General features: G+C 44.1%; 1 long non-coding RNA gene across 1 annotated transcript; it reads left to right on the top strand.

The window, feature by feature from the left end:
* Positions 1-7,367: 7,367 nt before the first annotated feature.
* LOC127051797 (uncharacterized) lies at positions 7,368-53,347 on the top strand. Its single transcript, XR_007774607.1, has 6 exons — positions 7,368-7,448; positions 24,439-24,531; positions 25,506-25,589; positions 37,743-37,878; positions 39,177-39,283; positions 52,900-53,347. It is a non-coding gene; the product is annotated as an uncharacterized LOC127051797 (long non-coding RNA).
* The last annotated feature ends 18,742 nt before the right edge of the window (positions 53,348-72,089 follow it).

Here is a 72,089-nt window from a genome sequence, read left to right on the forward strand (position 1 = left end):
GACCACTATCCCATCACCTTGAATGATGCAGAGAGAGCTCCCCCTCCTGTTTTAATCTGCTTTAACATTAGTGCTACCTTTGAGCTCCCTTGAATCTTAGGGTTGCTGACTTGCTACCCTCATATAATTTAGAGCAGCATCAGAGCTGCTCTAACTTACACTGGCTTGTAATGGCTCTCTAAGCCCAACCATAACCTGTGACAGAACAAAGTGGGTATATTGCAGGAAAGGATCTGGCCTCTGTGTTAAGATTCATCACTGGTAGAAAGCAAGTTCCAGTTCAATGGAGTGATGCCTGTTTATGCCGGTGGTTAACTTATTCCTTGAACCCAAACACACACTGTCGGTAGTTTCCCTGAAAAGATCTCTCTCACTTTGTGTCAACTTTCACAGGCATACATGTACATATACAGTGAAGATATAAGAGTATGTAGCAAAATAGAAATCCTTTTTTGGTGTAAAAAAATGGAAGAACCTCAGGAAACCTGAGGCCTCAGGATTTTTTTTTTTTGGTTTTTGGTTTTCTTTTGTTATGGCTGGCAATAAGGGAGCTGCAGAAAGGGAAAACGTGGTACAATATATGAGTATGAAATGGCCTTGGTACCATGGAGCTCTAATAACTCCTGGTCCAAAGGAGGGGGAGAAAATATCATTTCCTAGGTTTTATTTAAGTTGTTTCCCCTTCAGGCACCAAGTTCCTGAGAAGAATACACAGGGATGGGCTCCAGCTGTACTGTATCCATTTTCTTGGCAGATCTTTTATGCTGGTTAATATTTTTGTAAAATAACTGCTTTGAAACTGATAAGGAAGCAGTCTGTCCAGGTCCTTGCCTCCCCTGCCTGCAGCTTTTTTTTTAGAAACAATCAGAATGAAAGCACTCATGGCCATAAAACCCATTCCAAGTTATGGTGAGACACCAGCGGCCTGATCCAGGTTTCCCTGAAGTCAGTAGGAGTCTTTCCATTGACTTGTACAGGCCATGGATCAGCCTGTACAAGAATAAGCAAGTCTTATGGGACTTTTGGATCTGTTCAACCATATGCTTAGCAGTTTGAACATTCCACAGAGAACTTGCTGATAGAGCAGTAGGAAGAACAGTCCAATAGATGTGGAAAGGCCATTTGTTCTGCAGGTAAACACTGACAAAGGAAAGAAAGGCTGTGAGGAGAAGAGCTAATGTAGACATACAGCACAAGCAAAAATACTCACTCCATGAAATGTTGAACATAAGGGAACTTGCAGCTACTATTCATCGTGAAGAAATTTTGGTTAAAAAGATTGACATTTTAATAAACTGATCTTAATTAACAGTACTTTGAAATTCTGAGTTGTACGCTCTCTATCTCAAAACACTGGAACCGGTGGCTTTTTAAATAATTTGCTGCTTGTGGGTGATCGCTTTTTGAAACAAATCCAGACCCTCCAGTCACAATTTATTTTTTATTTCAAAAATGATTTTTACTAGCAAATTTTGCTTTGGTTCAAGAGAATTATAAATCATTATTACACAGCCAGAAACTTCAAACATTTTGTAAGAGCTTTGTGCCCAATGAAGCATCAAAGGCAACACTGAAATTCATGATTACAGCATGGGCGCACGTCGATTCATTAATACATTAAAGTTCAAGACTCTAACGTTATTAACAGGGTTTCTAGATTGATGTACATTTCTCCCTTAGAGAAGGTGGCTCTTGCTCCCATATAAAGTAAAGGGGTGGTTCCTTATTAATTCCGATTAATGGAAACTTTTTTTGTAGCCAGTTTAGTACTGTGGTGGTAAAGTTTAAAGACTGGGATTTCTTAAAAGCTTTTACATTATTATTTATTGAGAAGGGACGGATTTATGTTTTCTACAGTGGAAAAAGAGCTATCAATAGATATTTTTCTCAACCCCTTACGTGCCAAAGCTAATCTGTTGTCCAGGGCCACAAATCTTCATGTAGCACCTACTAGAATAAATTCTAAAGGACTTCGAGACAGGCATACATGTATACTCTGAAAGGTGTTCATCAAATGCCTTATTATATCTGGTATAGAGACAAGGTGGGTGAGGTAATATTTTTACTGCATCAACTCCTGTTGGTGGAAGAGACAGGCTTTCAAGGCAGACCTGAAGAAGAGCTCTGTGAACCTTGAAAGCTTGTCTCCTTCCACCAACAGACGGCCCAATAAAATATATGATCTTGCCCACCTTGTCTCTCTTATCCTGGAACCAACATAGATACAACACTGCCAACAACATATGTATTATCATAGCTCCTAGATGCCACACTGAGATAAGGGCCCTAATTGCATTAGGCATGGTACAAACACAAAGTAAGAGCCAGTCCCTGCCCCCAAGAGTTTACAATCTAAATAGACAAGACAGAGAAAGTACAGAGTAACTGAAGTGTTTCACAGATGGGGGAACTGAGCGACAGAACAATTAAGTGATTTTTCTAAGGTCATGCATGGAGGCTGAAGCAGAGGTAGGAAATTAACCTAGCACCCCTGAGTCCTAGTGTAATGGCTTAGCCACAAGAGCATCTTTCCTCTTTGAATAAAATACATATCCATAGGTGTGAGAAGTGACTTGTATACCTTCAAATTCTGAGCACATTCTGTGTTTTGTAGTTTCTGAAATTCCTAGTTAGCGCTTTCCTTTATCATTGACATTAATAAGGTGGCATAATAAGAAAATGATTCCATTCTGTTCCAAAACAATAGCCATGGGTTACCTAAGGGTCAGACAAACTGTTGTGAGATGCCAATTCTTACCAAAATCCACTTGAACCGTCTGTTTTACTTTCATTTTAGTATTCATTCCACCTAATGTTTCATTTTTTTTTACCTTGCATCTTACTCACTAGGGAGGAGCTGTTTCTTTTAAGCCATTGTTGCCGAGGGAAGCAAGTGACTCTTTAAATGCTCTGTTCTTTGCAAGACCCTCCATTCTTCTATGTTCTGTATCCCTCCCTGGCTGACTTCCAGGACCATTTTATCTCTAGCCTCTTTATATAATTATAGACATGTCGGACTCACCCCTGCGGCGCCTCCTGCTGGTGACTTCAGGGAATTAGCTCATATTCCAGCCCGGAGCGCCCTCTGCAGGCCAGTGATCCACCTGTCCGCTGCTGGCCCCTATGTCCGTCTCTGGACCCCGATGCCGCTTTAACTGGGTCTGCCCCCTCCCAGGGGAACCCTCTCCCCACTATCCCCTCTTCACCTCAGTCGTGGCTACTGCCAGTCTCTGTTTAGCCCCCATGCCCTGGGGCAGACTACAGTGTATCAGCTGATCATCATAGGTAACAAGGGGTTTGAACTGGCTGCCTTTACCCACTCTCTAGCTGCCCCTCTGCAAGCCTAGTACCTCGGAGGCCTAGCACCAGCTCTGCAGCCTGGGGAGTTGCTGTCCTAGGGCTTCCCAGCTCCTAAGGCCTTTCCCCAGCCCTGCCTTCCTCTAGGTCCCCCCAGGTGAGTTCCCAAGCAGCCAGGCCTGTCTCCCTCCCCATTCAGAGAGAGAGACTGCTGCCCTTGGCTTTCCTGGCCTTCTGTTATAAACAGATAGTTAAGGGTTAATAGAACAGGAGTACTTCATGTCTCTTTTGCCTGTAAAGGGTTAACAAGTTCAGTGAGCCTGGCTGTCACCTGACCAGACGACCAATCAGGGGGCAGGATACTTTCAAATCTTGAGGGAGGGAAGTTTTTGTGCTGTGCTGTTAGTGTTCGGTGGTTGTTCACTCTGGGGGCTCAAAGGGACCAGACGTGCAACCAGGTTCCTCTCCAATCTCTTTGATACAGTCTTTTATATGTCCACAATAGTGAGTACTAGGTAGATAAGGCGAGTTAGGCTTATGTTTGTTTTCTTTATTTGCAAATGTGTATTTGGCTGGAAGAAGTTCAAATTTGTACTTGTGTACTTAGGCTGGGAGGGTATTCCCAGTGTCTATAGCTGAAAGACCCTGTAACATATTCCATCTTAAATTTACAAAGATAATTTGTACTGTTTTTCCCTCTTTAAAAACTTTTCTTGTTTAAGAACCTGATTGTTTTTTTATTCTGGTGAGACCCCAGGAGACTGGGTCTGGATCCACCAGGGAATTGGTGGGGAGAAAGGAGGGAAGGGGGAGAGAGAGGTTAATTTCTCTCTGTGTTAGGATTACTTTCTCTCTCAGGGAGAGTGAGAGAACGAGGGGGGGAAGGTGAATTTTCCTCCCTGTTTTAAGATTCAAGGAGTTTGAATCACAGTGATCTTCCAGGGTAACCCAGGGAGGGGAAGCCTGGGAAAGGCAACGGTGAGGGAAAGGATTTACTTTCCTTGTGTTAAGTTCCAGAGGGACTGGGTCTTGGGGGTCCCTGGGCAAGGTTTTGGGGGGACCGGAGTGTACCAGGCCCTGGAATTCCTGGTTGGTGGCAGCACTACAAGTACTAAGCTGGTAATTGAGCTTAGAGGAATTCGTGCTGGTACCCCATCTTTTGGACACTAAGGTTCAGAGTGGGGAATTATACCATGACACCTTCTTATTAGGCCCTGTGGCTCAGTTTGGGGTGTGGCCCCAGCTGCAGCCACTTCTTCAATCAGCCCAGCCTAAAGGCTGCTTTCTCCAGCCCCAGCCCTTTCCCAGGGCTGTTTTTAACCCCTTCAGGGCAGGAGCAGAGGTCCACCCTGCTACACACCTCCCCCCTCAAAACCCCCACCCCTAGGGATAGGGGGGCTTCTTCCCCTGGACCGGCCGCCCATGTGCCTCCAGTGCCACTCGCTTCCTTTCCGATTCTTCTAAACACTTCCGCAAGTGGACGTCCTCCTTGACGACAGCCGCATGCTCTTTAGCGAGGTCCATCGCACTCGCTTCAGACTCATGGAGGGCCCGCTCCGCTTCCTCCAGCCGTGCCCTTAAATTTGAGTCCCCAAGGCCCTCTTCCCTCAGGGTCTGGGTCCCCTTGGTGGTCTGTCCCACAACCACCTGGGTCCATTTTGTTTCTCAGATATGTCCGCTCGGGGCCCCCGTCGCTTGCTGGGCCCACCTCGTCTGGGTCTCTCTCTCCCTGACAGGTGGGGCGATAGTCTGGGTCCCAGCCTCCTGCGGGGTCTCCTCATTGGCAACAAACCCCAGGCCAGTCTGGGTTCCTGCCTCCTGCAGGGGTCTCATAATTCCAGTTGCCACTTCCAGCAGTTTTAGCCCTTCTGGCCTCACAGGCACCTCCTCTGGCCTCTCCTCAGTTCCTCTGAGGGGGCAGTGCCTCCTAATATGCCGGGGTACCCGGCAGCCCCAGCAGGCACCCGGCAGCCCCAGCAGGCACCCGGCAGCCATACTGCACCAGGCCTCGGCATCTTTCCTTCATCCCTCGTCTGGCCAACCCTCCCTGGGTTGCCCTGGGTCTTGTTCCTTGGGGCAGGGCACTCCCGCTCGCGGTGTCCTCTCTGCCCACAGGCCCAACATGCCCGCAGCCGCCTGAGTCCCCTTACCCAGTGGATCTCTTGAGAGCTTTGCTGCTGTCCCCATTTGGGATGAGGTCTCCCACCTCCAGACCCGTAGGGACAGTCCTGTCTCACGTGTCCTGTCTGACCGCAGGTGTAGCAAGCCCTTGCCATGGGCCTCCTGGCCCTGGTAGTCTGCAGCCCATGCCCCCCACGGTGTCTTCTAAACTCCCACCCAAGGAGTGTCCGCAAGACCTGCTCCTCTTTCACCAGCTGGTTCACCTGCTCTTGGAGGACCCATAGCACCTCCAGCAGTCCCTGTGGGTCATCATCCCCCTTCTGCTGGGGCACTGAGCCCCTGTACCCAACTAGGGACCACACCTGAGGTCTCTGCATAGTAAACCCCTGCATACACAGGATCCATCATCCCTTCTTGTCTCTCCACCTCAACATCCAGGCAATAGTTCCACAGTCCTTGCCCTGACCCCTTGTATCAGGGGTGGACTACTATGCCTGCATTCTCTACCATATGTAGACATGTCAGACTCACCCCTGTGGCACCTCCTGCTGGTGACTTCAGGGAATTAGCTCATATTCCAGCCCGGAGTGCCCTCTGCAGGCTGGTGATCCACCTGTCCGCTGCTGACTCCCCATGTCCCTCTCTGGACCCCAGTGCTGCTTTAACTGGGTCTCCCCCCTCCCAGGGGAACCCTCTCCCCACTATCCCCTCTTCACCTCAGTCATGGCTACTGCCAGTCTCTGTTTAGCCCTCATGCCCTGGGGTAGACTGCAGTGTATCAGCCAATCATCATAGGCAACAAGGGGTTTGAACTGGCTGCCTTTACCCACTCTCTAGCTGCCCCTCTGCAAGCCCAGTACCTCAGAGGCCTAGAACCAGCTCTGCAGCCTGAGGAGTTGCTGGCCTACGGCTTTCCAGCTCTTAAGGCCTTTTCCCAGCCCTGCCTTCCTCTAGGTCCCCCTGGGTGAGTTCCCCTGCCGGCCTGGCCCGCCCGCACAGTCAGAGAGAGACTGCCTGCCCTTGGCTTTCCTGGCTTTCTTATTAGGCCCTGTGGCTCAGTTTGGGGCGTGGCCCCAGCTGCAGCCACTTCTTCAATCAGCACAGCCTAAAGGCTGCTTTCTCCAGCCCCAGCCCCTTCCCAGGGCTGTTTTTAACCCCTTCAGGGCAGGAGCAGAGGTCCACCCTGCTACACAAATCAAAGGGGGAAAGTAAATGATCATTTTTGGCTCAGTCCACTTTGTTATTCCTCCTCCAACTCAGTGTTCATTCTTAACCACCACTACTAGCCTTTTACTATTCATTAGAAATGCTACTATTGAATCAATAACCTTCCTGCTTGGTGATGTGGCTATCCCTACCCAACAAATAAAAGTACCCAGTTAATTCCTCTCCCTTCATCCCCTTCTTCCTCCTGCTGCCTCTGAGCATAACTTACTGTGACATTCCATTCCATATTCCTTATGAAAATATGCATATGACATGAATATGACATAACTGAGATGTACTTTATGCAAGATGGGTCTTGTAAGGTATCATTGGAAAGGTTATGTATTACTGAATGTGATTATCCAATTTGCATGCCTGTATCATTTCTGTATCTGAAGTTAGGAATATTAACTATGTGTTTGTATTTCAAATATGTTACTTTGGTTGTCAACCCCAACCAGCCCTTCAGGTACAACAATAGAAAAGCCAGCCAGGGCTAATGAACCATTAGCAGAGACAATGGACTGTAAAAGAGCTTAATCTTCCTGTGGATGCTGGAGATAGCCTAAGAGCAATGGCTGCCACAGCCCTTCAGAGACCGGGGTCCAAGTCACTTGATACTGGATACCCCTCCTCCCCTTTTGGAATGCCATTGGTTTTCCACTGGAAGACAAAGGGTTTCTGCCTTACACAAGAGCTGTACAAGGCAGGAGAGTGACATCATCATGGTTCTCTCTCTGCCTCCTCACCCAAAGAGACACTGAAAAAAGATCTGGAAGCAAAAACTGAACTGAGAGGAGAAGGGTTGAACCCAAGCTGGAAGGGTGAGTAATAGCTTGTGAGTAATAATACCTGGGGTCTCAAGAGGGAGACCAGTGCAGCAGCCTTTCAAGATTTTCTATAATCTGCATTCAATGATATCTAGGGTGAGAAATACTATTTGTAACCAATTTCCTTAGTGAAATTAGCTTAGTTTGCATGTTTGGTTTCATTTGCTTAGTAATCTGCTTTGTTCTGTTTGCTACCCCTTTTGCCACTTAAAATCTGCCATTTGTAGGTGATAAAATTTGTTTTATTTTATAAACCCAGTTTCTATAATTTCTAATGAGGTTGAGGGAGGAGTGGGGAAAACGTTCCCACACAATAAGGGAGGAGACAGATTTCATAATATAATTTTGGGTCTGCATTCTAAGGGAGGTGGACAACTGAGTGCTGAAGCAAGTCCCTTAAACTGAGTCTTCCCAGAGCTGATCTGAAACTGGGTGTGACCCTGTGGTGTGTGTGTGTGTGTGTGTGTGTGTTAGAGGAGGCTTTAATAGCCTGGCTTAGCAAAACAGATTAAAGGGGGCCCATGCTGGCAGAACAGGTAGACTCAGGGGTATCTCAGCAAATCAGGTGGCTTCCTAAGAGGCATAACCCGTAACAGTCCAGTCTTCATCCCCTTTTTCCTGCTGCCTCTGAGCATCTCTTACCACCCCAAAATGTTCTTTTAAGTCGCTTCATCGAGCTCAGTGTTTTTCAAACCCAGTACTGGGTCGTGGAATGAAAGGCACTGGGTCATGGTGGCTCTGGTCAGCACCACCGACCAGGCCATTAAAAGTCCCATTGGCTAAGGCAGGCTAGTCCCTACCTGTTCTGACAAAGCACTGTGCCCCAGAAGCGGCCAGCAGCAGGTCCGGCTCCTAGGCAGGGGGGCCACGGGGCTCTGTGCACTGCCCCAGCCCTGAGCACTGACTCCGCCAATGGAAGCTGTGGGGATGGTGCATGAGGGTGAGAGCCGCACGGAGCCATTTGCGTGCCTACTCTTAGGAGTAGGACCTACTGCTGGCTGCTTCCAGGGCACAGCATGGTCGACCGTGCCAGGACAGACAGGAAACCTGCCTTAGCACCCCCTGCTGTGCCGCTGACCGGGAGGTGGCTGAGGTAAGCTCGCACCCCAATCCCCTGCTTCAGCCCTGAGACCCCCCAAACCCAGAACCCCTTCCTGCACCCCAAACCCCTCATCCCTTGCCCTACCTCAGAACCGTCACTCCCAGCCCAGAGCCCTGCCCCCCTCCTGCACTGCACCCCCTGCCCCAGCCCAGAGCGCCCCCAAACCTGGATCCCCCTCCTGCACCTCAAACCCTCATCTGCGGCCCCGACCCTACCCCACTCCAGAGCTAGCACCCCCGGCTCAGAGCCCTGACTCCCTTCTGCACCCCAACTCCCTGCCCCAGTCCAGAGCCCTCTCCCACAACATGAACCATCATTCCTGGCCCCACTTTGCAGCCATCACCCCAGCACCCCAAACCCCTCATCCCCGGCTCCGTTGGGTGGCAGGCATCAACAATTTACCTCAACTGGATCGTGAGAAAAAAAATTTGAAAACCACTGATATACCTACTTTTATCTATCTGTCAGTGCTCTCCACAAAGAGTATGTCTCCCTGGACAAAGCCACTCAGCCGCTAGAGTTCTCTCTGTCACACACTAAGAACTTCAAATCTGTAATATTCCTGAAATCTGGACCCCCTCACGTTAGGCATGGTACAAATGCACAGTAAGAGTTAGTCTCAGCCATAAAGAACTTAGTCTAAACGGATGAGACAAAAGGTGACAGAAAGAAAGTCACCTGGAGTCTGTAGTATAGCTGGGAACTGAATCAAGATCTCGTGAGTCACAGTTCAGTGCCTTAGCCACAAGAATACCCTTCTCCTCTGCATTGTGTGCAAAAGAAAACAGCTGTGCCTAGGAGGCTTAAACTAAACCCACATGCGTCAGATGGAAGAATATGGTGGGACTGGAGCAGCCGTCAACATGATCATGGGATAATGTAGCTTTGAGGGGGAAAAGAAGGTTGGCTGATGCCATGGGCAGTTCATTTCAGGAGGAAGATCTTAGGTACAGTTTATCAGAGCAACTAAGTGGATTAGGCTTGATCTAGGGTCATTCTCTTTTGAAACAATTTTCAAGTGCATAAGGTAGCTAGACTGCTTGTTAGGGGAGAGGCTGAGAGGACTTGAAATGGTTCTTTCTTCAGACTTGTCCGACCCTTTCCAGTGTTGTGGTGACGGGAGAACAGTACTGTTTAGGCTGATTTGTGCTATTTCTGAAGCAGTTCACCCAGCCTCAAAAACTAGGGACGATCGTTGCAAAATCATTGCTTAGTCATGTGCTTTATGCTAACTGAAATATAAAATGAGTTTTAACACTTTGCCTTTGAGTCCTACAGGAGACTTAAAATTTACTTGCAGGAGAAGAAGCTTTGATCTGCATATTTTCATAAGTATTCATAAAGAGACAGAAGTAGAAGCTCCTCTTTATTTACCTTTTCATGTCTGCTGGTTTTAAGATGCATTTGAAGCCGAGGAATTGATTGGAAAAAAGGCTTCACTGAAAAATTCAGAGATGGGCTGGACTTAAATGCCTGGCATCCCTGGAGGCAGCCTGTATTTCCCGAAACACAGCACCTCCCTACACTCAGATGGTGTAATGGACCCATCTGTGGCCATGTATATACAGACACCACAGTTACAGCTTAACTGCACACATGTGCAATAGGAACAGAAGGTATGTGCTTTCTAAGTGCAGGCCTCTAACTACTGCATTTTAAGTACTGGCTAGTTTAAGTACAGGCTTATGGGCTTGATTCTCCAGCATCTCTCACTTTGTGCAGTTATTTATACTTGTGCAAAGAAAGCTGCCAGGCTCAAAACATCAATATTTTACATCTACATTGTGTTCAGTTATCACAGGGATAAATGACTATAGAAGGTGCAAGGCAGTAGAGAATCAGGCCTTTTAAATGTAAATACTATCAAGAATTAGCAGATTCTTCTTTAACATTAAATGTAAATAGCAGAGGCCAGTGACTGGGGAGCAAATGTTCCTGGCATAATTAGAGCTATTTGACATTTCAAAAAGAATTGTTAGGTTTTATTTTCCCAAGCAGCTTATACAACTGATCAAAAATATTGTGTAAATTTTTTTAACCATTTTAAAATAGCTTTACTTCTACTTTCCTTTAACTGATAAGAATATTTGATATTTATAATGGTTTCAATAATGTAAGCAGTTTATGGTCCGGTATGGAGACAAGGTCCCTGCCTTGAAGAGCCCTCCAGTGCTAAGTAGATGCAATACACATGAAGAATGGAGGAAGGAATGCCACAATGATGTTGATTTCAGTGGGAGCTAGGTGCCTAAATCCTCTGAAGATCTGGGCCAAAGTAATTGAGTTTATTTAGTGCCTAGGTGTGATTTGACTGGAGATGGTAGTGGCCTTGGTTCTTTATGATAGTATGGTGATATCCATCATGTTTTGTTTAGATCTCTGACTGGCTTATGCCATTCTCAGTTTCATCAGTTTCAAATATATTAAAAAAAAATCCTATTACCGCCCACCTGAGGATCTCAGAACTCTGTCACAGAACCCCCGTGTGACCTTGGTCAAGTCACTTAACCACAGTTTCTACCTGTAAAATGGGGATAATAGCACTTCCCTACAGAGGATTGTGAGGATTAATATGTTAATGCATGAGGTGCTCAGATTCTACAGTGATGTGGGTTGTATACAGAGCCATTCTGTTCATAGAGGAGACCGGGACAACTGCCCCAGGCCCTGCGCTTTGGGGAAACCTGAACTTCAGGGGGATGTAGGGGCAGGGAGGGGGCAGGGCATCCTGGGGGGTAGTGGAGGGCCTGGCACCAGCATCAGGAGTCAGGCCTGTGCCCCACACAAACTGGCCTGGGCCCAGGCTCAGTCTCTGTGGCAGCAGCAACGAGCAACCTGGCCCCAGTCTGCTCCACTCTGCTCTGCCTGCTCCCGGTGTTGCCTGCTGCCACAGGGTCCTAGTGCTTCTAACCACAAGTGCTAGGGCAGGCTGACCCTGACTCTGCCTTTCCACCTCAGAAGGACCCTTCCCTTTTCCAGAGGGACCCTCCACCAGCACATAGGGGGGCCCCTGGTACAGGTGAGTATCAGCCAGTAGTCTCCCTCATCCATTGCCCCACACCGCCCCCTTCCACTGCCCTTTCTCCCCTCTCCCAACACTGGGTGGGGTCCTCCAATGCCACCTCCAGGCCAGGGCTAGCCCTTATTACCCCCTGCCTGAGTGTCCTCCTTGCCTTTCAGCTCTTCAGCCTTGGGGTCCCCCTCCCCGCAGTACCAGAACTTGGGGTCCCACAACTCTGCTGTCTCCATCACTACTGGGGTCCTCCATCCATCTGCTTTTCCACCTCCCTCCGGCCGCAGTTCCCAGAGAAAACAGCTTTTAGAGCCCCTCCACCATGCTGGAGGGTCCTGGGGTTCCAGCACTGGGGGCCACATAGGTCCTCCAAGAGCCACCCAGTTCCGAAGACATGAGCTCTCAATGTTGCGAATGTGTAATTACATTTTTAAAAAATCCACTGAGAGTAGCAAGACCATATGCGGCTGGGAAGTGAGTTTGCTGCAAGAAAGCCCAGGAAGGAGGATTTCAGAATGTAAGCAGCGTGACACTGATCGTGATCAGTGAGTTATTTTTTAAATATATGAACTTCATTATAATTATAAAAAAGAACTACAATATAATATAATAACATTATAATTATACAGCTGGGTGCTATCAATATTTAAGCTGCAGCCAGCAGCTGCCCTTGAAGTTCACTGTAACCAGATTTCACCTGTATAAAAATGTTAAGGGAGCCTCCATACAGACTGATTTGCTCCAGGCCCCACAGCCCCACTAGAGACGGCCCTGGTTGTATAAGTACCTTAGGTAAACAGAACTCTGCCAGAGCTCCTGTAAGGAGTTAATACCATCCCCATTTTACGTATTGGAAGAGCGAGACACTACTCAAGGTCACGGATAGCAAGTTAGTGACATAGCCAAGAAGAGACCCTAGCTCTCTTAACTCCCAGTGCTATGTTTTGCGTTACTAGATGATGCTTTTCAAATACATTCACTTACATTACTTTCCACAGCAGCAGTACGGCAGACATGCTTTTGTTTACTTTTTTGCTTTTTTCTTTTTTGTTTTGTTACTGCCCGAATCAATAAAATGTTTCGTTACAATAAAAATAAATGTTTATTATAAGGCAAAGACCAAAGTAGACTCTTTAAAAAAACAACAACCCACAGATCCACAGTGAAAAATCTTACTCCCAGGTGCTTTCTTGATGCCAACCATAAAAGCTGGAAAAGTATTCATTATAAACTAGCAGATGTGTCAAGATCAAGGATGGATTCCTGGAGTGAACAGCACAAAAGGCAAAATGAAAGGACCTCCTTTGCTGTTTATAGATAGCTCTAGATATACATAAGTATATGCTGTGTGCGCATGCACATATGTGTGCCTTTGTGTTTGTTATATCATTTTCTGATTGAAAATATTCACAGAAAGGTTCTCTTTGAAATGTGACTATCAAACAAGTTCTTCTTTTCTTCTTGGGGTTCCCAGAAGAAAACAGCATTAGGGAGAATTTGACCAGTCCATCCAGGTTAATGCCTCTTTGAATAGCTGGTCTTTAATCTCCATGGTATACATGACACCTTTGGTTCCCAGTTGCGGCCGATTTCCCGTCTCTGTAGTGTAAGAAACCTGCTGTGTGTGCATGTGGGGGGAATTTGGAAAATCATCCGTCTGAGAAATTTGGTAGGTGTCTCATCAGTAATCTTCCACTAGACACAGCTGCCTCATTTAGTGGCAAGGGCAACTGGTGCTCAGAGTGAGTCGTAGATGTATGACATTTAATCCCCTCTTCACATCTTCCCCATCCACCATTAACCCTCATCTACTTCAATGGGCAGCACAACACAAGCTCAGGGCCCAAAGGCTTTGCTAGACAGTATCTTCTCACACTGTCTGCTGCTGGTTCCAATAACTCACTGTATGTCCTTGCATAAGTCATGTGATTTCTCTGTGGCTCAGTTTCCCTAGCTTTAACACAGCGATAATAGGGCTGTTCCGCAGGTCCACTGGAGTAATTCAATTGGCTTCATAGTGTAATTGAGAGTAGAATTTGGGCTTTGATATTTTTAAGCATTTTGAAGATGCAACATATTATATAAATATTAAGTGTTGCTAAGTACTGAATAGATTTTTAAAAGACTCAATTTATTTTTTAAGTAGGCATAGATTTCCAAATTATAGGTGGGATTTAGCTGTGTTAACCATTTATGATTAGTTACCACTGTTTAAAGGGGAAATATGTCCCAGAAGCACAGCAGTCAAAGTTGTCAAAGGAAACAAAGATCACTGTGTCTTCTGCTGCTTCTAACATGGTTCCTAGCAGAAACCCTCACCTTCCCTCTTGGATGTCGGTGAGTGCCATCTATGCAGAGATTTGATTGCAGCAGATCCTAGTACTAAACTAACTAATGCAATAATTCCAGATGCTATTGCCAATGACAATTTAGTTTAAAAACATGAGGCCTGATTTCTTTGTTGCCCTGCCTATTGCAAAGTCATTTTCACAAGTGGGTAGGGTGACCAGATGTTCCGTTTTTAAAGGGACAGTCCCATTTTTCACAGTTGCTATCTGGTAACCCTACAAGTGGGCGTACAACACTTCTGTTCTGAGCTGGTAGCATTTTACATCCACTTCACATCCCAGGGGTTGGGTTAATCAGAGGGCTTGACCCAACTTCTATTGAATTAAATACTAGAGAAACTTTCCATTGACTTTAGCTGGAGTTACAGCTAACCTGTATATAGTTTTCTTAAGGTTAAACAAATCCTTAGTGTTCCTAATTACAAAGATAATGAAATGATTAGAGAATTTAAATCTTTGTAAAAGACCAGCAGTTGTGCTGCTTGTATGTACTGGTTTTGTTCAGTTTAATAAATCATTATTAATCTACATTTAGGCTCCCTTTTCATACCAACCCTGATATTTATGTTGCTGCATTATAGCTGCAACATATGCCATGTTCCTCTCCAAACATAATATGTTCCTCTCAGTCCACTTCCTAGGGGACATGTGTACCTCTCACAAATATCACCATCTCATCCAGGACTAACTCTTTGATACTGACAGAATCAACTGTCACTTGGGACAGCAGAACTGTCAGTAACTGTGCGTCTGAGAGTAGGCTAGTAGACAAAACATCTATTGATTAAGCTAGTGCAGCAGAGTCTCCACAGCCACAACTGACTGTAATTGACCTCATGTATTTCCAGTCTCCAGGGAGAGACCAAGAATTGAAAGTGTGGAAGGGGGGCACCCTAGAAATGGTCTCTCAGGTCAAGGCACCAGGCCCTGCCACTGCCCTTGTTGTATCTCTTCTGTGGCTAGAGGACTTCAGTCTCCAGTATTGTTGCACCATTCTTGTGCCTTCAGCTCCCATGAGAAAGTGATTTGTTTCTTATCATATAAATACAATAAAATCAGGCTATCTTTCTACTTGAAGTTCTGCCACAAATCATGAATAGCTTTCACACCATAGAAAGAATTAAAACAAAATTAACTGGGTAACATAGCACTTCACTATTAGGAATTCAGATATAGTTTAATGCATTTCAGTGGGACTTGAGGCTGTTCAGAATCTGTCAGGATCTATGATACTTGGTCACAGCAGTTTTCTTTTACTACTGCTATTTTACCCATCCCAACATCTGCTCACCTGGTAGGACTACTACTACTGTTTCACCCATCCCATAACAAGTTCACCTGGTAGGACCCTCCCCTAGGGATAAGGCAATAGAATAAAACTGCTTATAGATTACACATCCCTGGCAATAGAAAAGATTGCCTCATGGGAATCTCCCTAAATGGAATTTCTGTGTGTCTTCAGGAGAGATGAGTTTTCACTAAGTGTGTTTTTAAAATCTCTAAAAAGAAGGAGAAGTACTGGTTCGCTATCTCTTCATTGAATGTTACTGTTGTATTTCTGAGTGGGGGGCTGCTGTGTTAATTATACAGCCCTCTGTTCCCCACCAGGAGTCAATTCTCATGATGAGAGCCTAAGATGGAGATATTCAGGTTCATTCAAATACCATTAGAAATCAAAGAGTTTCAAACACTAGTCTGAGATAAATTGTAACATTAACTTCAAATATTTTTTCTTTTAACGAAACAGTAGAACTGCCTAAAAATTACTCATAACAAACAAAATCAACAAAGCTCTAAAATGTATCTGAAAACAACTTTAAAAGTGTTTACATGTCAGTGGTTTCGAAAGGGGCCTGTGTCCTCTCCAACCTAATCTGCCTCAGGATGTCAGCTTCCTCTTTGATTGTTCTCCTTCAGAGGCTGAAACATTTGCATGTGTGATGTACTCCTCTGTGTAGCTAGATGCAGTAGTTAGAACTTCTCCTTTAGTTAGATGCAGTAGTTAGAACTTCTCCTTTAATGACAGGCCTCATTTCTCCTCTCTAATCCCCTCCCACTCCTTCTGGGGATTGTTGCCACCTCACAGGGCACAGTATTACCCTAGAGTTAGTAGGGTATCCATATCCCTTGATTTTTTTTTAGTAGGCAGGCAAAGCTGAGCCCAAAACCATTCTGGTGGCATCAGGGAGGGGCAATTTGCATTAGGTACCTAATCTCAGATAATTACCCTTTTGAAATGGAACTCTCACATTGGGAAAAAAGTGTTCACACATGATACAATTTACTTGGCTTGCTATAATGTTAGATACTGTTTGAATGTCACTATGTGACACCTCGTCTCTACGGCTTATCCTCACTGTCCAGTCTCTTGTCCTAAAGTCGCCTTTAGGACTTCACTGAAAGCCAAGAATAATAGAGGCTGGGCTTGCTTGCTTAAACACTAAATAGAAAAAGTGTCGAGGAAAGCTGTGGAAATGAAACACTGTGCCTAGTGCAGTGGGGCCTTTATCCAGGATAGGGGCCCCATAGGTGCTCCCACATTATAATAAAATAAAGGTAAAATAGAATTGCCTTTGGTTTGAAGTCATAAAATTTTCTATTTCCCCTGCCTCCACCACTTTCCACCATACTGCTGTCATAACATTTTTCCCAGATCTGGACCTTAGCGTCCAAAATATGGGTGTTAGCATGAAAACCTCCAAGCTTAGTTACCAGCTTGGACCTGGTAAAGATGCCACCACCCAAAAAATTAGAGTGATTTGGGGCACTCTGGTCCCCTCAACAACCTTCCCTGGGGACCCCAAGACCTAAATTCCTTGAATCTTACAACAAAGGGGAATAAACCATTTTCCCCCCCCTTCTCCCTTCCAGGTGTTCCCTCCCTGGGTTCCTGGAGAGATACACAGAAGCAAGCTCCGTGAATCTAAACAGAGGGACTCCACGCTCCCTATTTCCAGTCCTGGAAACAGAAGTACCGAGAGGTCTAATCCCCCCCGCCCCCGCTTCACCTAGAAGGTATGCAAAGTCAGGCTTAGTAAATCTAACACAAAGAGATTTTCCCCCTGACGTCTTCCTCCCACCAATTCCCTGGTGAGCTGCAGACTCAATTCCCTGGAGTCCCCACTAAAGAAAAACTCCAACAGGTCTTAAAAAGAAAGCTTTATATAAAAAGAAAGAAAAGGACATAAAAATGGTCTCTCTGTATTAAGGTGACAAATATAGGGTCAATTGCTTAAAAGAAAAATGAATAAACAGCCTTATCCAAAAGAATACAATTTAACACATTCCAGCAACTACACACATGTAAATACAAAAGAAAACAATATAAACCTATGGTCTTCCTATCTTTGTACTTACAACTTGGAAACAGAAGATTAGAAAGCTGGAGATAGAAAAATCACTCTCATAGCCGAGAGGGTCAGACACAAGACAAAGAACAAAGAACTCACACCCAAAACTTCCCTCCACCCAGATTTGAAAAAGTCTTGTTTCCTGATTGGTCCTCTGGTCAGGTGTTTCAGGTTACTCCTTTCCAGGTGAAAGAGACATTAACCCTTAGCTATCTGTTTATGACAACTGCACTCAGTGCATTATCTTGCAACCTCAGCTTGGAGTCTATGGCCTTTTTTGCTGGATGTTAGAAACTGAACAAAAGTCTCTCTTAAATTGAGTATATTTAGGCAGCCCTTATACAGGGTGCCCACCATGCCCCTCAGTTTTATTATCTGTTTTGGGCCGGGACCATGGGTCAGATCTTTAGCTGGTATAAATTGACATAGTTCCATTGACTTCAGTGGAGGGTCACTCATTTACACCTGCTGAGGATCAGGCCCTATTTTGTGCTTGTTTCTTGGAGGCACCTAAGAAATAATAAAGGATAATAATATTATTGAGAAATAATAAAGGATAATGATGTTCCAGGATTAGGTTGCAAAAGATAGGGGTAGAAACTTCTTTTTCTCTTCCTTAGGCACTTCCCTCACTCCCTCCAACCACCCCTTCAAGGGTCTTAGTAATAGTCATTCCCTTCAAAGCAACTACCAGGTAAGAGATGTTCTAACAAGTTCCTATCTTTGATTTTAGCCAATTGCACTATTCATCTACCGCTGCATTGGATATCTCGGTACAGAGGAGCTGGCTGACAGCATCCCATGTAGTAATGGTATGTGGCGCAGCACAATTCAAACACATTATTATTACAGTTAAAGTGTGATGATAGCATCTGTGAAATTGTAACCAACCCATCAAGGAACGTGCAGAATTGAAGTGAACAGTTACACTGGCTATAGAGACTAGTGCTCATAAATCATCTAACAAGCTAAGTATAGACAAAGCTGAGGATTTATAAAACATCCCAAATGCAGTCTTTCCTTTCCCCTCCTGCTATACTGTCACCTTCTCCATGATTGGCTACCAGAGGATGGTATTCTTCCTCTGAGTTTGTTGCCAGAACATCTCCAACTGGTTACAAAATGATTTTTGGTGAGAATCTTGTCACCTTGTTTGATGCTTTCTTGAACCTTTATACAGTTCAGTGGAGTAATGTAAACTATATATGAGTGGTTCTCGCATTGGAATATATGTGCCTCAAGGGGTATGTAAAGTCATGAGATGAAAAAAAAAATGAAAGCAGTAGCAGCCTGACAGTGGGGTTGTTTTACTTTCTTAAACTGTCTTTTGGTATAAGCGAGTTCTGGGAGCCACTGAAAACTGGCAAATGTCTCGCTAGTGATGATATGCAACAGCAAACACGCAGCATGTCTGAAAACCAATGCATTGTGATCAGTAACTTGTTCTTTCTGTTAATTTTACCGCAACCCAATGAATGTAGAAAGCAGCCTAGGGAGATCTCAGGAAAATATAAACATCCTCAGTCATCATAGAACAATTGTCAATGCCAAGTATAAACACTCTCACCCCCCCCAAATCATTAAGGGGATGGTGTGGGGTAAATCCCCCTTCCCATGGGCAGTCCAGCCTTGTCTGATGTTCCTTTGCATTGCACAGCAGCTTCACAAAAGCATGGTTAATGACCAGTCTTGCCTTTTGAGGTCATGTGGTGGTAGGGAGTAGCTTTGGGCTAGGGGTTTCCAAGATTAAAAACCCAGGGGTTGAAGGAGGAACAAGGAATAGTAGCTCACATCCTCATAAGGGTTTAGGGTGCTAACTTGGGCTAATGTGTTTAATCTGTGAAATTCCAGGAGAGTCCAGAAGAGACAGAGGCACAGGAGAGCTGCTTCTTTGTAAATAAATTCCGCTAAGAAAATACTCTGACTCTGCATCATTAAGCTCTCCTCCAACAGCAAATTGACCTGCAAGGCCTCAAAATCTGCCACAACTCTGCAAAGGGGAAACAGTAAGAGGATAATAAAAAGAAGAGGAAAAAGATAATATGGAAGGAAAGACCTATACTAGTAAGTTTTTAATTTAACCCGCAAAAGCTAAATTTTGCCACACTTACTCCCAATAGGTAGCATCTTACTTCATGAACAACCCCAGTGATTTCAGTGGCATTACTTGAAGAATAAGGTATTGTGGGTAACAGAGGCAGAAAGAAGTCCTAAAGATGTGTGTGTTGAAAGGAAACAAGAGGTAGGAGCAATTTAGTCAGGTCTGACATATGTACTGATTTTGGATATGTAGCTGTAGAATCACCACTTTTAGCTGTTAACTCTTATTTAGTGGTATATATTTTAAAATGTATTTAAGATGAAATACAGAATTGTCTAGTCCTAACTGTTCTGGGTTTAAGTGTTCTATGCTTGGCATGACTCATGACACACCAGAAATGTTTTTGGAGCCACAGCACTCCTGAATGCAGCAGGTGGGAAATGGTGGGAAATTATTTATTTTAATTGAAACAGATTTAAACTCCCCACCAAAGAGCAGCCATCTGCAGTGGCCATTTGAGCAACCTGGGCCTAAATTTACAAACAAGAAGAGGTCAAACCAAGCAGCAGCCACCGTTCTCCCTCCCACAACACATCTTACTGATCAGTAGTCACCAAACCCAACACAGATTAAAACTCCCACCCCAACCTCTACTTTTCTCCCATTCACAAATCCCATCCTCTGTGTGCATTAGCCCCTCTCCCATGACTACTCAGTGTGCTTGGAAAGTCAACATATTCTGGCTCTGTGGGACTGGGGATAGATGGGAAAAGGGGAGAGTGCACCTTTGCAAGATGAAAGATGTATGTCTTGGAACATTTAGGAGACAGGCAGCAGTTCTCTTTAATTTCTTCCCCGGTTTCTCTCCTCTAGAAGTCCTTGTTCATTTCTTTAAGTATACATTAAATGTATTACATAAGAAAGTCAGTAAATGGGCTATGACAAAAAGAACCATAACAGTTGTGTTGTTTTGTTGTTATCTCCACCGTGGCTCTATCTCTACATTATTTCAGAGAGGGAAAGAGCAAACTGGCAAGATGTACATCTCTGGACATAGATGCACAGAGTTGTATTCTGCATCTCACTAAGGTGGGAGCAAAGCCCTGACAAACCAGCTTTGGAGAGGGATGGAAGAGCGATTAGCAGCTCAGCATCATGCTCACCTCCTTCAGCAAGACTTTCAGAAGCCCCTGAGATTCCATTGTGCTAGGTTGGAATATTAGGGATGAGAGAGAAAGATGAAATGTGGTATCATCCCAGTGGAGATTTCTTTGCAGTGAATAATGCTGGCCCAGGATCCCCGCTCTTCCTCCTTCCCCCAGCAGTGAATCTCATGTGTGTATGTGTGTAATTATATATATATACCCACACCCACACACATACACATACATGCATCTTCTTGAACAGCCTTTCATAGCACGTCTCTGCAGAGAAAGCAGTGTGAAGACACTATATCTCTGTGTTACGGTCCCTGCTCTTTGTCTATCTCATGAGTCACAGGATTTCCCTGTGGATCTCAGCACATCCAAGGTTTTGGTGGGTCTCACCTCCTGCCAGTTCTGTGAAATGGAGCTGAAAACTCCATTCTCAAAGAGAGCAATAAAATGGAAACTCCATAAATACACATTCATGGAGTAACCCAGCCATTGGGCAGGTTTTCCTGTGCAGGGCTGCATCTGGTCAAGAGTGGTCATTGTCTGCTATAGATCTTAGTTTGGATGGGAACACATTTCTGGCTCCCTTCCACTGCACTTTTAAACAATACATCTCATTTCATCAGTAGGCACGCAGACTTGCTTTCTTACCATTTAGATTAGGCTAGCATGACACTTTTGATGACACTTAGGAAGAGACGATTGAGCTACCCAAGTAACTAGTTAAAAAAATTCCTGGGAAACAAAATACTCAGCTAAAAATATACCCATTGTCATAAGTTCTCCAAAAGGATCCTTTCAAGTTTACAACAGAGAATGAATGTGCATCCAAAAAAAGAATAAAGTCAGCAACTGTGTGTACTTTTCATGACTCTCATAAAAAAAACCTGGCAAACAGATTATTTGTTGGCTTAGTAGATTAGACACAAGGGCTTCTGTAAATTAAAAACAAAAGCAGCTTTGGAACATATTTCACTGTCTCAGTTGGAAAACAAAGATCTTTGCCCCCCCCCTTCATTTCCTTAGGATAATTAAAAATAAAAAAGTGTGCAGAGCTGAATAAATAAAACAAGGGCTGGGACAAAAAGAAAAAAAGAAAATTGTCCTTCAAAGGGATGTCAGCAATCTGAGTTTTCATTTGTCTTTGCTAAGAAGTATTCTAACAGATAGTCTGAATGTAGTTTATTCTTGTCTATTTATGGAAGTTACTCTTTGAGACTGTGTAATAAAAAAACAATCCGTAATTTCAATCTGTTTTAAATGACGCTTGATTTAAAAACTTCCAAATGCCCCTTTAAACATTACACAATGTTCCAGTGTTTTTTAGCATTCCCTATCGGTTCAAATGCATTAAATGCTTCAATTATGGGAGATTTTCTTGTAATTCATTCCACAAAAGTGTGAATGCATTCTTTATGGGTAAAATATGTTCTTATGAATTCATGTTAAATCCTTTTTGGCTATTGTACTTCTCCTTGAGTTTGTAACTGAAAAAAGAGCACAGTTTGTAGTAAAGAACACAGAATATATTTAAAATACAATGCACTATTTAAAAAACCTTCAAATGGGAGGGGGGGAGGGAGGAAGCACAGAAACCATGATGGTAGGATGTCCTGGAGTAGTTCTGTCTTATGCCTCAACATGTTATACAATTATTTACTTTACTATTCAATGAAAAATTTAGAAATTGCAATAATGTATACAAAATACATGCATGGGCCTATTATTAAAATGCCATTTAGAATGGAATACACACTCATTCCGCCTTGATTTTATGTTTTTTCTGCTCCCACCTCATTTATTTTCCCTGTCTTTATTACAGGGCCAAATCTTGTATTTCTAGCACACCCAAAACTCTGACAAGTCAAAGGGAATTTAAAGTACATAAAGAATGCAGGAGCAGACCGTGAATTTGGAATCATGAAATGACTTTAGAATTCTGAGCATATTGAGCTCTTTGGTTAGTTATCAGTTATGCCTTACCTATGGCAATAATTCCTGAAGATTGTTTGAGTCAGACAAATTTTCATATTATTAGCCACAGATTCTAGAACTGTAACCAGAGGCTAGTATTCATATTCATTCAAGATGTGGACTAGCTGGGATTCCAAATACAAATATTATGAATTGGCTGCCCACAAGACCTTCTCCTAATTAATTCGGTTAGATATGGGCCAAACCCTCCTGAAGTATGAGGGTATAGATGTAACCTGGATCAAACTCACCTGCTTTAGTTTTCACAAAGCCCAAACATGATTGTTAGGGATTTGCAATAAACCACCATTTTAGAGAAAAGATAAAACCAAAAGTTTTTATCTGACCCCCCTCACCACTTCTCCTGGACTGTGGCAATCAGATAAAACTCAACTCAGATCCAAACTAGCTCTGGTTTTTGGTTTTGCAAAACCAAAACCCAGCGTCCTTGGTCCCTCTCAAGATTCAGAATAGAATACTCTGCACTCTTAGCTTGTACTGAGGGTCCATTGAACTTCAGCAATGTGCAAGGGGCACTGTTCAAAGGAGATGTAAAATTCCAGTCCTGACCATTGGCGTGTTCACGCATCAAAGCAATCCTGCACCTAAATTTTTTGCACCACATTATTTCAATAGCGTGTGTATCTGGGCATTCAGCCAGCTAGCTATCTACTTGAGTGAGCAATTGCTGTAATTGCATGTGCAGTTATGTAAATAATTGTGCAACTGTAGCTATGCAGTGATGCACACATATTTGCACATGAAGCAGGGCCTCTAGTGAAAAAGCCCTTGACCATACAGTTAATTTTAAGCATGTGAGCAGTCCCATTGACATCAATGGGCTTTGTATCATGCTCTATGTGCAGCCCCCTGCACTAGGGCAGTAAGTCTCAGTCCTTGCACAATATCTCCCTTATTCTCAAATGTGAATAGAAATAAGAAGCATGGTATGAGTTCAGCATGCAAGGCTGAGGAGCCATGGACTTAATGGAAATCCTCATGCTAATGAGATGCTTAGCTGCACACTCCACTTTAGTAGCATTATTGGCAAAGGCATAGCAGCACTTTCCTTGGTGCAGAATCAGGTTTCTCTGCTCCATTTGGCCTGCTCATCAATTTTTACTTTTTGATGGCATGACTGTATTTTTCAGTGCACACTGAAGTTGATAGGAGCCCTTGAAACTTTGATTAAAGACAGCTGGGATGAAGATGTGGAGTTGTAGGTGTTCAAGATGGTCAGAGGATTTTGTATGAAGTTATCTTCACTCTTTGCTTCTGCTGTGTGGTTGCCAAGAGAATACAAAGATACATAAATAGGTTGGATTGAATTCATAAAGCCTGATTCTCTGCTCATTCATATTGGTATAAATCCATTAAGGTCAATAAAGTTATACCAGGGTTGTGGTGTTAAATTTGGTACCCAAGGTACAATAATACCTAAGTACAACTCAGTGAGAAAATAATAATCTCTGATGCATCATTTCTACCTAGGCAGTTTTAAAAATAATTTGATTATTGACCCAGTAATAATAATCATGGTTTCTCTGGGAGCTGAAGTCCTTATGGAAATTTTGTGGTGGAAAAATTACTGCAATTGTACAAACCTCAGTAGCTTTACTGACTGATGATGTCTCTTTGGAAATACTACCAGACAGTAGAACAGAACATGGACTAACGCCTTGCCAAGTTTCTTTCTTCTTTTTTTTCTTTTTCTTAATGTTGAAACTATTTTTCATTTTTCAGAAACTAAACAAGTTTCTCAACATGACAAACATTTTTCCCTTTTAAACTCACATGTCAAGCTCTCTCTTTCTCTCTCTCTGTCGTCACTGGTAAAATCTCAGTTTATGGCTTAGTTTCAGGTTAGAGGGAATGTTTATGACCACCTTATAAATCCCTAAAATATAGAGGTTCAGAAAGGAAATGCTGGCACGACCTTAACTATTGTATAACAGCAAAGTAATCATTCCCTGTATAACTCCAACTATGAATATGTTATCAGTCCTTCTAGGGATAAAAATGGTGTTCCCCAGACCCATGATTGATTCTCGAAGGCAACTGCGTGTTCACTCAAAGCAGGTCAGCATACATCTGGGTAAGTCTTTAATTTTTCCCTATGAATTACAGGTGCAGTCTACCTGATTCATGTGTAAAAGATCTTTGTCAAAATTGCACAATGCAGTTTAAAACTTTGCTTCATGGGTTAGGTTCTACAGCCTCATTGTCTGAACTGCTGGGATGGATAAGGTAATTTGAAATCTGCTTAGTTAAAAATGTGGCCTATTTTAGGTGCATTGATTTTCTGCCAGTGATTTGTTGCATTGGTTTTTTTGGCCCCCTTTCCATGAAAGACCTGCTACATTTTCCTGTGATGGTGATTAAAAGCTATGTCACGCTGCACATGGCTGCCTGAATCTTTCAGAATTGACTATTAATAGAGTTTTTGAACAAACAAAACTGAGTTAATTAGCACATCTGTAATCAGTGATAATCAGCTCCATTCATCTATAACAAACATCCAAGCCTGTTCACAGTACAGTGTAAAATAGGAATGGCAACAATTGGATGTCAATACAATTGGAATGAGCTTTGTTTTTACATAGCCTCAGTCTCTTCTCTGATATTTTTGATTTCATTCATGTGTTCTGTCATGTTCTGTCACTTGTATGTGTACAAGGTTTGTTAGGTGAAAACTCCACTGTAATTTTAACCGATGGGACCCGATAAATTTCCACTATAAATTGGCAATGAGTGCATTATGAATTTCTGGGACCAGCTCTTTTCTGCTGGTATAAAGCAGCAAAGCACCATTGACTTTACTGATTACAGAGTCCATGGGACCTGACACTCTGAAGATGTAACTCAGTGTAGCTCCATTGGAACTAAGCTTTACGCCAGATGAGTTTCTGGCGCCATAAGTACTCAGCCACAATAGCTATAACTGGAGTGTTGGTGATAGCTCCAAAGACTGGAATTGTCAAAGATCACTCATGAGTAGGCTGAAAAATCTCTTATCTCCATTATTCTATATATATATATATATATATATATATTTTCATTTTAAAAAAGTGCTTTAAGGAAGAGGAAGAAAATAATGAAATAACCCTGAAATTAGAACTCATCAGAGTACATTCTGTAGCTCATGCAATTTTGGTGAGTAAATTGTTGACTCAAGACAGTTCTTTTGAATTGATCTGACAAGCTTATTTATAAAGACATAAAAGAAATGAGGGTGCACACTAGGGAAAATAAAGGGATCTGAGAAAAAGAGAAGAATTTAAATCTTCTACACCCTTTTGTGTATATATATATATCTGTGCCATTAAATAGTATAGATAAGTAAATGCCATTGTCTAATGTCACATATCATGTAGATGGTACTCTGAGCATAATGTTTGCTCATTTATCTAGGTTTTCATAGGATTCCTCATCATCAATGATATCTCTCTGTGTTATAGGGATTTCTCAGAAATAGTTCTGACTATGAAGTGACTATATAGTGATGAATGCATCTCAAAGAGTTCAGAGTCTGGGCTTGGTTCAGATAGGCAACCCATTGTTTTGGATGCTTACCTGACGTTTCCTGAGTCTGCCAGATCTGGCTAGAAGCCTGATTAAAAACAGGCTTACCCTCTTTACAGCTTTCCAGAATATTTTGCTTCCAATTTCTCCAATGCAAATAGCCTTTCCTGCATTTATTTTCAGCACATCTCATTAAAAATAGTAATTAAAACCCCTTTTACATTTCAGAATTTTTAAAAAGGTTTAGTTTGGGTTCAGTTTTAGAAGGGTGCACAAGTACTTGCGCTGGAAGTGATGTATTTTCTATGGAAGGTGACACTATCTGAGACATTAGGGTAATGGTTCCCGTATCCCCTTGCCAGAACCATGGCATAGAGGCAATTAAATGCACTAGGTGAAGCTCTGAGAGCATCCTTCACATCTAGGACTGTTCATGCACAGGGTTGCATTATGTTATAGACCCTGATGATAACTACATGCTGGATGTTTTTTACATGGGGGAGTAGAAACATCTTTTCTAAATCCCTTTGCCAGAATCCTAGCACAGAAACATTTAAACAACTGAGAAGTCTTCACCACTAGGACTGCACACACAGGTACTTTGTGTCTATGTGACAAACAAAAATTAAACTCTGTAATAAATCTTACACTCATGTCATTTTTTCGGGGAATAGTTGTTTGGCCAAGGCCTGTTAGGCCTAGGAAAGAAGAGGTTTAAACGTTTTCTAAGATTCCCTAGTTCCTTTTCTCTGTTCCCTCTCCCTAAAACTGCTGCCTTTCCCTGAGAGATTCAAAGCTCCTACAGGTTTTTCAAATGTGCCTCTTGATATGAGTATTGCTATGCTCATTGAGTCAGTGACAAGATATACCATGTGACTTATGTGGCCAATTATAATTCACCAATATAGCTCAGAATTCAAATATTGAATCACACACACTCACTGAAGTGCTTGTGATCATTTTATGGGGAGAAAGAAAAAAACATACAAACACATTTAAAAAATGAATATAAGTCACTCTGAGGATATGCTGATGTGCTCTGTGGAAAACATGCTCTACTCCTGGATATTCTTTAAAAAGAGAAATAAGCTACGTTTATTCAACCTGGATTAGCCAGCTACCCAAGGGTGTGCCTGGGTGCAGAAGGGCAGCAGAGAAATGGGCAGTGTGAACTGGAAGAAGGAACAGAGGGTTGACTGCTAAGAGATTCTGCTTTTTAATCCTGGCTCTGCCTGTGACTTGCTGCGTAGTCTTGGGAAAGTCACTTCATTTTTCTGTCTCACTTTCCCCGTCTGTAGAACAGGGATGATAATATTTATCTCTCAGAGGGATCACAAAGATGAGTTAATGAGTTAATGTTGGCATAGTGCTTTGATTATATAGAGTACTACATTGTAAATACCATATTATTATTTAAAGCATTATTAATTTTCTTCTGTGGAAACCAGAACCCTCACAGTTTAACATCTCCTCTTCCTGACCTCTTCCTAGCTTGGGGGCAGTGTTGGGGGCATAGTTGGAGTGCTTGTGTACTCCAGCAATACCCGGCCGCCAGAATAGCCCCTTGGCCAGCTCTCGGACTGGAGAAGAGTGTAAAGGTGGTGTAAAGCCACTTTTGCCTCCTCATCCCAAGTTCTCTACCAAGCAGAGTTTGGCTGAACCAACGAATTGAACCCATTGATGACATTATCTGCCACAAATTATAATTTATAGGTACTTAGCCTAAACCCTTGTGAGATAATAAAACCAGTGCCTTTCCACAAACCTAGACAGATTCCCTCATTGTGGAGGAGAGTGATTCCTTTTCACTTGGGCATCAGCTTCCAACAAGCAGGATGGCCTGGCTGCATTTTCAATACACTCACAGAATCACATACTCTAGGACAAAATGTTTTATTTTAAGATATTTTTTATCTCTATTTTTACCAACAAGGCAGCCAAGTTGCCATGGCCACCAAGTCAGGTCCCAGTGTTGCCAATTTTATGTCTGTTTGCATCACTGGAGGGGCACAAAGTAGTTGGAGTGCACCAATGAGCCTGGCTCGTTATGCTGAAATTTGGGTAAAGTATTTGAAAAGGCATCTCTATGTATACAGTTGCTTATGGCTACATGTCCAGATGTGACTGATTTTCTTGGGTAACTTAGAAGAGCTTAAATAATAAAACTGCATCCTCATTATATTACATTAATAATATCTAGCTCTTCTATAGCTCTTTTCATCTTTGTCTTTACATAAGAATGTAATAAGGGCCATACTGGGTCAGACCAAAGGTCCATCTAGCCCAGTATCTTGTCTTTTGACAGTGGCCAATGCCAGGTCCTGCAGAGGGAATGAACAGAACAGGTAATCACCAAGTGATCCATCCCCTGTCGCCCATTCCCAGAGTCTGGCAGAAGTGCTTTGCAAAGAAGTATCATTATCCACATTTCTTCTTCGAGTGATTGCTCATATCCATTCCAGTTAGGTGTACGCGCCGCGCGTGCACATTCGTCGGAAAACTTTTACCCTAGCAACTCGGTGGGCCGGCAGGTCGCCCCCTAGAGTGGCGCCACCATGGCGCTCGATATATACCTCTGCCGGCCCACCCGCTCCTCAGTTCCTTCTTACCGCCCGTGTCGGTCGTTGGAACAGTGGAGCGCGGCTTAGCTGACCTCCACTTCCCTAGCTACTCGTATTTCTCGTATATAGTTACGCAGTTATAACCCTTTTATTTATATATTTGTATAGTTATACGTTTTCTTTGCTAACATGGTTAGTTTAGTTAGCGGGGTTCGGGAAGTAGCCCCTTCCATGAACCCGGTCCCGGAGCCCATGCGGGGCTCACCGGTTTTTCGAATGGGCCGGCGTGCCAGAAGCCGCGGCCGAAGGGAGATCCACACGACTCCTGTTTCAAGTGCCTCAGGGAATCACACTTGACAGCTAAGTGCCCCATTTGCAAGGCTTTTAAGCCGAGAACAAAACGGTGTGGGATTTTCACTTACCCCTCCACCTGGGGCGCCGAGCGATGATCAAGCGGCGGGCAGTAGCGCCTCCTTGGCACCGGACCCCGCCGATACTACCAAGGCCTTTCGGCACCGGCCGTCGCCGGCACCGATATCGGCTCGGCACCGCTCCCTTCTTCCGAGGTCGAGAGAGCCTACGATTCCTGCTGGTGCCTGATGGCTCCCCGGCACGCGCCGTGGTTGAGACCCCCTGCTCCTGCTGCTTCCGTGCCATCTGCATCGCAGCCAGGGAGCTCGTCTAAGTTGGATTACCTGGCACCGACACCTGCAGAGGCACCGATGACGTCGACACCGTCGTTTCCAGTCCCCCAGGGCCACGGAATCCGGTGCCTGGCAGCTCCCCGGCACGCGCCGTGGTAGAGCTTACTGCTCCTGCTGCTTCCGTGCCAACGGCACCGCAGCCAGAGAGCTCATCTAAGACGGATCACCCGGCACCGATGACGTCGGCACCGTCGATCCCGGTCCCACGAGGGCCGTGGAATCCGGTGCCTGACGGCTCCCCGGCACGCGCCGTGGTTGAGCTCCTGCTCCTGCTGCTTCCGTGCCAGCGGCACTGCAGCCAGTGAGCCCGTCTAGGTCGGATCGCCCGGCACCAACACCTGCTGAGGCATCGACGACGTCGGCACCGTCGATCCCGGTCCCGTAAGGGCCGTAGAATCCGGTGCCTGACGGCTCCCCGGCACGCGCCGTGGTTGAGCTACTGCTCCTGCTGCTTCCGTGCCAGCGGCACTGCAGCCAGAGAGCTCGTCTGAGTCGGATCGCCCGGCACCGACGCCTGCTGCGGCACCGATGACGTCGGCACCGCCGATCCCGGTCCTACGAGGGCCGTTAGGATCCGGTGCCTGACGGCTCCCCGGCACGCGCCGTGGTTGAGTTACTGCTCATCCTGCTTCCGTGCCAACGGCACCGCAGCCAGAGGGCTCCTCTGAGTCGGATCGCCCGGCACCGACGTCTGCTGCGGCACCGATGACGTCGGCACCGTCGGTCCCGGTCCCACGAGGGCCGTTAGGATCCAGGGCCTGAGGGCTCCCCGGCACGCGCCGTGGTTGAGAGCCCTGCTCCTGCTTCCGTGCAACCTGCATCGCAGCCAGAGGGCTAGTCTCGGTCGGATTGCCCAGCACCGACGCCTCTGAGGCACCGACAATGTCGGCACCGTCGATTCCGGTCCCACAAGGGCTATCGAATCCGGTGCCTGACGGCTCCCCGGCACGCGCCGTGGTTGAGCTTATTGCTCCTGCTGCTTCCGTGCCGACGGCACCGCAGCCAGCCAGCTTATCTAACTCGGATCGCCCGGCACCGAACCTCGGTACCGTCAACCCCGGTCCCACAAGGGCCGTCGAATCCGATGCCTGACAGCTCCCCACTATGCGCTGTGGTTGAGCCTGCTGTTCCCTCCACGCCGGAGACGTTACCGACGGCGAGGAATTTCATTGCCATGACAGAGTCGATGCTGCCTGATACAGTCTCTTCAGGTGACCGTCCTCTGTCAGCACAGCAGAGCGGCACCGTTCATGATTACGGTCCCGCAGGCACTCCAGGTTCTGTCGACACGCCCGGCACCATCGGCAGTCCCGATGCTGTTTCCTCATCGGTACTGGTCACACTCGCTGCACCGCCCGGTATTCCGTTCGCCGACCCGCTGTCGGCACCGTTCCGACTCCCGGCGCCGCGGCGGATACCTTGACTCCTGTAGTCTCTCCCCGAGCCTCGAGATCTCGGTTGACCTCCCGGCACCGTTCTGGTTGCGGGTCTGGATCTCGTTCCAGGTACCGGTACGCCTCCCGGTGCCGGTCCCCGGTGCCGAGTTGGGCAAGGTCCGAGTGAGTCAGAGACTCTGCCTGTGCCTTCTTTAGTACCTCCGTGGCAGTCCGCACACGCATCTGTGTCATTCCATATGCGCAGATTCTATGCTCAGGACCATGATCCTGACATGATGGCCAGCGGGCGCCCGCCCCAATGCCGAAAGAGGCTTGGCGCATGGGCTTGCTTGGCCGCCAGGGTACTCTGCAGAGGCCCTACAGTTCTAGGTAGCAAAGCAACAAGCCTTGCTTAGCTGCAATACTTATAGCACCGGGGTGAAGGAGTTTTTCCTTCAGACCTCCCGCCAGGAGTCCGCTGCCGTCTCGGAGGACAGAGGAAAGGAGGTTCCCGGAGCGTCCCTCCAGGCCTCGTTGGACGCAGCAGACACTGCGGCCAGGACTCTGGCCTTGGGCGTCGCCATGAGGTGCATGGCTTCAGGTTTCAAACCTCCGACGGGAGCTGCAGTTTGCCATTCAGGATTTACCCTTTGTTGGTAAAGGCCTCGTCGTGGCAGGGACAGCCCCAGGCTGCGAAGCCTGGTGGTCAATGGGCTCCTAATGCGCTCTCTAAGCATGCATACGCCGGCGATTAAACGCAGGCCTTTCTGGCCCCAGCCGCCATACTCTGTGCCTAGCCAGAGGCAGAACTTTGGCTAACGGCAAGGCCAAGGTGGTCGCGGACGAACGTCAGGCCCCCTAAAGAGCCAAGGTCAAGGTCCCTCGTAATTACCACTGGGACCGGAGACGAACCTTCCAAGGTGTACCTGGGGACAGTGTATCACCTTTAATTTGCTCCAGCCCTGTCCCCCTTTGGCGGGCGAAAGGGGCGAGGGGTTTTACTCCCGTTATGCCCTAGTCCCCCACGCGGGCACAGGCCAGACCTTCCTGGTCCTGCACGGACTCAACCGGTTTAGAATGAGGTTGAAGTTCTGCATGGTATCCCTGGGAACCATTATTCCATCCTTACCTCCTGGGGGCTACTATGCCGCCCTGGATATGAGGGACGCGTACTTTCGTGACGCCATCTTCCCTCCGCACAGGAGGTACCTCCGCTTTATAGCCAACGGTCACTCTCCTGGCTTACGGCCATAGTCGCCGCCTACCATCGATTCGCTTATCCGAGGAGACTCTGAGACACAAACCGCTCAGTGCGTGGACATCGTCACGGTCTTATTCACAGGCCAAGGCCTGATGGTTCCTATAGAGCAATCCACTCTGGTTCCCACGCAGAGGTTGGGCTTCCAAGGGGCTATCCTGGTCTCCTACCCAGCTGGAGCCTGCTTATCACACCTGCGGTTTTAGGCGATGGCAACAATCATAGGAGGTCGAAGGGCTTTCCCAACGACCTCGACTTGTTCTTGTCTCAGTCTCCTGGGTCCATGGTTGCCCGCAAGTTTGTATCCAAACACGCCACGTTCCGCCTCCGTCCTCGCCAAGTCCGGCCCACCTCGGCGTACCGCCCGGACAGGGAGCCAATGGTCATGGTGGTCACCGTTCCCTCGAACACCATAGACTCCCTAGAGTGGTGGCTACCTCCCTCCCTGATGTGGGCAGGGATGCGGTTTCATCCGCCCCAGCCCTCACTGCCCGGACGACGGACGCGTCATCTCTCTGCTCGAGTGCTCATGGTCACCCCCGGGCTTAAGGCCTTTGGTCTTCTTGGGAGCTGGCATTCCACATCAATGCCCCAAAAATGAGAGTAGTCCGCCTGGCGTGCCAGGGGTTCCGGCGGCAGCTGCGAGGCCGTTGTATCTCGGTGTTTACGGCCAACACAACGGCCATGTGCTTCATGAGTATCCGGGGATGGACATTGCCCCCCCCCCTTTTTTGTCAGGAGGCCATCCATTTCCGGGTCTTTTGCATGGCCCATTCGATGGAGCTGGCGACGTCCTTTCTCCCAGGCGTTCGGAACGTCTTAACGCTTTGCCTCAGCAAGTCTTTCTGGTCTTACGAGCGATCACTCTGCCCCATGTGAGGCGTTCGGCTTTCCGGAAGTTGAGATGTTTCCTCACACAGACCTGTTCGCTCACTGCGAGAGCAGGAAATGTCAGATGTTCTGCTCCTTCCGAGGTCTCTCCGCAGGATCGATCTTGGACGCATTCCTGATGCCGTGGAGAGGCCAATTGCATTATGCCTTCCCACTGTTCCCACTGGTCCGCTAGGTCCTGCTCAAACTCCGCAGGGGCAGAGCGTGCATCGTCATGATCACTCCAGAGTGGTCCAGGCAGCACTGATTTACCATGTTGCTCGGCCTGTCAGTAACAGACCTAATTACCCTTCCACCCCACCCAGACCTCATCACTCAGGGCGACAACGGGCTTTGTCGCTCGGTCCTGCAGCTGGTTTACCTCACGGTGTGGCTGCTGCGTACCTGAGTCGGGGTGACGGGCAGCCTTCCACCTGGTCAACGGTCAGGGCCAGGTGGAAGTGTTTCTTCTACGGCTGCAATACGCTCGATCTTGCTCCGGCTGAGGTCTCGATCCCCTCTATTTGGCCTGCCTCTGGCCTTCAGCGGCAGGGCCTGACGGTATCATTGCTGAGGATACACTTAGCAGCCTCTCTACCTCCCAGCAGGCTAAGGTGGCCGTTCCCTGTTCTCACGATCTATGGGTTCGAGGTCCCTCAAGGGCTTGGAGCGCTCGCACCCTCGGGTGCACCGCCCAGCCCCGACCTGGGAGCTCAGCCTCGTTTTAACCAGACTTATGTCTCCCTCAGTCGAGCCGTTCACGACTGGCCCTCTGCTATGCCTGTCCTGCACGACAACTTTCCTCGTAGCTGTTACGTCTCCTCCCTAAGGGGTTTCGGCCTTTCATGTTACCCACAGCTCAACGCAATGGGCATAACCATTGCACTCCTTGGGCATCTGTGGAGGGCTCGCATTTATATTGTGCTGACAGACCCATCTCCTAAGGTGCCCCGGCTCTGTCGCGGTAGCGGGCCAAAGGAAGGGCTTGCTTGTTTTCCTCTCAGAGGATCTCATCTTGGGTGATGGCGGACATCCCCACTTGTTATGATTTGGCTCATATTTCACCAAGCCACATCACCATGCATTCTACCAGGGCTCAGGCTTCGTCTGCCGCCTTGCTGGCTCGTGTACCTACCCACGAGATCTGTCGCGAAGCTCCATTGGTCCTCGGTCCATACCTTTGCTTCGCAGTATGCCCTGGTTCAACAGTCAAGAGAGGCTGTGGCCTCTGACTCGGCAGTTTTCATTCTGCCGCATTTCACTCCGACCCCACCGCCTACGTAAGGCTTGGGATTCACCTAACTGGAATGGATATGAGCAATCACTCGAAGAAGAAAAGACGGTTACTCACCTTTGTAACTGTTGTTCTTCGAGATGTGTTGCTCATATCCATTCCACACCCGCCCTCCTTCCCCACTGTCGGAGTAGCCGGCAAGAAGGAACTGAGGAGCGGGTGGGCCGGCAGAGGTATATATCGAGCGCCATGGTGGCGCCACTCTAGGGGGCGACCTGCCGGCCCACCGAGTTGCTAGGGTAAAAGTTTTCCGACGAATGTGCACGCGCGGCGCGTACACCTAACTGGAATGGATATGAGCAACACATCTCGAAGAACAACAGTTACAAAGGTGAGTAACCGTCTTTTTCTGGATGGGGAAACTGATACAAAAAGAGGTGAAGTGACTTGCCTAAGATCACTCAGCAGGTCAGTGGCCAAACCAGGAATAGAAAATTTGCCCAGCTTGCCTAAATGTTAGTCCACTACTCTATCTATGCTTCCTTATATATTTTAAGATTCATGAAATGGAAATGTTGCATATGATCTTTAGCAATGCCTCTTTCACATGCGTCACAACTTGATAACTAGATTATGAGCCAGGATTCGTCCATACTACTTTTTATCTGGCTGATGCTGTGAAAGGCTCTTTGTTCTGGGGTCAGATTTTTTCTGCAGTCACATTTGCGTAACCCCCTAAATTTATAATGGGTTTCACAGGTGATTACACAGAATTTGTTCTGGTGTCTCTAAATCTTAGTGACCAAAGGTCTTTTTTGCACATTCTGATTAAACTAGCTCTGTAATCATGTCTACCTTGTCCTGGCTTAGTGAATACAATAAGTTCTCTGAACATAGCTGCCCTGACCATACCTGTTTAATAATGGTCTTATTATCTGGCGTCTTTCTAAATACTGCAGGATTTGCACTCTCTACTTCCACAGTGGCACTAAGTTTGCTGTTGTCATTTCTTGATGGAGTACAGCCCTGCTTTTGGATTTCAAGCTGTAAAAAAAATCTACTGCTTCATGTAAAATATTACTTCCTAAATCCAAGTGTAGCCAAGTGCACTGTTAAGATATTTAGAAGGTTCTTAAATTATTTCCACTTTAAAAATATTTTTTATGTATTCCATTTTGTTAACTTTTTAAGTTAATACATAATTGCTTTCCTGGCTTGACATTGACATAAATGTTTTTTCCCTCTACCAGTGGATAGTTAAATTTGCGTCTTGATATTAAGAACAGATACTACCTTTGAATAGGGCATTGTTTCCTGGCCAGAGCAGTAGCTACCTCCTGTTTTCTTTCAGTTGTAGTTCATGACTGGCAACAAAGCAGCACAAAGAGAAGTAAGAGTATGAATGCATTTCACTATTTTTATTGTTTTATTTCAATGCAACTGCAAAAATTGTTATTTTTTCAATTATTATCAGATTGCTCCTCCCCTGCCCAAGAAACACTATTTAGCCAAGATTGACTATTTGTAGATGTCAGCCTCTGTCTTTATTTTAATGAGAATACCAGCTCTAAATCCTTTGTGATCACTTTCATTTCTTACTGAGAGTAAATAAGGATATTCCCAATGTGTATAAATCTCAGCTGGCACTGTTTAATCAACTGATCTCAAAGAGGCTGAGGCCTCACGTGTTGTCTGCCATCCACTTTGGCTCTTCAATACTGATATGGTTGACTGTGTTAGTGTGTCTGCCGCTGGCACTGTAATTCAAGTCAAGCAATTTTTAAATTCAGGCTTTTGCCATAAGACTAATGAGTTTCTTTGATTTTGTTTTGTTGAATCCTACCTGAAAAGTACAAAGCAATGAGCTGCTATAGTCAGTTTAGAAAATTCATTTAGGACAGCTCAGGTAAATATAAGTTAGTTTTCTTTCTTTCTTTCTTTCTGAAAATTTTACAGTATTGTCATAGGCATTTTTTTTTTAAATCTTTGTTTAAGCTGCCAGGCCCAATGAGGAAACAATTACAGGATGTTGGCTTTAAAAGTGTCTGGCTTTGCCAGATAAGTTTATCTTTTTTTCATTGTGGCTTACAACATGCTAAACTCAAAGCCAAGTTGCTAAACTAAAACTCATGGTAGTTTCAATTTTTTGCACTGGGCTTACAATAAACTTGGACAGTTTTTCCACAGTCCTTTTGCCAGTGATTAGTTTCGATGATAGTATGTTTTGAATTTGCTGAGAGATCTACTGCTCTGAGCTTAGTTTTAGTACTTTTAAAAAGCAATCAATAATGCCCATTTTGTAATAAGCAAAATTTATGAACTGACAGGCAAAATGTAATTATAGTGGGTATTCTATACAAGAAAAAAGAGGTGATCTTAAAGCCATCTCAACAATCTGTTTGCACTCATTTTCATTCATATAAATGATTAAGTGGTTCTGTATTGAAACATTTCTCTCTTAAGGCTTAACATGAGTCTGGAAAAGTTGTTGCCAAAGATTTCCATAATGAAGTCAATGACCATTTGCATTAGCTTACTATTGTTACCTACGAACTAGATTTTTCACTTTTATAGCTAAGGCCTCAACTCAGCAGCAACTTAGACACCTTTTATTCCTGCTCTCTGGGGACTTCAATCTGAAAATGTGTAAATTCATGACAAAAGTGTAGTATGCACCAAATAGTTGGTGGGTTTCACAATCAATGAAACTGTTTCCCCCAGACTTTCCCTCTACAAAGAAATGGCTCCTTCCTGAATGAACCACTAGAAGGACATTCCAAAAAACAAAAACAAACAAACAAACAAAAATGAAGGGGGAAAGAAAAGCATTTCCTGGGTTTTTAAAAAAAGTAAGATATGCATAATAATTGTTTAAGCTTATAGGGACTGATCTAAAATCCACTGAAGTCTTTGGAAAGTCTCCCATTGACTCCAGTGGGTTTGGATCAAACCCATACAAGGAGATGTTAATTTAAAACCTGTCCAGAGACAGGTCACAGCTACATGCTCTTCACTCTGTTTATTCAACTCTACAACATTTCATGTCTTTCTGGTGACCATTCTCTTGTTTAACAATCAGGAGCCATAGTGAATCTCAGCAGGAGCTCCTCTGTTCAGACGGCTTAGGCAATGCCCACCTACTTTAGAATCAGGTAGATTCTGTTCTTTTTCCATTGTTGGAAATTGATTCCAAGTAGATGACTGACTCCATGCCACTTTTGCCTACCTGCTTTCAAGTATTACCAGCCTGCTGCTAAAACACTTGCCAAAGGCTCCTCTTTTATACTTATTTTTCCAATATTTCCTCTTAAAATATCTTTAGTTATTTAATATTATATTTAGAAAAATATAGATGTTCCACATTAGTTCCAGCCATAGGTCCATCGGATGTAGTATTCTGCCCCCAGCTGTGACCACTACCTGAAGTCAACGATAAAACTCCCATTGACTGCATTAATGCAGGAACAAGCCCATAATGCACCCTGCCAATGATGCAATATTGGATGGGGAAGGGATTTTTTCTGGGGTGGTAAGTGTATACCTAAAACTTAAGATTCAATTAATTTTTCCCATAATTGGAGTTAAACTGAGTGAAAACTAGAAGCCTCACTCCTAGACCATATTGGAAAACTCTGAGCAAACTCTATTAGAGGAGGAAAAAAAAACTCATGGAAGGCTCTGTGAGCAATGAGCACTCGGTGCACAGATCTGTGTACCTACACAGAGCATCACTGACTTCCCATGCAGACTTAGAGACTGGCCTGCCTTGATCTCATTGCAGGATTGGGACCCAAAGATTTACAATAGGAGAAGAGGCAAGCGGAGGATAAAAGGAAGAATGTGAACCAACTCTCAGATATGCTTTTACTTGGTTTTCAATGTTTCAGAACAGCACAATGAAGACGATTGTTATGCCAGTAAGTCAGATGCAAATTCCAATTACAAACATTACATCAGTTTTCTTAGTGGGGATTAAAGTAGACCTTCCCAATACCCATATTTCATTTGTGGGAAGCAAAATAATGATGGTGTGTGCTACTAGGCTAAAGATAATTTATATGCTGTGTGTGAAACTTATTTTTCATTAAATCAGGCCTAAAGATGTTTATATGGATTTGACTAGTGAGATTAGTAAGTAGCATATGTTTTATGTGCTTATTTCACATCAGAGAATGGTATAAATGTTTTAATGACTAGCTTGACCAAGTAGGTAATTTGAAGACATGTGAAATTGATATTAGTCATCAGATCTCATGTTAAGTTTATTTAACAACTTATGAAAGCAAAAAAGTCTGCTGAGCTGAACCCCAGTCTCTCTCAGAGGTGAATGCTTATCTCAGGCTCAGGACAAAAGGCTACCTCATCAAATAAAGACTGGAGCTCAGTTTCTGGTGAGGTATTATAGCCAGCCGTCCTGAGTCCCAGTCTGTTTAATAAGAAAGCTTGCTGATCTAAGCCCAGTTTCTGTTTGGTAATGTGGTCTGCTGAACTGAGTTCCAGTGTCTATTTATTAGCATGGACTGCCAGCCTGACTACCTTTCCGTGTTTGGGAAGATAATCTAGATATCTGAGCCTTGCTCTCATTATGGCGTGATTTTGTCTGATTAGTGACTCTGCTCTGTTCTTCAGAACAGCCTGATTGGAGACTCTGAAAACCTAGCTTTCTTGCCACAGGAATGACCAGTGTGTAAAGATCCACCTGGTTTATAATAATAATTGCTATCAATCCCTAAGTGCTACTGAGAATGTACATTAAATATCAAGCTAAGATACCGCAGGGCACTTGTGAGCACACCAGGAAAGAATTGTGGGTGTTGTTTGTTTATACAGTGATAGCAAAGATCCTTAGGCTCTTCCACAAGAGAAATAATAAATAATAATAACAGGCACTTTAGAAATGAAGACAGGCACACAGACAAATAAAATGCATTTTGGAATTAGTTTGCCCCAAAGAAAGAGAAAGGTAATTAGCCCAGTTTTCATTCTAGGAGCTGAACTTTCTGTTTTCAAGTCTTCCAATGCAGAATATCCTGGCTAGAAAAATGTGTGCAAGTCTGTTCTGTGATACTGAATTTTGTGATGTGACTGCAATTAGAAAACATCACTTTACTAAGGCAGAGGCAACAGTATAAGTTATTGAAACTCTTTTTTTTAAAAGTAAAACAATTTTTAAAATGTAACTAGTTTAGAATCTGTCATTTTATATTGTTTTCAGGCTAACAAAAATGACAGGACAAAGAAGCATACCTTGAAATTAAAATGAAAATTCAGAACAGATGTCAGGAAATATTTTTCATGTTGAATGTGCAGATATCCAACCAGGTAAGGCAAAAGCATTTTCCCATTTAGGAAATAATTAGATGGGCTGCCATGGACAAAATGGCTTCCCAATTTCCTTTTTCTCTAATTCTCATACATTCTTATTATACTCCAGTTGCTACTCGATTTTCCCTGACTGGAAGCTTCGTCATATGGACATCAACTTTGTTCTTATAAAAATGAATGAACTACTAGCTGCTAAGTGAACAGCTACCTAGTTGGCTATTACTCTTCCTATATTATATACAATCATGCCACTATGGTTAAGGGTTAACAGTGTTTCCATTTTAAACTCTGGAGTTTTAAAGGGCTTGTATCACAGTTGTAAAATTCAGTCCAGGTGGGAATGTGGGTGACAGAGAATTTATTTCCTTATTTTTATAATCTATGAGGAATATTATTATTATTTTTAAGTTATAAGAATGTAATGAAAAAATTACCAAGTTATGAAACTATTCAGAAATTAAAAAATGATTGCTGTTGATCAGAGCAACAAAAGATTATTTTTGTCTGTAGCACAGGGTTGGGAGTTAGGAGATCTTACTTGTATTTATCAATTTATTCCAAAATCTGCCATGTATTTCCTATGTAATGTTGAACAGATCACTTAGTTCATCATCACTCAGTTTTCCTATGAGGACAATGGGATACTGATACTTTCTTACCTTATTAAGGTGCTGTTTGTGAAGTTTTATCCACCAGTATTTATAAAGAGCTTTGATATCCTCAAGTTAAAATCTGTAGACGTGCAAAGTATTAATTATCATTATTTGTATTTATGATGATGATCATGACCCAGATTTCATCAAACCATTATTTTGGTGCAGGTCCACATCCCAAAGTGGTTTTAGAGAGCCTGATCCAAAGCCCTTTGAAGTTAGTCAGGCTTTCCAAAAGGCATTGGATCTGGCCCAGAAATAAGACAGTCATTAATGCATCATCAAGTATGGCAGTGACTGTTGGTATTTTTATATAAAAATTAAATACATAAGGAAAATTATTAAGAGGCACTGCTCAAAAGAATGGCCACAAAAAAAGCACGCTCTATTTAGAATCCATGTTTTAAGGTTCAAGCCTGCAAGATGGTGTAGTCCCTCAACTTCCATTGGTTTTAGTGTTATGCTGTCTGCTCATGACAGCACTTTCAACCTTATGGGCCTAAAGTTAAGTGACTTAAAACTATATTTAGACAACTAAATAAAAATGGCCGGATTTTCATAGGTGCTGAGCACCGCAGAAGTCAATGGGAGTTGCATCTCTGCAAATCAGACCACTCTTATTTAAGGATATAAATATGGATTTAGGAGCCTAATTTTAGTCACCAAGGTTGAAACTTTTGTCCTAAATATGAATTTAGAAAATCCTAAGTGTAAGCGTATTTTACGGAGTAAATAGTGGTTTAGCATGGTTCTGATGGTAGGTATGGATTATCTTGTTTTGGTAGGAATGTTTGAAATTTCTTGGTGAATGATTATCTCCTTTAAAAATATTAATCAAACAGCCCCCTCCCAAAAAAATAACATTTTAAAGACTATCTTTAATAACATTAAGGGCCAAATTCAATGGGTGCAACTCCATTGATTTTGGCCTTTGGAGGGGAGCTTGCTTAAATTAATGAAAGCAGATTAATTCAAATTTAAGGTTGACACTCCATCCTCATTTCAGGCTTTCCTTCCTCTGCCTCCACACATACAACTGTGTTAATTAAGGCTAAAATGTCAGTCTTAGCTTTGAATATTTTTACACAGTAGGCAGCATCCATATTCTGAGTTATGTGTTCAATTCCGTGAAGTATCAAAGGAAGGAAAGGGGTCCAAGAATTCAAAAGGGGATGTGTGATGGGGGCAGCAAATCTCCTTAATCTACTGCTTCAAACACATCCAATCCTTTACTTTATATGTGTGTAAAAGCTCTGACTTTGGGCTGATCTGAAACCTATTAGAGTCAATGGGAGTTTTTTGGGGAAGGATTTTTGGGAATCCAGTATAGGAGTGCAACAGCTGTGCCCTTTGACCTCCTCTGGGCAGTAGCTTTCTGGGTGTATGTTCTGTATCTGTGGAAGATTTAACAATGCTCTTATACATGAGCTCATTAACCACAACTACCAGAATCAGACTGTAGAAAGAAAAGGCTACTGCTGATTTCCAAACACTGCAATTGCTTAGTTGCAAGCAAATACCAAGTAATATGTATAATGGAATGAGAGCAAGCACGTGCAAGTACAATTATAGTGCCTGACTGACTTTTCACACCAATTTTACATTCATGTAATTCCAATGACTTCATTGAAATTATTCCTGATTTACCCCAGTATGAGTGAAGGGAAACTTCAGCTTTTCTACTGAAAAGTTAAAGCAACAAAGAGTCCTGTGGCATGTCATAGACTAACAGACGTTTTGGAGCATGAGCTTTCGTGGATGAACACCCACTTCACGAAAGCTCATGCTCCAAAATGTCTGTTAGTCTATAAGGTGCCACAGGACTCTTTGCTGCTTTTACAGATCCAGACTAGCATGGCTACCCCTCTGATACTGAAAAGTTGTTGCCCTGGAGATCCAGATTCTCTGGGGTAGAGAAGTCACTTTGTGCTTTATTACAAGCATAATCTTCCTGTAAAGCCAGATTTATTGGGTTAGGGATGATCAGCCTAGTGTAAAGCAATGTAGGGGTTCTTTCACTATTTTCTCAATCCCTGTGCTGGTGTAGCAGGGAAAAGGAGGAGTAGGGGAAGTTCTTTTATCACATTGATCCATGGCTGTGATTTCAAACCCTTAAGGTTGTTTTCAACTGGTGTCATGTAGAGTAGCTCAGGCTGCTATCACCTGGTGCAGGAGGACACAGGCCTTCTTCAGTATTCCCTTTTCTTAATGCTCACAGGTTTTCTGGGACACTCTGTCCTGTTCAGCACTTGTTACCTTGAGCTTTTATGCACAACACTCATCACCTCCATGCTCTTTAACAGTAATTCCTCTGGGAAAATTGGAACTGCATTTAGTATTGTCAACCCCAAGCATTTGAAAATAGAATCAGGTCCCCACAATCATGCGTTAAAAACTCAGATTTGAAGAAAAATAATAAATGTTGGGTTCTTTTCATTTGCCTTCTGGTGTCTGACCTTTCGTTTTTTCTTGGGTCCTATTTTCAAGCTTCCCTCCACAATCGTGAGGCCTAGAAAATTGATTTTTAAAAACATGAAAGTTGAGATTCTCATGAAATTAGATTACTCAGAGCTGGGGTGCTAAGAAACACACTAATAGCATGAGATTTGCTATAAAATCACAAGACCTGTCAACACTGTATACTGAAATGAATTAACAGATCAATTTGCATTCTGCTATTTTCAAAACAATTTACATTTGCTCACACTGTGAAAGAAGATACTTAGATATTTGTATTCTTTGTTTTAATCACCGTGATTCAGTTTGGGTGAAGGCACTATCCCAATCTAAAATACCATGTCCAAAGCTTCCTCAGTGACTTCAGTGTTAGTGTATCTTGCAGCAGTACAATGCAGGAAAACCCAAGCAGGCATGCTTCTCAAGTCACCAGTATGACAAAGGCTGCAAATGTAATGAAATAGCTATACAATGGAGCCATGTTAGCATTGTTAGTTAATGCAATATACCATATTAGTTCCATCACAAACATTAAGATCCTGTGAAATCAAATAAGTGGGGAAAAAATGATGTCAAATCCAAAGTACCAATAGCACACACCTTAGCAATGTGATTTCACTAAACAAACAGGACATTATTCAATTTAAGATCTCGATTATTTTAGATGAGGTTAACCCTTATTGTGCAAACAATTATATAGATGCCTACCTTTACACACATGAAGAACACAGAACTATTTACATGGGTAAAGTTAAGGGTGTGTGTAAATGTTTGTGGCATTGAGAGTATGAAAAAGTGCAAGCCAGGGGAAAAAAAGCAGTTATTCTGGAAAAGAATCTGCATCCTACCTTGCAGACAATTAAGAAGATCCACAGCTGGCCCAGTGGAACTCCCTTGAGAAGAGGTCATTGCCTAACCAGTGACAGAGCATGAAAACCTGAATTCTGTTTCAGGCTCTGTCACAGACTCTATGTGACATTGAGCAAATCATCTAACTTTTGCATATCTCAGCTTTCCCATCTGCAAGATGGGGATCACAATACTTACCTACAGCAGAGGATGATTAGGATAAAAATCATGAATGCATCTGGAGATATTCAGATGACAGGCTCTATGTAGGTACAAAGTTTTGTGAGTGTTAGACGTCTTACATGTCACTAGTGTATTCTTGTAGCTACTGACATAGATATCTTCCTGGGGAAATAATTCTAATATCACTATCTATGACCTTTCCCAAGAGGAAATGTTACACACTTTACTTCAGAGTGATTTCTTTTTAGCATATTATCTCCATAGTCACACACAAGACTCTTCAAATTATGGATAGAAATAACTGACCCTCTTGCACCATAAAGCTTTATTTCTATTTCTCTGCCAGCACTGAAGACATGATTATTTTTACTGACTACAGGTCTTCTATGAAAATTTAGTGTATGTAGAGCATTCCTAGTTTCTTCCAAGTAATTTGTTAATGTATACAGAGTTTGAAGAGATCCCTTTCGTGCAATATAAGAAAAAATTATCTTAATTCTATCCAATATAGACATAAGAATAACTGACTCACAACAATCCTAGGCAATCAGTGCTGCCATGAATATCTTAAACATTTTTACCAAATATTATGTCTATAGGAAATGGCCTTATATGGATAATTGTTACATGAAACTTTTTCATTAATTCAAAAAGGTCAAAATTTTAAAATGATACTGTCATTTAAATGTAGTGTGAAAGCTTAAGTGCAAATCACTCTAAGGTATCTTTTTTTTTTAAAGAGCGGACTAATGCAGTATTATGTTTTATAGCGCAATAAAATTATGTGCTAAAATTATGCTCATAAATGTAGGCAAATGTAACCAAGCTATTAGTTATGTTTTCTCAGATAAAAGTGATTAGCATAGCTATCAAACTCTTCTCCCATTTGAATAACAGAATTATGTCTGAAATCTAAGGCTTGCTTGCAAAGGCTGAGTCTTATAAAGAAGAAATGTAAATCTAGCTATCAATTTTGTATTTGAAAGTAAATGCAGTGGACTACCCATCAGTCAGACAGAATTCTGCTTAACACTAAGAAAAGGGCCATGTGACCCAAATTGTAGCAAAACATGTCAATAAGAAATGGGCTGTGAACAATATTTTAGAAATCATTCTCAACACTTCATCATCTACTTACTGCTAATCAGACTTATTTAAAAACAATTGTCATTCTTTTTAAATGGAGGGATGATGAAAGAGTCTTTTAGCAACAGTCACAATGAGAGAAAGTTTCATGTATAATTCATGAAGTATGTGGTCATCTACTAGCAAATTAATTTCCATTTGACAGCTATAGTTGTGGTAGTGTCCTGTCAGGAAGGCCTATGGTATATAATTAAAATCTGAACAGAACAAATTAATGCTGATTACTTTATAAACAATTTCAGAGCTTGAATACTGTTGCCTGTCTTATAGGATCAAAACAGATATTTCAGAGATGTATAGATATTTTTCCCTATCTTATAGTTCTGTTAATGAATAGATGTTTTTACAATGTCTTGTTCACTGAGTTGATGCTGTAAAACCCAACTGTGGAAAATCACTGAGACCAAATTAAAACTGTCTTTATTTACGGGTCAGCTTCATGTAATGCTGAATTTCCATCAATGTTGGTTGGTACCAACCAATATTTAATATTTTAGATGCGATTCACTGCTTGAAGCAGCATAGTATTTCCCCCTACCCCCTCCCAAAACCTACCAAATTCAATTAATCAATATCAATTGAGGCATCTAAAACAAGAGTGCAAAAAGCACTAGTAAATAAACCATAGGGACACATCCTGTACTGACTTGGGGATGAACTAGATAACCTATAAAAGGTGACCTTATAAATGTTCCTTTCAATATTTTATCATTAGGTAAGGTAATATCAGTATTTGCAGGCAGTGACTGTACTAAATAAAGACTACTGCTGGCACAATTAATACCTAGCAGTAAAAGGAAACTTTTAAAGGGTTCCCAGTATATTTTCCATTACTAAATTCTACTACCCTGATTTTACAAATCAACAACGTACTTCCAAACTCCAACGATAAGGTTTTCTGTCTGTTTTTTTCTCCTTAAGATACTGTAAATTCACATTTTAAGAAACTGATTTTAAACTTAGGTTGACACCGTGCTCAAAATATACAGGAGACATTTTATTATGTATAGATGACAGAGTCTGGCCCTAATATTATTTTAGATTTACTGTGTCACTGTCTTTGCAAAGACATCATCGCTTCTGAAATTTGGAACAGATAGAAACACATCCTCAGCTGGTGTAAATCAGAATAGCTACATTGTCTTCAGTTTATTCCAGATGCGGATCTGGTCCTTGTATTCGTTTGAAAATGTTTTACTGACTTTTTGGTCAGGGGCTGTAATGTATTTACCCAAGAAAGCTCAGTTCAGGTATTACGGCAGTGGAGTCTTGTTTGCACTGAGGACCAACTATTTTACTTGTTGAGCTAACAAAGACACAGGACCAAGTGACTTGCCCAGCATCACAGTGAATGAGTTGTTCAACCCAGATGGAAATACACTCCAGGCTCCCAAACCCACTCTAATACTAGAGCACCCGGGCTTCCAAAAATTGGGTTGTTATTAATTTTTTTCAAGGTGTAACCCACAGTCATCCCTAGTCCTGGCAATGGTCTGGGTCTGTTGTGCAGTGTTGGCACAGTAATACTTATGGTTTACATCTGCTTCAGAAGAGTTCTTGAGTGATATGATGATGGCATCTCTCCTTGGTTCTCCCTCTTAGGAATTCTAAAGCACAAACTATGCAAAAAAGTACAGTCCCCATCCCAGGAATCAATAACTAAGTCTAGGAACATCTCAGTAGTCAGGCAGAAGAAGCACAGTTTATTTAGGCTCACAAAAAGTTTGAAAAATGTGACAAGGTTAAAAAAGGGATACATATACATAGAAACGCCGGTGGTATAAAAATGTCATATGTCAAATTTTCTCCTATTTTAAGATGAACTGCTGCATATGAATATTTAAAAAAATCCAAGATTAATAAATCAAATAGAGACCCACACATATTGAGGCCTAGATGATCTGAATGAAGACCCGATTAACATACTGGTATTGAAGAAAAAACAATTGTCACTAATCCAATCACTGCTGGCTCAGGAAGAGACTTCCCACACGCAATGATTAGTCAATCCCTATTCTAAGTGTTCTGTTGATTATGATTGGATAACCCACCATTTAGAAAGGGGTTACCAAATCAAAATATAGTATAAGCGCTAGAAAGATACCAGTAGTAATCTAATTGCTTGCCTCTTCTGCAGAGGACTCTGCAAAATAGCAATCAGTTCTTCACTTTATTTTACAACTACAGTGTCCTGGACCACGCTTACATTATTAAATTATATTCTATTTATCTGAACGTATTTAATAATGAAATCACACTGTGGTGGAGGTGGGCGTCGATTTGGGGAATCTATATATAAATAGCATATGAATTCTGTTTGATATTTAGGCTTTTTATGTGTATCTGGGTCAGATTGCAAACTATCTTTTAAATGTGAGAACAGTTTATGTTCTCAACTGTCCTTTTACCTCCATGTTGGACTGGAATTCCAAGGGGTAATGGCCGAAGGGTAACAATAGAGGGTCATTAAATCTTGATAGTCCTCTAGTCAAATAGAAGTACCTTAGATAAAAGGCAGGTGCCTACTGAGGAGAACTGATTAAACAGGGGAGAGGTCACCTGTTGAGGCTGATCAGTAGTTCACATGCAGTATTGTTGTAGCCATGTCAGTCTCAGAATATTAAAGAGACAAGGTAGGTAATAGCTTTTATTGGACCAACTTCTGTTGGCAAGAAGGAAGCTTTTGAGCTACACAGAGCTCTTCTTGAGGTCTGGGAAAGGTGCTCAGTGTCACATCAGATGGATCAGGCAGTTTAGCATAAGTAGTTAACACATATTCTGAGGGACCATTCAAGGTGAAGTGGCCCTTTAACACCCCTGTAGTCCTCAAACAAAAAGGGAGCATAGTTGGTTACAGATTGTCTTTATGGCTTATTACAGCAATGTCTTTATTAAGAGCATCATGATGGACTCTTTCATCAATAGAAGTTGGTCCAATAAAAGATATTAGGTCACCCACCTGGTCTCTCCAGTAGGTCACATGACAGGGGTGACTGAAAGTTTATAAAAGTGCAGGGACCTGCTTTAGGTCTTTGGCCATTTTCACCAGCTCAAGCTGAGGGGGAGCTACTGCAGCATCCTGAGGAGCAGAGGGATCCCTGCCTACCTGAGCACCTTACCAAGAGGAAGGTGAGCTAGAGTGAGGGGTGCTGTGTTCAGGGGTAGGTTTTTGACCCTTAAATGCTCACACTGCTTTGTGCTTTATTTCCTAAGTAAAGAGTAATGGTGTTGTAGAATCCTGTGCAAAGCCTATCTCTGTGTGTGTTTGCTTTCACAATTGCATACCTGTGAAGAAGTAAACTGTAAACTAGCAGGCTCGCACTTTTGTTGGGGTTCAGGGGAAAGTGCAAGAGCTGCTGTGGAGGCTTGTGGGAGATGGTACTAGTTTCTGGGGCTAGGCAATTGGACCCTGGAGTCCTAACTGACAAGAGATGTGAGACTCTCTTAGACACAGGGTGTGCACCTGAAGCTCATGCCTAGGAGCCCAAAGCCAGGCACAGTGCCTAAACTCAGTCCAGCCCTCACAAACTAAGGTCACATGGGATTTAGCATTTGGATCCCCTCTCAGCAATCTGGGTGTCCAGCAGGGGAAGCTCCACCCGATCTATGACAAAGGGTAATCACAGATTCATGCTTATGCTTATGGTGTAGTCAAAAGCCAGACTCTAGCTAATGGAAACTAGGAAGGAATTTGTTTTTGAGGGTAGGTTACCCTACTACTATCTACTGCGGATTGTCTTGGATCTTCCTCAGAAGCATCTGATTCTGGCCACTGCCAAAAGCAGGATAATAGATTAGAAGGACCACTGGTCTGGTCTAATACAGCAATTCCTATGTTCCTGTGTTTGAGGATTGCTACAAGGACCTGGTGAAGAAGAAAAATATGTTATATTATTACTGGGGTTGTTTTGTAGAGCACTCTTCTCCTCTCACACTAATGTAAACCAGGAGTTACTGTACAGAAGTCAAAGGAGTTATACTTGTGAAAAAGGGAAAGGGAGGTTAGAGGAGAATCAGGCCCTGAAAAAGTGCAGAAAGGGGTCTGACAGGATAAAGCATCAGAAAAGTAGTCAGCAGTTGGACAGACATGGTGTAAACTGAGCAGTATCCTAGAGTGGAGGAGAGTGTGAATAGATAGGGCAAATCTTCAGGTTAAAGGAAAGCAAGACAAGACTGAAGAACATCTGAGGATTAGAACATCACCCTTTAAGCTAGAACTGGGTGATGGTGGTGGCAGCATCAGCAGCAAGTCAATACTGAAATATATTTGCAAACAGTTTATACATGATATCAGAGAAGCAGTTCTACAGGATGAATTTGTGTTTATGCGATACACAATTTCATGAAACCTACTGGACAATAATTATAGTCCTTAATGCTATCCCATGGCCAGCACACAACATTGTTACAGAGTCTGAAAAATCTATCATGCTGTAATGTCTATTTATTTAACAACAGCAAAGTGGAAGAACAATATAAACTGCCACTAAATGTAAAATGAAATAAAAACAAATACTGCCGTGCATGACTTCCTGGGGGATTTGATATGAATCCCCACTTATGACGAGTAGCCTGTATAACATATTTTCCCTGCAGGGCTTATGTGTTATCTAACTAATCCTCATTCAAGGCATATGACTTTTATCCGGCAAAAAATCTCATAGAGTTTGTTCAGTCAATTTCAAATATACAGTATTGCTAACAAAGCCATGAACAGTTGCATGTAAAATTGAAGAGAAACTAGCTTAGTATGCACATTTCACTGTGACATGTTCTGTATGCAGAATAGACTAAGATTATTATGACGATATTTTAATGTAGTTGTGGGTAAAAATTTATATATCTGAATATCATCTTCTAAATTCTGCATTTGCCCATGATTCCTATCTCCCCCACCCTTTTTTTTTCAAGCATTCTTTATTCAGTCATTATCCCTTCTCTTTTCTGAGAATGGTTCTTAATTGAGTTTTCCTGTACAGTTCCTCTCTCAAGTTCTAGTGAAGCACTATCTGCTGGGCTTCCACTCCCCAGCCAACCACCTGCTCTTTCCTGCTACTCCTACTTCAGATTCTCCTGCTTGATAAATCCTCATTTTACCAACCAGTGAGGTGATGGGGGAGAGGGGAACTCACCCAAGCAAAGGAAAGGGAGAGCAGAAGAAATTCTAACTTTACTTTTATCAAAGGAGGAAGAAGATTGCTTGGGTGATATCAAGGCACCAGTCTCTTTGAGGTCACTGATTTAGCAGCTTCACCTGGCTGCTGAAGTCAGGGCACAGTTCTTTGTTAGATTAAGATCACATACTATATTAAACTTATCTTAAGCTATATTTCTTTCTTTCTTTTCTTGCTTAAATAATTAGTGTGATATTTACTGGCAACTGCAATTAGATTAATCCTGTTGGTCTGTGTGCTAAAACTATTGCTGCTTGTACATCTGGAAACACAGACATTTCTGCCTTCAGGGGAGGAAGAGAAAACAGGTGGAGGAGTCCAGTGACCCCCAGCTGTCTATTGACAAAAAGTAGTTCAGGGGGGCTACCAAAGATGGCAGAGGAGGGTCAAAGTGGGCAGAGAGGGAGCCCTCTGTCCCTATGGATGCAATTCTTAGTTGCCAGCTCATTTCCCAAACTATTCCTGAACCTATAGTGGTGCACTGTAAACTTTAACTTGTGTAAAAATATTTCTCAAACTTATTTTTCAGATTTGGAGACAGGAATTCCTATGTAATTTTTTTGGTCAGCTCCTCCAGATTTTGCATGGTCTTTGCTCCTTTGGAACAGGTAAAACAGTTACATACATGGCAAGCATTCAGAAGACTAAATTTTAGATTGAATTTACAAGTATCATGGAATTTTGATATTGTATGTTTAAATTTCATTAAAAAGTAAATAAAAATAAGCATCCTCAGATGTACACTGGAGTGGAATAAAACCAAGGACAGTTTTTATTTCCCAGAGTGTACTTACCATGTATAACTGATTGAGCAAACCTTTCTTTGCTACAGAAATGAACTGAAGTTGCCTGTTGTCAGAAATAAACAGCTGACTCTTTTGTCGTTTTCACTGAACTGTTTTATATTCGCATGGGACAAGATCCTGCAAATGACTCCTGAGAGATGCAGAGCACCCTCCACTCCCACTGAAGTCAATGGAACTCTAAAGTGCCCAGCACCTTGCAGGATCTAGCCCTTAAAGGGAATGGTCTAAGCACAGCTAATGGGTGCTTGGAGCTCCTGAGTTCTGTTACCTGATCTGACAAGATCTGTCTATGGCCTTGGGTGAATTGCTTAACATAGCTATCTCAGTTCCTCCATCTGTAAAAGGGGGATAATAATGCTTCCTACAACTGTGAGGGTTTATTACCTAAAGTCTTATTGTCCTCTACATTGGCTAGTCTCATGATGGGGACAGAAAACTCTAACTTTGTACCTGAGAAGTTTCCTATGATTTTTTTCCATGTTGTGTAGACGTGCATGGTTTGATCTTCTTCCCTCATCTCCTGGAAGTGATAGGAGTCCAGCCCCTGAAACCAATGGATTCCCAAGATCCACACAATCAGGGAAAATGCCACTGGAGAATTAAAGATCATATGTGGTCAGGAGCCTCAGTTTCCAATTTTATTCTGAACCACTATCCCCACATTGCCTCTTAGCACTATGCTAAGACTGTGGATCACTACTGTTAGAAGGAGGAGTGCCCTCTTCTCTGTCATCTGCACTGATACCTGCAGCAGCCAGGTTTTCCTTAGAGGTCTTCCATCCAATTACTGACCAGGCCTGACCTTATCTTATAAGACTGACAAGCGAATAGTCTGAGGTGGTACGGGTACATGAATGCTATTCAATGAAGGAACATTAATGGAAAAAACCCTATTCATATTATGCATCAGACTTTTATTAACTTCCTTAGATGATCAATTCACTGTTAGGTCTATAAAATGTTTCGAGCATTTAGCAGTTCTGTAAAAAGAAAAAAAATTCTAGGTTGGCTGAGGAAGCCCATAAATTTACTAAAAATCAGGAAAGAATGTGTGTGCCTACCAGTTGGGAAGCCATTAACTAATAGCTTTTCCCCCCTGACCATTGGAACTGAAATACCATGAAATGGTCTTTCTCTTGGTCCAGACATTTATGTTGTGGATTGTATTTCATTGTGAAAAGAACTCCCTCTCTATAAGTAATTCCTGAATGTTTTGATGGAAGAGAGGGCAGAAAATTGTATGGCAAATCCAAAGACATTAGCTGCCCACTGTGAACAGGAAACTGGGAACTAGTACTGGGTGCTTATCTGCATCTGTTTCCAAAAATCAGAATTTTTGCTGAAAGTAATGAGTTAATCAGTTACATCAGCAATTCTATTTGCTTTTCCAAGTACTTACAGTACTTCACTGTGAAATAAGTCTTATATGTCATGTGGTGCATTGTGTGAGTCCCGAATTGCCTCAAAATACTTAATTTCTCTGATGATTTAACAATCTATACAACAGTCTGAATGTCTGGAAAGAGAACCCCTTTTGTTCTCCACACACCATCCCCCTAATGAAATGGCAGCTAATAGATGGAAACTCTGAGAACATGAGATTCTTGCCAATATGAGGTTGAACTCATGCTGATGGTTAACTTACTGAACACCAGGAACATCATAATAAGTGCCAAGACTATTTCCTCTCTTTTACTGCATAATAAAACTGCATCACATTTTAAATGTTTAAGTCTTTTTTGTGATCAGTAGATAATCTCATAGTCTTGAGGTCTTTTCATGCTCAAAGTCACAGTTGCCAAACACTGGTTAAAAAAGAAAACGACCTCCCTGGTAATATTACCCTGCACACATAGTTGGAGATGACTGTAAAAACTGTAGGATCAATTTTTCGACACTTACTGATTACAAGTTCACTGCAATGTGTTACTGTAATTTGCAGTAGTCTGGATTCCACTTAAAAATGAACTCAATGTATGGCCCTCTAAGGTAGGGTTATTGTCATAATCTTTCCTTTACTCAGTCAGTTGAATCCCCAGATCAGGAAAGTGTTTATTGTGTAAAAGCCACAAAATAAACACTTGCATATTTGGGAGTTGCCTAATGGACCTACGGTTAGGAAGCCATCTGGGTAATGGATTGTAAAACAGATAGCTATACCTCTGCCTACTCCCAAAATGTACTGAAGTGCTTAAAGGCTGCGGAAGAGACAGAGTTGCCTATTGGCACAGCTTTGTCAAAGTAATGCTGACCATTCAAATGGAATCTAAACAAATTGAAATCATCTGGATGAATTGGCAGAAGCCAAAAAGCTGACTTTATACTCTTTTTTTTTTTTCCAACAGAGCAACCTGACCACAACACTGGACCATGTGGGTGGTCTCCTCCAGCTATACATATGACACTACTGAATGGGAAGGGTCTATGAAATCACTAACTGATTTGCCCACTGCATAACATAGCTAGTCTTTCCCCGGGACCTGACAAACTGTGGTGGGACATCTTTAAGGCTGTGATTCTCAAATTCAGAAGAGGAAAGTTTGAAAATGGCCCAGCTATTTTCAGACATGCGAGCAGCCATATCTTGAAGGTCTGCTCTTATAAAGAGGGGCCAGTGCATACTGTGTGCATATATGTTTTAAACACACCAGTAAATTTAATGGATTTATATAGTCTTCTTTACAGAGTGTTTCATTTATTTTTTGTACAGGTCATTTGCGGGATTAAAGATGTAAATAGAGAGGTGTCTGACTCCAGTTTTCAGCACTCCAATCTGTGCAAGCATCCTTCAAACAAAAGCCCAAAGATAAGAGTAAAGCCAAAGGCTGTAGTCCTGCTTTTGGTTACACTATTGTAAATAAAGTTACTTTGAATTTACAAAGTTCATTGGAAGCCAAATTTGGCCCAAAGACTTTGGTTTATACTTAAAAACAAAAGACATTTTCTAGGTGAAGAATTCCAATGATCCAGTCGCCCATGGTGCAAACTTTGACAACTGATTGACGAATACTCCATCAAGTCTCAGAATTCACCTGGGAACTGATCCTGCCCCTTCCCAAAGCTCTTCAATGGTTTGAATGAAACTGGATCTTGCACAACAAAAGTCTACAGTGTTTGAGTGAATTTAAGAACCAAGGATGGAATCCCGGCCTCATTGAAATTGATGGAAAAATTCCCATTGAATTCAATTGGGCCAGGATTTCACCCAGTATATTTAATATATGCTTTGAAGAGGTATATGATAGGTAACAGCAGAAACTCATATCAAGAGTTTTAAAAGTGATTAGGCAAATATTTATATGGAAAAAAGGTTTTGTGGATATTAAAAGGAGGAGATGTACTGAGAAAAGCCTACTTTCTCTCTAAATATTGTTGTTATTGTAATAATTTAACTTTTTATTTGCATTACAGTAGCATCTATAGGCCCCAGAAGGGACCGGGGCCCCACTGTTCTGAGTAGGATGACCAGATGGAAAGTATGAAAAATTGGGACAGGGGCTGGGGGGTAATAGGCGCCAATATAAAAAAAGACCTGAATATTGGGACTGTCCCTGTAAAATCGGGACATCCCGGTAGTTCTGAGGAGTGTGCCCACACACAATGAAAAATCAGTCCTTGCTCTAAAGAGCTTGCAAGGTAAATAGTGATATCTTGTATGACTATTGTTTTTGCTACATTTTCTTTGATTGAAGATCAGTCACATAACATGAATTCTATTGTAGGTAGCATCAATTTTCTTAGGAGACTTTTTTTTTTATTCCGAGACACCATTTAACCTTAGCGAGACAAGGTGGGTGAGATAATATATTTTATTGCACTAACTTCTGTTGGTGAGAAAAACAAGCTTTTGAGCTTACACTCTTGAGTAAGCTTGTTTCTCTTATCAACAGAAGTGGTCCATTAAAAGATACTACCTCACATACCTTGTCTCTCTAATATTCTAGGACCAACACGGCTACAACTACACTACACAACCATTTAACCTTGACTACTACAGTATTTCCATTTGCTAGCCTTACAACTATGAGCACTATGGTTACACTCATATCTTATAAACTGATATTTATACTTTCACTCATAATGTGTAAAAGAGCTGAGAATGCCAGCTCCAAACACAGCAGTTTACATGTGTCCCGTTGTGTACAGGAGACAGAAATAAAAAGCTGGCTAAAATGAAGTCATCAATTCTAGTAGGAGATCTAAATCTAATTTGCCTCAGGACAGGAATGATTCCTCCTTCAGTAGCAGCTTAAATTCCTGATCATACTGCAGCCAAGACATACCCCCAGAAACACAGTGACTGAGTCTTCCTAATTGTATTTATATGTTTAAACAGTACTGCACTTCTTTTATGAAAAACATTCCCTGAAAAAGCTTGGATAAACAAGACACACACATGTTCAACTGACTGTGTTCTTTGGCTGTCTTGCAGTATTTGTTGACTCTCAGTAGGGTCTTTGTGTAACCCTTTAACTTCACATAGCAAGGAGGCTATTCCTTTTTTTTTTTTTTTTGCATATTTGCTTCGTGGATTTCTGTAATGTTCTTATACAGTAGTTGTTGTTTCAGTGGTTGTCATTCAAATGTCAACATTTGCTAACTTTTCTCACCTAGTGAAAAATAGTATCTGAAAGACCACACAGTTTCCCATACACTTATGATAGGAAATAACTACAATATCTCATTTATCATGCTCGTGACTGTAGTTAAATGTTGAATGTTGTTCAAGGGCACTGACTGTAAATTAATAAATGTATCAGCAATCTTCTCTTTTGACTTTTACTAGTAATATTGTATGATTAGTCAATATATTTTTGAGGCTTTTGTTGCAGCTATATTCCAATTTTGCATTTAAAGCAGGGTTCGACTTCTATGTTGTGTATGTACACACCCCAGACTTACAGCGCTTACTCTTTGAATGAAGAACAAATTTTCTGAGCATTTTTTTTTGTAAGCCCTGATGCTGTTAAAGCAATATAGGCTTCTTCATCTTTAGCTGAAGCAACAGATGACTGTGCTCTGAGAGCAGGAAGATTTGATTAATATGCAAGAAATAATACAGGATGGAAAGGGTGTGTGGTATGTGTTTATATTCTACATTTGTCTTTTAGATTTATTCTGGTGAGGTAGTGTGGGTTTTACACGAATATCAATTTTTCTAAATTTGTAAAAAACAAGTTAATTAATGCACTATTCAGGAAAGATATCTTTGCATAACGAGCTTTTTTGTCTGTGAATATTGTATTTGTGCACACAAACTTGGCCCTATGTTGTTGTTGGTTTGATTTTTTAAATTTGTTTTCTTACAATGCTTTTAAATGCTTTGTTTGTTTTGCCAGTATAGACCAAAAGCTCTGTAGGGCAGAGACTGCCCCTTACTAGATATCTGTAAAGCATCTATCACAATGGCACTCCAATCTCAGTTAGGGCCTCAACCTTACTACATAACAGATAATATTAAAGAGAATATAGAGAATTTTTCCTGCACAAGTCCTCCATTTCATTTTCTTCCTTTCTCAAAATAGTTTACTTTTGTGTTTCTGGCATGAATGGAATGATGAATACAAGAATGTGATGCCCTTCTGTCTCTATTTCATTGCTGCTGGGGAAATCTTTCTGCAAGAATTTAAAAATACAGGATCTGTCTACAATGTAATCGGACATGCAACTGCAGCACATGTAGACATACCTGAGCATGATTTGCTCTAGCTAGCTCCAATAATAGTAACAGTGAAGTTAGGGTGACCAGACGTCCCGATTTTATAGGGACAGTCCTGATTTTTGAGTCTTTTTCTTATATAGGCTCCTATTACCACCCAACCCCATCCCGATTTTTCACATTTGCTGTCTGGTCACCCTAAGTGAAGTTGTGGCAGCACGGGCCAGCTGCTTGAGTAATATACCCAGTGTCCTGGGCAGGCCTGCTGCTGCCCATGGTGCCATGGCTTCACTGCTATTCGAGCGAGCTAGCTCAAATCTAGCTTGGATATGTCTACGTGAGCTGCAATCCCAAGGTACCACAAGCTGTAGTCTGATGATGCCCATGTTGGTTTCCTGAGCAACTGGCCAATTCTTCTTGGCTAGGGGCCAGGTCCACAAAGGGCCCTTAGATTCAGCATTATGACACCTAACTCTAGGCACCCTGCTACCTAGTGGAATTCGCTACTGAGATAGGTGCCCAGGCTCCCTATACAATTTGTGAGGAGACTAGGCACGGGAGAATGGGATCCACAAAAGCCAGCAAACTGAGCAGGGAGCTGCCTAAGGTAACCAGTAGGAAAAACTTAGGAAATACTCAAAGAGACTTAGATACCTAACTCTGGGCTGGAGGTGCCATTCTTTGCTTGGGATTTACAGCCGTGAACCCACTCCTGGAGTTAATGGCTAAGCCAGATCAGCCCTTTCTTGGAAAAATGGTTTGTGCTGCTTTTCCCATCATAGCCCAGGAGTTAGCACATTCATCCAGGATGTGGGAGCCCTTGGTTGAAATCCCCACTCTGCCTGAGTCTGAGTAGTAACTTGAACTCAGGTCGCCTACCTGACTCCTCTAAACCCAGGACAATAGGGTATTCTCTCCTGTGGAAACTGTTCCAGTTTATCTGGAATACTTAAATATTCTATGCAACTGGGACCAAACCCTGGACTCTCCCTCTCCCTGACCATTGGGCTATAGAATCATTCACACAGTCTCTCTTTTCAGTCCAACTACTTTAGGCAGGGCACCTAAAGTTAGGCATTGCAGTGCTGAGTGTCAGACCTCTTTGTGTATGTAGCCCCAAGTCACACAGGAAGTCTGTGGCAGAGCAAGGGAATGAAACCCATTTTAGTGTATGATAAAGCAAAGTGGAGAGTAAGATTTACAGGCATTTCTTTAAATTTGGAAGTCAGCTCCGAATGAGGAAAATAGGAAGGAGCACAAACTCTGGCAAGTAAAATGTAAAAGTATAATAAGGCAGCCAAGAAGAATAGGAGAAGAAATTTGCTAAAGATGCAAAAACAATAGTAAATGTTGTTAAGTACATTAGAAGCAGGAAGAGGCAACATGTATTTTGTAAGAGGAAGTCATGCCTCACCAATCTATTAGAATTCTTTGAGGGAGTCAACAAACGTACATAAAGGTAGATCCAGTCAATATTTGGGCAAGGGTTTAAATTAATGATGGTGGGGAGCAGGGAGCTAATTGGCTTCCATTTCCTCTGGCTGGCCAATGGGTAGCAAAATGCGCATGGGGATGGGAGGCTTACCCCAGCATTGACTCACCCTTTCATACTGATCTTCCAGCACCTTGCAGATCCAATCAAGTCTCCCATTCATTAAACAGGGTGGGTGGCATCCTTGCAACCTTATTACAGTCTTCCATCCAGTCCAGGATATGGAACAACCGGAAGGCTCCATGCTTCATCCTTGACAGTAGTACATTCTGTTATCTGGATATTTAAGAGAATAATGAAATGCATGTTCATTTAATATGCCACTTCTGTTTGCTGGATCAGTTGCATAAAAACTCCAGACTTCAGCATCTTCAACCTTCATAGGTATGGGCTTAGGTTCATTGCACTAAAGATAGTGGTCAGATGCAGAAATAGCTTGAATCTTGAACTGTTCTAAAGCTGGGAGACTAGGGTCAATGTCTACACAAATCTGTTCACAAGGATAACAGGCTAAAAACAAGACCTCAGAAACTGAAGCTAGGAAGTGGTCAGGCACTAAGGAGTTTAAGAGAAATGTCTTTATACAGAGGGTAATTAATGCATAGAACATATTACCAGAGACAGCAACAGAAGCGTTCACCATTAACATTTCCAAATAGACTAGACAAGCACTTTGGGGAAAAAGACACAAAGCTGTACAAATAGTAGACTGATGGGTGTATAAACTCAAACCAGCTTGCATATAACTGTCCATCATAAAATATTACATCATATACCATAACTAAATATCTAGTGTTTTTTTTAAACAAAAGTATTATTTGTTGATGTTAAACTGTCATATGAAAAAAGTGATTTTTTGACCCAAAAGAGTGTTATAGCTACTACTATACTCCGGAACCACTAGCCTTTCATGTAAATCCATATTTTGACAGCCATGCTGTATGCTGTATATTTAGAAAAATCATCCTCCAAAATTAAATATTTGACAAAAATTCTATACAAACTAATGCCTTTCTGGGTTTAATGATTTTTTTCCCCAGTTAGTTACATGAGAGTGAGCAAGTGCCTGAAACTGAACTTAAATTGATTTTCACACTTGTGTAACTTGAAAATAGAGACAGTATTTTTAGGAAAAATTAACCATTTTCCTGTGCTAACTCACAGGCCAGACTTTAGCCCAGAGCGTCTTGCATAACAGTGTCTAAAAACCCTCTGCAAATAATGATTCTGGCCCTGATTCTGATCTGTCTCACATCAGCTTTTTACAAGTTAATTCCATTGACTTCAGTGAAGTTGTTATTCTTTATTTACACAGACATAAGCATGCAATCTGGCCCACATAACAAATGCTGCCGTACACTTACCCAATGCACTGTCAGGCTGCTTTGCTATGTTATAATAAACTCAGTACCATTCCTAGTTTTTCAAATTACAGCCCCAATCCTGCAAATTTCCCACACAGGTGCAGGGGTCTATCCTCATGGAACAACTTGCAGGATCAATGATTGAGGCTCTGTGTATTCTTAGTGCACCCAGGACACCCACCATTTTTCAACTAAAGCAGGATGGTTGTAATTTAGCACTTCTACAGGTGCTTTCAACAGGGTTCATGAGGGATACAACTGTGTATCCCTAAAGGATATTTTAATTAAAATATGTCAAAAGAGGTATTCCTGAAATTTTGCTTCGTTTCTTTATAACAACAAAAAAAAAACTATGGAGAGGGGAAAAATAATCCTTCTGCTGAATTGCATGACCTCATGGGCTATATTTCATGTCCTCACTGAAACGTGGTTAAAATAATCTTGTATTTAACCGGTTCCAAACCTTCAAACAGCAACATTTTTTTTAATGTCAACTTAAAAAGCAGGCTATTTTTTTCTTTGGCTGTATTAATCAAATACTTATATATACAAAACATTCATCATTAATTAATACTAGCACTGTAATTCATATAAAACAATTACAGCAGTTAGAGATTTTAAAGTAACTACTATTGCTGCTTTGGTCTTTTAAAAAATATACTCCCCAAAGGACAAACTATGATCCATTAATATATACGTATTATTACTTTTTTGTAACTGTAAGATTGCTGATGTCTGTGAATATGGAAGCAGTTATAGGTTATAGATGGTCTGCTGTTGACTTGCAGTTCTAAGTGCAATATTTTCTAAAACCTAAAAAGCAATATTAATTACCTTTCTGCATATAGTTGAGAGTGTAATTTTTTTCTTTGGGAGATTTTACATTTCCTATGATCCTGCAATAGCGATGCCTGAAGTTGTTAGGTTATTTAAAATAAACACGGTTAAAAAAAAATACAGGTTGATTGTTTACTGCACACATTAACAAAATCATTCATCACACATCAATCTATCTAGCCTTCAAGGTGTTTTCTTTCTTTCTTTCTTACAATCCAGCAGTTCTGAGATGATGAATTCCAGCAGAAGGCATATAGCCTCTTTTTGCATTTAGTAAAGGGAACAATCTTTTTACAAAAACTTACATCAGGAAAAATAGGACTAATTCAGTAATGTATCTATTCCTCCCAACCTAAAATGAGCTTTGTATTTGTTATGTTATTTTATTTTTAGTTTATACTCTATTCAGTCTCATTCCAAAGGATCTTATGTCCTAACAATTTAATGGGGTTGATATAAAAGGTTTGTTACACAGGTCTGGAACTGAAGGGAAATGATTGGCTCCTTTTAAATATATTAAGTGTAGTCAGTTTGCTTTTTATAAATGAAATAAAAGAACTACTTAAAAAATTTCCATTCTTCTCCATGATCAGTCTATTGTCACATGCATTTGGCATTCATTATATGTTAGCCCCAGGCGCCTTCAGTCTTGTACTCAGGCCAGCAGTAATTTGGTTTATAGAGATCATATGGCAGGGAAACAGACCTTGAAAGACAGAACTCTAAGAAGCATATTTGATGAATTTCCTATGATTTGAGTCTGGGTTTATTCTTTCCTGTTGTGGAGCAGACACCCTACAGCACACGCGCTGAGGCCCGATGCGCCCGAGTGAGGGGCCAATTAAACGACAATATGCACACTGTTTTTTCGCACATCTCAGATTGCATTTCCTATCAGGGACTGGGGGAGGGGAGAGGGGAAAGAGAGGCCTTGTAAAGGATCCAAATATAGGCAGGAAACCACACAGAGTGAAGGTTGCCTTTGTCATTAACAATTAATGTAACCAGAAATGCTGGAAAAAATATGCTGCTGCTGCTAGTGGCAGTAGTGTATCCAGAACAGCTTGTCTCCTGTCTACTTCTTCCCTACAAAACTGGGGTCCTGGCACAGCCAGCTCTGGCGCCTCTGCTGCCCTAGTAGGCAACCCAGCAAATGTCTGTCCCTACCTGGTAGTTACAAAGGCAGGGGCCAGTCCTGCAGTTTTACTCGTGAATAATCCTAACAGGTTGTAAATGCAGCATGACTGGGCCTGAAAACTTTGCTGCACATGATATTTTGTTGCTCTGAGTTATCACCTCTTTTGGCTTGTATGGTAGAACCAATACCGAACTGCCCACTGACGCCATTTGGGAGTCTTTCCATAGATTTTGATAGGGCCAGGATCAGGCCCCTAGCTGAGCAGGGACTGATACTGAGGGGTGGATTCGAATACCTTATTCACTGACTTCAATGGGATTCCTTGTGGAGGAAGATACTGTTCAACATGAGTAAATGTATCACTATGTGCCCCTAACTGAGCAGTTCATCTGTTTCCTCAGGACTCACTGGCCTACCAGAGGCCTTTTCAAACATACGCACACATACAAAGTTCATTTTGGGGTTTATTTCATTTTAAAGTCCTAATTTCTTTGATAATGTCCAGAGACTGCCCAAGTCCCTTTGGGGTTTTGATTGATTTTAATTCCTCTCCCACTCCTTGCTTCCCTTCTCTTCCCCTTATTTTTTTTCCTTAGTTTATAAATGCCACTTTTCATTAATGTGACCAAAATGTCATCAAGTAGTTTAATGCTCTTTAATGTCCTTGTATCGTTTACGTTTTTCGAACAGTGTGGAAATGAATCCCATCTGTGGGTTCACTAACATCAAAAAAGTTTGACAGGCTATTTAGACGTCCTACTTCACATTGCATTAGTGTGTACAATGTCAGGGAGGCAGAAGCCAAATCGAGGCCATACTGAGCCGCCTCCCTCCCCACCCCTCCTTTCACTGGTCTGAAAGCAACAGATCATTTACCTCAGAAAATCAAAGTCAATCATGGAGTATCTTGACCTGGACAGGAGCCCAGAGGCCCCAGGAAAAGTGTGAAGCCTAAATAAAAATGTGAAATGAATCAGTTAAAACAAAAGAAAAAGGAAAAGCCTTCTTCTTCATTGGTGCCAAGTGACTCCCACAACAGCTTTTTCTTCACTTGGGGATGCAGGCTTGCTCTCATGCTTTCTGACTCTTTCAGAAGCGACTGAATTTTGTTTTTGTTTTTTTTCTCTTAGATTTGAAAATTCTCTGTAGTCCTCTGGGCCAGCTTAGTTTTGTAGAACACGGTTGAGCTGAGTGGCAGGTTCTGAAACACTGACATTAGATCCATGCATCATCAGGAACTCTGTAAAGCAGTGATCTTGCTGCCCGGAAGAGGTGATATCAAGATCATTTTCTTTATTGAAATGATGGCGTTCTTCTTCGAGTGTTTGCTCATATCCATTCCAATTAGGTGTGTGCGCGCGCCGCGTGCACGTTCGTCGGAGACTTTTTACCCTAGCAACACTCGGTGGGCCGGCAGGTCGCCCCCTGGAGTGGCGCCGGTATGGTGCCTGATATATACCCCTGCCGGCCCATCCGCTCCTCAGTTCCTTCTTACCGCCCGTGTCGGTCGTTGGAACTGTGGAGCACGGCTAGCTGTTCTCCACCTCCCTAGCGTTTCACTCCTGTGTAATATCGTGTATATTGTTCTTTTATTGTAGTTCTAGTTAGTGTTTAAAATTAGTAATTTATAGTTCTGTATATAGTTATAGAGGATCGGGGGTTCACCCCTTCTCCTCCCCCGGTACCGGGGCCCATGCCTGGTTCACCGGGTTTCAAACCTTGTGCGGCCTGTCATTGGCCGATGCCCACAGGAGATCCGCATGACTCCTGTCTGAGGTGCCTAGGCGAGTCCCACCTTGTGGACAAGTGCCGGATCTGCAAGGCGTTTAAACCCCCGACAAAGAAAGAACAGGACAGTCGCTTAAAGCAGCTCTTGATGGAGGCAGCGCTGACTCCCCCATCGTCGGCACCGACTCCGGCACCGGGACCAAGCTTTTCTTCCGCTCCGAACTGCCCGGCACCGACAAGGGCTACGCTTCCCCACCCTTCACCGGCCTAACACCCCAACCGGCACCACTCCCTCTCCCAAAGGAGCAAGAACCACAAGGCTCCTGCGGCACCTACAACTGCACCGCAGTTGGAGTGTACTTCCAAACCGGACTGCCCGGCACCGTCATCTGCCGTGGCACCGAGTATCTCCGCACCGTCGATTCCAGCTCCTCAGGAGCCGTTGAGTCCGGTGCCTCTCAGCTCCCCAGCATGACCTGCGGTTGAGCTCGTCGCGCCCTCCACACCGGAGACCTCCGTGGCATGCGACCTCATCGCTCTTACAGAGCCCGAATTGCCCCAACCCCAGGCACCGCCAGTGCGGGTTATTCAGTCGATGGGCAAGCCCACCATGATGCGACCGCGTTCGCCAGGCACTACTGGGCACCGTCAATCCCGCTCCAGATCTAGAGACTACTCTCGCCCTCGTCGTCGCTCAAGATCCCGGCGCCGCTCGCAGTCCCGGTACCGTTCCCCGCGGCACCGGTCGTACTCGCAGCACCGCTGGAGATCCCAGTCGCCGTCGTGCTACTCTCGGCACCGGTCCAGATCGCGGCACCGACGCTCCTACCGCAGCCGTTCCTGGCACGACGGCACACGGTACTGGTCGACCTCCTGGCACTGAGCTGGTAGCAGGTCCCGGTCCCGATCGAGATACCGCCACGACTCCTGGTACCACTCACCGGCACTGCACAGAGGCGAGATCTATGGGCGCAGAGGCCTGGCACAGTCATCGTCAGCTCCTCCGTGGCCTTCACGTCACTCGTCCACCTCTCCACATGCGGACAGCGCCTCCTACGGGGGTTCTGATGCACAGGCCCACCTGGACCATGGACCACCGCAATGGTCCATTTGGACACCTTGGCCTACCACCAAGCCCAGGGCGAGCCATTGGGCCCAGCACGCTCCAGCCATTCGGAGCACCGTGCACCAGAGGCCACAGTCAGCCGGCCTCCCCCCTCGGGTACGGAGGAAGACCCTGCGCATCCCCTGGCACAGAAGGATGTCCCAGAGAAGGAGGTCCCTCAGGACGAGGCTTCTGTACAAGAACCACTCCTCCCTGGGTTGTCTTCTTCCTCTTCCCCGGATGAGGCGGTAGTGGGCACATCATCATCGGGGCCCCCGCCGATTGATCTCCGGGCACATCAGGACCTTCTGCGGCACGTTGCCCAAAATATAAACCTTCCTGTAGAGGAAGTTCCTGAAGTGGAGGACCAGGTGGTCAGCATACTCTCTGCAGAAGCACCGACCAGGGTAGCCCTCCCCTTCATCAAATCCATCCAGGCCAAGGCAGACCCCATATGGCAGTCCCTGGCCTCCATCCCACCCACAGCCCGTGGAGTGGAAAGAAAATATATGGTGCCATCCAAGGGGTATGAGTACCTCTACGTACACCCTGCCCCCTGCTCGTTGGTGGTACAATCAGTCAATGAATGGGAGTGCCAGGGCCAGCAAGATCCTGCGCCAAAATCCAGAGAAGCCAGACGCATGGACTTGCTGGGCTGCAAGATTTACTCGGCGGGAGGCCTTCAGCTCCATGTGGCGAACCAGCAGGCCCTCTTGAGCTGATACAGCTACAACACCTGGGAGGCTGTCGGCAAGTTCACTGAATTAGTCCCCCAGGACTCACGCCAGGAATTTTCAGCCCTCCTGGAAGAGGGGAAGAGAGTCGCCAGGACCAAACTGCAAGCATCCTTAGATGCCGCAGATTCGGCAGCAAGAACACTGGCATCTGGTGTAGCCATGCGTCGCATATCGTGGCTACAAGCTTCCGGACTACCGCCCGAGTTGCAGTATACAATCCAAGACCTGCCATTCGACAGGAAAGGTCTTTTCTCAGAGAAGACAGATCCCAGACTACAGAGTCTGAAGGATAACTGGGTTATCATGCATTCACTGGGAATGCACACACCCCAGACTCAGAGATGGCCCTTCCGCCCACAACCTCAGCGCCCTTACCCCCCGCCTCGACCCAGACAGGATTTTACCTGGAGACGAGGCCACCCGAACCGCAGATGTCAGTCGGGACCTCAAGGGGGTAACAATTCTGGGTTCGCCAAACCACTGCAGGGACCCAAAGCAAACTTTTGAGGGTGCACCTGAGAGCAGTATACCAATCCCCTCCCTGGATCCCCTTCATTTTCTCAACCGCCTCCCCTTCCTGCCGGCGTGGTCCCAACTGACCTTGGACCGTTGGGTCCTACGAACGGTGGAGTTTGGATACCGTCTTCAGTTTATTACTCCACCCCCCTCCCATCCCCCCCTCCTCGTCCCTCTTCAGGGACCCCTCTCACGAGCAACTTATCATCCGTGAGGTTCGCAAGCTCCTCTTAATCGGAGCTATAGAGGAGGTACCGGAGGAGTTACGGGGCAAAGGGTTTTATTCCCGGTATTTCTTAGTCCCCAAGTCAAAAGGGGGCCTCCGACCCATCCTGGACCTGTGAGGACTGAACAAATTCATCAAAAAATTCGAGTTCCGCATGGTATCCTTAGGAACCATCATTCCTTCCCTGGATCCCGGAGATTGGTATGCCGCTCTCGACATGAAGGACGCATATTTCCACATTGCAATTTATCCTCCACACAGGAGGTATCTGCGCTTTGTGGTAAATCAGAATCACTATCAGTTTACTGTCCTTCCCTTTGGCCTCTCCTCGGCCTCTCTGGTCTTCACCAAATGTATGGTGGTCGTCGCTGCCTCCCTATGCCGTCGTCGAATGCATGTCTTCCCTTATCTCGACGACTGGCTCATCCGAGGCACTTCGGAGGCGCAGGTGCTCGGCCACGTCGCCATCATCAGGGAGCTGTTTGTGAGTCTAGGCTTGACCATCAACTCAGAAAAGTCCACTCTGGTGCCTACACAGAGGATAGAGTTTATCCGGGCAATGCTGGACTCCAATCTGGCGACAGCCAGTTTACCCCTGCACCGTTTCCAAGCCATAGTCTCCCTGGTCAAAAGCCTGCAATCCCTTCCAACCACGTAGGTGCCTCGCTCTCCTGGGGCACATGGTGGCATGCACCTTCGTCACGAGGCATGCAAGACTGCGCATGCGCCCACTGCAGACCTGGCTCGCGTCAGTCTATCGGCCAGGCAGGGACGCCATAGACACAATCCTGATGATCCCACCGGATGTTCTAGGCTCCCTAGGCTGGTGGACGACGTCATCACAAGTGTGTGAGGGCCTGCCGTTTCACCCCCCCCAGCCCTCCATGTCCCTGACAACGGACGCGTCCTCGCTGGGCTGGGGTGCCCACCTGGGGCTCCTGCGCACACAAGGCCTCTGGTCGCCATGGGAACTGATGCTCCACATCAATGTGCGCGAGCTGCGAGCGGTCCGATTGGCATGCCAAGCGTTTCAGCGCCAGTTACACGGCCGTTGTGTTGCAGTGTTCACGGACAACACAACGGCCATGTATTACATCAACAAGCAGGGTGGGACCCAATCCTCCCCACTGTGTCAGGAAGCAATACGCCTGTGGGACTATTGTATAGCCCACTCCATACATCTAGTGGCCTCCTTTCTCCCGGGAGTGCGGAACACCCTCGCGGATCACCTGAGCAGATTCTTTCTATCACACGAATGATCCATCCGTCCGGACGTCCTTTATTCAATTTTCCGGAGGTGGGGATTTCCCCACATAGACCTGTTCGCGTCCAGAGTGAACAGGAAATGCCAGGTGTTCTGCTCTCTTCAGGGTCGCTCCCCGGGCTCCCTGTCGGACGCGTTCCTGATCCCGTGGACGGGACGTCTCTGTTACGCCTTTCCACCCTTTCCTCTCATCCATCGAGTCCTGCTCAAGCTCCAAAGAGACAGAGCCCGCCTCATCCTGATCGCTCCGGCTTGGCCGAGGCAGCCCTGGTACACCATGCTGCTCGGCCTGTCCCTGGCAGACCCAATTCCCCTGCCTCTTTGGCCGGATCTGATCACACAAGACTTCGGCAGGATGCACCATCCGGACCTGCAGTCCCTCCATCTGACTGCATGGCTCCTGGCTGGTTAAGCCAGTCAGAGTTGCGCTGTTCCACCGCAGTACAGCAAGTGTTGCTGGGTAGCAGGAAGCCTTCCACGTGCTCCAACTACCTCGTGAAATGGAAGCGCTTCTGCCACTGGTGCATCCAGCACGGCCATTCTCCACATTCCATATTAGTCCCCACTATTCTGGACTACGTGTGGTCTCTCGAGCAGCAGGGATTGGCGATCTCCTCTCTACGAGTACATCTGGCGGCTATATCCACCTTCCATCCTGGCGAGGCTGGCAAGTCAGTTTTTTCCCACCCAATGGTGTCAAGATTTCTCAAGGGCCTGGAGCGACTATACCCACAGGTCAAACGGCTTACCCCTACCTGGGACCTGAACCTTGTCTTAGCCAGGCTCATGGGGCCCCCTTTCGAACCTTTGGCCACATGCTCGCTGCTGTACCTGTCCTGGAAAGTAGCTTTCCTAGTCGCTATCACCTCAGCTAGATGAGTCTCGGAGCTTCGTGCACTGACTGTGGACCCTCCATACACTGTCTTCCATAAGGACAAGGTGCAGCTGCGACCACACCCGGCATTCCTCCCTAAGGTCGTCTCCACCTTCCATGTTAACCAGGATATCTTCCTGCCAGTCTTTTGCCCGAAGCCGCACTCCTCAAGACGAGAGCAACAGCTCCATTCTTTAGACGTCAGAAGGGCCCTCGCCTTCTACATCGAGTGGACCAAACCCTTCCGCTGCTCCCCTCAACTATTTGTGGCAGTGGCGGAACATATGAAGGGCATGGCGATCTCCTCCCAACGTATTGCATCTTGGGTGATGTCCTGCATTCGGACCTGCTACGACTTGGCCCATGTTCCGACGGGCCCTCTTACCGCCCATTCTACTCTGGCTCAAGCATCATCTGCCGCGTTTTTGGCACATGTTCCCATACAGGAAATCTGCTGCGCGGCCACCTGGTCTTCCGTCCACACCTTTGCATCACACTATGCACTGGTATCAGCTGAAATGGGACCTCAATTATGGGGAGTGGCTGGAGAGGGGCCTTGACCTGGTCTTGAGGCTTTCCCACTCTTTGGCATACCTCACAAGACCGGACATACTTGGCAACGTCCTTGCCCATCCCCTCCCAGTGGAAGGACTTCCCCAACCGGTCCTTGGTTCTGTTCACCCCAGCATGGCCACTGGGATGATCATGGGCTAAGCTTAAGAGCTTCTTCCGGTACTTAGTTGGAACCACCAACTATTTTTGCGGCTGCCATTCTTCCCGGTGTCCACCAGAAAGAATTTCCTTGTATAAAAGTCCTTGGTTTATAACAAACCGGGATCGTTTAGAAGAGCTGAGAGGCGGTGGGGTGCTCCGTGCCGCCGCCCAAGCTTTCTGAAGGCTGTCATCCGCTTCCTGCTCAGTCTGGAACTGTTCCCTTGAGGCTGGGGTCACCAGTTCTTCCTCAGACTGTGGACTTGGGCTTGGTCCCTCTGGAAGCGATGTAGGTGATGGGGTTGTTTCCGTTGCTGGTGAACCGCTCTCCACTGGTGCACCTGAGGGTATTTCAGGCTCTGGCTGAGCCTTTTGGGTATGGCTGTCTTTTGCTTCTGCCAGTTCTGGCTCGCTGGCGCCCTCTGGCGTTGAGTTTGAAGATGTGGTTGCACTTGCTGGTGCTGGTTGCTGTTCCAGTTCCGGGTCTGGGACTGGAGATGCTGTGGCTGTTTCAGTGGTAGGCATGGAATCCGGGTCCACTACCTCTGTCTGGGTCTCTGGTAACACAGACGGGGCGTCTGTGGACGGTTCAGGAACAGGGATGGGTCTGGAAGCTTGCCTGGTTTGGCTACGTGTAACCATTCCCACTCTCTTGGCCCGCCTCACCTGGTTGGCCAAGTCTTCCCCCAGTAGCATGGGGATAGGATAATTGTCATAGACTGCAAAAGTCCACATTCCTGACCAGCCTTTGTACTGGACAGGCAGTTGAGCTGTAGGCAAGTCTACAGCTTGTGACATGAAGGGGTAAATTGTAACTTTGGCCTTTGGGTTGATGAATTTGGGGTCAACGAAGGATTGGTGGATAGCTGACACTTGTGCCCCCGTGTCTCTCCACGCAGTAACCTTCTTTCCGCCCACTCTCAAATTTTCCCTTCGCTCCAAGGGTATTTGAGAGGCATCCGGGCCTGGGGATCTTTGGGGTGATGGTGGTGTAATGAATTGCACTCGCATGGTGTTCTTTGGACAGTTGGCCTTGATATGTCCCAGTTCATTACACTTAAAGCATCTTCCATCTGATGGGTCACTGGGCCGAGGTGAGTTACTGGAGACTGGTGAGGTTGAAGGGTAGGGTATCTGTGGCTTTACTTGGGGGGTATGTGGGGTCTTTGGCTGTCCTCGGTTGTAGGGTTTATGGTCTGTGTGCCCCCTGGGGTAATCGTTCCCCTTGACAGTAGCTTTCTTGCTTTCTGCCAGTTCCATCCATTTGGCTCCAATCTCCCCCGCCTCAGCGATATCTTTGGGATGTCCATCTTGTATGTACCGTGTGATGTCTTCAGGAACACCATCCAAGAACTGCTCCATTTGTATGAGGAGGTGCAGTTCTTCCAAGGTTTGAATGTTGTTTCCTGTTATCCAGGCCTCATAGTTTTTTGCAATGTAGTAGGCGTGTTTGGGAAATGACACCTCTGGTTTCCACTTTTGGGTTCTGAAACGCCGACGGGCATGATCTGGGGTTATCCCCATTCTGTATCTGGCCTTGGTTTGAAAAATTTATAGTCATTCATTTGCTGCTTAGGCATTTCAGCTGCCACCTCTGCTAAAGGTCCACTGAGCTGTGACCTCAATTCTACCATGTACTGGTCTTCGGGAATGCTGTACCCAAGACAGGCTCTTTCAAAATTTTCCAAGAAGGCCTCGGTGTCATCACCTGCCTTGTAGGTGGGAAATTTCCTGTGCTGTGGAGCAATAATTGGCGCCGGGTTGTTAGGGTTGGCTGGCACATGCAGCCCAGCTTTTGCCAACTCCAGTTCATGTTTTCTCTGTTTTTCCTTCTCTTCATTCTCTTTTTGTTGTTTTTTCCATTTCTTTTTGTTGTTTTTCCATTTCTTTTTGGTGTTTTTCCATTTCTCGGTGGTGGGCCGCCTCCTCTTCTTCTTGCTTCCTTCTGTGGGCCAACTCTTCTTCTGCTTGTTTCCTTCGGTAGGCTACCTCTTCTTCTTCTAGTTTTCTTTTGTGTGCTGCCTCTTGGGCTGCCTGTTCTCTTTGGAAGGCTGCCAGTTTGATGCTTTCTTCCTTTTCTTTCATCTCCATCTCTTTTTGTTTTATTTCCAGTTGTCGCCTGTGTTCAGCTTCTTTGATTTGTTCTTCGGCCTCAATTTTTGCCTTAGAAGTCATGATTCCTGTTTTCTTGTGTTGGGGTGCCCTCCGGTGTTTATCTTTTGAACTGCAGGTTCTCTGTTGCCTCCTGAAGTCTGCCTAGCAACAGTGCCTTTAGCTAATTTTCAATGTTAAGTAAACCTGAAAAACCACTTTATTTGCATTCATATAGTGCTGGTAATGACTCTCAATGGGAGTGCTATTGTGTGACAAAAGACCCTTAACAGTCTGGTAATGGCTTCTTGCTTAACATGCAAGCCACAAACTGCCAGAGAGAGCAGAACAAAAAATTCTCTCTGGTTCCCTTTTAAAACCAACTGTTTCTCTCTGCTAAAAAGCCCTTAGCAGAGAAAAGAAAAATATAATATTCCTACTGGCTTCTGGATTCTGTCTATATCCCACCCGCTGCTACACCATATCATAACCTTAGTCCCAGATTTGGACCTTAGCATCCAAAATATGGGGGTTAGCATGAAAACCTCCAAGCTTAGTTACCAGCTTGGACCTGGTACCTGCTGCCACCACCCAAAAAATTAGAGTGTTTTGGGGCACTCTGGTCCCCTTGAAAAACCTTCCCTGGGGACCCCAAGACCCAAATCCCTTGAGTCTCAAAACAGAGGGAAATAATCCTTTTTCCCTTCCCCCCTCCAGGTGCTCCTGGAGAGATACACAGACACAAGCTCTGTGAAACTACACAGAGAGACTCCCCCTCTCTGTTCCCAATCCTGGAAACAAAAAGTACTTTCCTATTCCCCCAGAGGGAATGCAAAATCAGGCTAGCAATCCAACACACAGATCTCCCCTTGATTTCTTCCTCCCACCAATTCCCTGGTGAGTACAGACTCAATTTCCCTGAAGTAAAGAAAAACTCCAACAGGTCTTAAAAGAAAGCTTTATATAAAAAGAAAGAAAAATACATACAAATGTTCTCTCTGTATTAAGATGATACAATACAGGGTCAATTGCTTAAAAGAATATTGAATAAACAGCCTTATTCAAAAAGAAGACAAATCAAAGCACTCCAGCACTTATATTCATGCAAATACCAAAGAAAAGAAACCATATAACTTACTATCTGATCTCTTTGTCCTTACACTTAGAAACAGAAGACTAGAAAGTAGAAACTACTTCTCCAAAGCTCAGAGAAAGCAGGCAGCCAGACAAAAGACAAAAGACTCAGACACTCAATTCCCTCCACCCAAAGTTGAAAAAATCCGGTTTCCTGATTGGTCCTCTGGTCAGGTGCTTCAGGTGGAAGAGACATTAACCCTTAGCTATCTGTTTATGACAACTGGTCCAGCAGGTTAGAGACGATGCCGCCTTCGGCGCAGCGGTTTTACATTCCGCAACATCTCGCTCCGACCCCACCGCCTAGGTAAGGCTTGGGAATCACCTAATTGGAATGGATATGAGCAAGCACTCGAAGAAGAAAAGACGGTTACTCACCTTTGTAACTGTTGTTCTTCGAGATGTGTTACTCATATCCATTCCACACCCGCCCTCCTTCCCCACTGTCGGAGTAGCTGGCAAGAAGGAACTGAGTAGCGGATGGGCCGGCAGGGATATATATCAGGCGCCATACCGGCGCCACTCCAGGGGGCAACCTGCCGGCCCATCGAGTGTTGCTAGGGTAAAAAGTCTCCAACGAACGTGCACGCGGCGCGCGCACACACCTAATTGGAATGGATATGAGCAACACATCTCGAAGAATAACAGTTACAAAGGTG

The sequence above is a fragment of the Gopherus flavomarginatus genome, chromosome 5 (genome assembly GCF_025201925.1).
Source record: "Gopherus flavomarginatus isolate rGopFla2 chromosome 5, rGopFla2.mat.asm, whole genome shotgun sequence".
NCBI lineage: Eukaryota > Metazoa > Chordata > Testudines > Testudinidae > Gopherus > Gopherus flavomarginatus.